Here is a 72,089-nt window from a genome sequence, read left to right on the forward strand (position 1 = left end):
ACTTTAACCTTCAGCAAGAGGCCCACAGCCAGCGTCAAGCCCAAAATCTTTTACTGCGTGAGGTGGCACTGAACAAGGGGTGGCACCTTAATAGGTTCCCTGGATCTATTGAAGGCCTCCACCATCACCTACACTGGGAACATCGAGCCTGATCTCAGCGATGTCCCTCTACAAGTCCCACCCCCCATACTCTCCACAATTGGGGACAGACCACAGTTCCTGCAGCATCCATAACTCCAGCTGGCACTGGAGAACTGCTGACCATTTGATGGGACAGCAGCTTTCAAAAGTAGTGATGCCCACCTTAAACCAATTAACACCTAAGCGTTAAATGCCTGCATGCTAGCCACCAGAGCAAGGAACTCCCAGCACCCCGTAAAATCCAGCCCATTGTCACTATTATTGATGGGGTAGTGGCCACTCCAAGGTTGGGTCTGCGGTACATTGTAGAGGTGCAGTGACTGCTGTGTACCAGACTGCATGCCACAAGACAGTACTGGAAAACAGTGGGTATACCTACACTGCAGCAGTTCAAGAAGGGCAGCTCACCACCACCTTAGTCAAGGGTAAGTAGGGATGAGTAATAAATAGTGATCAAGCCAGCAATGCCTACATCATGTGAAATAATTTTTAAAACATTGAAAAAGGAGAAAATTCCACAGTATTGACGTCGTACTGTACACCTTGGTCAGTACAAAACAATAGGCGATATGTATAGTTCTATTCTGGTGTTTCTTTTTGTGGAAATGTTCTCCCTAAATGAATATAGAACATAGAACAGTATAGCACAGAACAGGCCCTTCAGCCCTTGATGTTGTGCCGAGCCGTGTCCAAAACCAAGATCAAGCTATCCCACTCCCTGTCATTCTGGTGTGCTCCATGTGCCAATCCAATAACTGCTTAAATCTATGCCCTCTTGTTTTTGCTCCTTTCACTAGTTGAAACAGTTTCTCTCGATCTACTCTATCCTGAGCCCTTGTGACCTTGCATACAAATTAGGACTGTGCCACTCAGCCCCTTGACCTGCTTCACCATTCAACAAGATTATAGCTGATCAGATTGTAACCTCAACTCCACATTCCCACCTACCCCTGACAACCTTTCACCTTTTGAATACCTCTATCTAATCTCCTCAGCCTTTTCCCTCTCTCAATGCGTTCGAGGAATTCCTGCTATTTTATAAACCGTGTAAAACTGTTTAAAACCATACTTTTTGAAATGGTATCTGAACAGCAGATATTCAAGCAGAGCAGCTCAACAAATAGGTTTTCCTCTAATCCTTGAGGAGTAAAACTACGAATTCCTTTTGCCTGTAAGTACAAGGATGCAGAATTACATGCAAGTATACTGATTCATAGAACATAGAGTGCCGGAAGCCCTTCGGCCCATCGAGTCTGCATCGACCCACTTAAGCCCTCACTTCCACCCTATCCCCGTAACCCAATAACCCCTCTGAACCTTTTTGGAGACTAAGGGCAATTTAGCATGGCTAATCCACCCAATGTCCACGTCTTTGGACTGTGGGAGGAAACCAGAGCACCCCAGTAAACCCACGCAGACACGGGGAGAATGTGCAGGCTCCGCACAGACAGTACCGAGCGGGGAATTGAACCTGGGACCCTGGCGCTGTGAAGCCACAGTGCCGAGAGATTATTAGTTATGAAACTTTGAACAAATATTTGAATATTGAACACATTGATACAATCGGTGAACGAGAACTTCAATATTATTTAATTGGCTTACTATTCATAATTTTTAAATCTTAGTCAAGAATACCCAAACGAAAAGCTGTAAGCTTTAGTAATATATTCCTGTGCCAGGTTCGATAAATAATGATGAGCAAGACTTTCAAGGTGAATTCTTAGCTGACTTGAAATGATTTCACATCTATCTGCCTCTGCGTTGGATAGTTTAATCTATACTTCCCTGTATAGATGCAGTGATCTCCAGCAAAAATCAACCAGTGATCAACTGTGGCCTGCCAAATCTGTGACGTTTAGTGATAACTAAAGAAAATGTGATAGGAGGCGAGAGAGATGTCACAAACACAAGCACCAGGCATATAATTTGCACTTTCTAAATTTGAAATTATGCGAGTCAAAAAAGAGCTTGAATGGGGTTCAGTGTCAAATGTTCCTTTCTATTCATTTTCACCTGTATTGGGTAGCTACTGCCATGAGTTTTAAAAACCTTTATGTGTAATAGTTAGGCATGTTTGTGAAACATTTTGGTGCTTATTTGCATCTTTCTGAACTATCTGCCTGACCGTGGATACAAAATCAACATTCCCTCTGCATTATTGTGACTTCTGCACTGATATCTATTTTAAGATTGGATTTAAAAAAAAAACAAGACTAGGTTTTCAAGATGAAGTTTGGTCAAGTAACTAAGATTCCAACAGAGAATAATCGAAAAGAGTTCAATCACCCATCACCTGGGTTACCCCATGATTTATGTACTGAAAATGATCAGTCCTCCGAAATGAATTAGCATTCACGCAGACTTATTGGCAGCATACACGCCTCTAGTTTTCTGCTTATCCACGTGCTGTTGCATTTCCATACTAGCCTCAATTAAAATGCTGTATATTCACTGTTAAAGATTCAGTTACAGTGAAAAGTTTACTCTGTGTTTTGAACCTAATGATAAATAAACGTGTTCATATTCTGCAATAAAAAGTGTGCTCCTTTTAAACAATGATTATGTAAGTGGAGGGCATGAGCATTTGGCAATCCTACACAAATCCCGAGTTAAAAGATTTAACAGCAAAAATATTTCAAAAGTTCAGCAATATGCTTTACTCAGTTCCTTTTTTTTGTATTAAAAGACATTTAGCTCTAACACGTTAAAATACAATTTCTCATTCTCTTTAAAAATCATAAAGGCTTTTAAAAAGGCATTGTGCAAATCCAGAATAATATAAAGGCCACAACACAAAATTGATTTTACGATGGGATAGTTGGGACTTCTCACGTCACCCCCAACTTTTTGTATGTTCTTCATAAAAAGTTGAACATTACACTTCACTTGAAGTGCTGTGCACTAGGAAGTGTTTTGGCAAAGTACAGTAATCATGTCTCAACATGGCACTTTTTTTTTGCACTCAAATAAATTAAGTACAATAAAGAACTATTTATCTATTTACGGTCACTGTCCAATAAAAATTTCATAACCAATGTTTAATGCACATCTTCCAACTACTGTGCATCGATTTAGGAATGCAGTACAATCAAGATGCATTAAGTACTCGAGAGGTATATTTAATTGTATGATCATGATAAATAACCACTTTAAATACTAATGTACCACACAATTATTTGTCAAGCTGTACATGTACAAGATTAAAAAAAAAACAATTGACCCTGATCAGTAATTTCCACCGAATGAAAAAAGAAAATGGAGAATACATATTTGATGCTTTTACAAAGCATTAAGAATCAAGCCAAGAGATGTGACTGAAGTTCATAAATCAGGAATTTTATATACATTATTAGTATCCGTGTTAACATTGACCAAGTTGTGTGTTGTTCCCTTTTGCAACACCTGCACGGTTCATTGCTGACTGCTCAAATTTGCTTCTCAGCAAAGCTGAAGTCATCAGCTGCCTGTGTATCATGGGTCCATCTCACAGGTCCACTGCTGCAGAGTACTCTCATTCAGCCAACTAATGACTGCTTGGTCTGATCAAATCCCAATAGTGGTTACTGCAGTGGACTCTACACAGTCTGGGACATGGATCTCATTTGTTTCTTCTTGATTACGTTCCAAAGATCAAGCAGTGATGGCAGCTGGATTCTGTCCATATTTTTGCTGTAAATATTTAGGAAGATACCAAGGATGACGACAAGACCTGACCACAAGTAGCTTAAAGAGAAAAAAAAGTACAATTAGTTTTCCACTAATTGGTGGATTGTGCAGTGCTCTACCACAGTTAAATGTTTAAATCCTGACAAAACCAATTCAATGTCAGAGCAGCATTCCTGTATTCCCACACCTAAAAGGCACTCCCCTCTCCAAAATGAATGGTGAGAGCCAGGGGTAGGATAGGAGCAAACCTAAATAATGTAAAACAAAAGGAATTGACAAAACTGATCCAGGTAAATGCTCACTATGGTTAAGGATTCAAATAACAAGATTGAATTTAGGAAGCTAGGAGAAAGAGATGGAACTTATTCATTCCAGGGCAAGAAACAATGGCTCAATTTTCAGCCCAGGTCGGGGACCCAAACTCCAGCTAACCGCTTCTGCATTGCACACAGTACTCAACCTTCAAATTTAAATGCCCTAATCTGGCCAGCGACAGATTTAGCACCAAACTAGGGCATCAAATATTACCAGGAGGTAAGGGCAACCTGCAGAGTACCAGCAGCGAAGGCAAATGGCAGCCACGATGGGGCCTCCCACTGCCTTGCAGAAAAGAGAACACAGCAGTGAAGGGCCAGCAGCCTCATCGCACACACATTGATGAATTCAAAATAGTCCTCTGGCCCAGCTTGGCTTGTTAACAAGTTCCTCAAGGAGCTTAGCAGGCCGTTAACCAGAAGCAAGCACGATCCAGGCATCCCCCTACCCACCCACTTGAAAATTTCACAGTGTCCTTGAAATGTCAGGGTACTGACCCCATCATCCAGGAGCGCCATATTTAAGGCGTGCCTGCTCCTATTCTTGTCCCCAATGAAAATCCCAGCTGATGTGTCTCCAGAGAAAATGGGGTGGAGAGTTATGTCAAAACTACAGGTAGGTGGGGCCGAGCCATGAAAATTATTAACCACAAAATATTATTAAGCATCATCCTAACCATTTGGCCATTTGCTTGCAGTTACTTGAAGCAGAACCTAATACCATACTGCATTATTACCCCATAGGTCTCACAGAAGTATATACAATTTCAAACAATTGGAAAGAAACTTGCTGAAATGAAGGTTTACTTACTGAAAGGTAAAAGGCTTTGAAAAGAAGAAAAATGAAAGCCCAATTGTCATTGCTTTTCGTCCAGTGGTTACTGCAAACAAATACATACAGATGTTCACTTCTACTGAAATGCTTTTAAGACAGTGGGAAAAACATCAGGGGAGTCATTTTCTTAACATTTCAGTGAAAGTTTCAAATCAGTTAACATAATTAACAATGAGACACCCATGCTTGCCAAGTGAATGTGTAGCACTATAAACTTGGAAAATCTGAAAGAGCCACAATATTTCTAGATTGCAATAGCAGGTTCAACTGTACAACCAGTTTCAACCACACTTCAATATGGCCAGTATTAGTTGGACTGCATGATGAAAGAACCAGGGGCAGGATTCTCCGACCTCCCCGCTGGGTCAGAGAATCCCCGGGGGGCGGCATGAGTCCCGCCCCACTACCGTATTCCCCGGCGGCAGTTTTCACGCCACACCGGTCAGGGGGCCGTTGGCAGCAGCCCCCAGCAATTCTCCGGGCCCGATGGGCTGAGCGGCCGTCAGTTCCTGGCCAGTCCCGCTGGCGTGAAATGGACATAGTCCCACACGGCGGGACCTGGTTGGTAGTCCATCTAGTGGTGTCCTGGGGGGGGGGGGGGGGGGGGGGGGGGGGGGGGGCGGGAGGCATAGGGGGATCCGCACGGTGGCCTGGTCCGTGATCGGGGCTCTGGTCCGTGATCGGGGCCCACCGATCTGCGGGCGGGCCTGTACCGTGGGGGCACGCCTTCCTTCTGCGCCGGCCTCTGTAGGGCTGTGCCATGGCTGGCGTGGAGAAGAACCCCCCCTGCGCAGGAACACGCCGGCCGGTCTGCGCATGCACCAATTCGCGCCGGTTGGTGGGGCGCCAACCCCTTCCGCGCTGGCCCAACCCCCGGAAATGTGGAGGAGTCCACAACTTCCGGTTGGCCCGATGCCGGAGTGGTTCGCGCCGTTCTTGGCGCTGGGACATCCCGCCAATTGCGGGAGAATCCTGCCCCAGAGATATTACAGCACAGAATGGTGCAATCTAGTGCACTACCCATGCTTTATTTTCAGTACTTTAACCATCTTTCCTCTTGTACTCTATCTATAAAATCCCAACAGTACAGGAGATGGCCATTTGGCTTATTGAGTCTGCACCAACCCTCTGAAAGAGCACTCTATGGACTGCGGGAAGGAACTGGAGCACTTGGAGGAAACCCACACAGACACGAGGAGAACATGCAAACTCCACAAGGCCAGAATAGAACCTGGGTCCCTGGCGCTGTGAGGCAGCAATGCAACCACTGTGCCACCTATGTTCCTATTTAAAACACAAAATCTTGTTGACCGTTATTTTCTCATCTGGCTGCACTCATTTACAGGGAGTTACGTCATTGAACTCTCGTGTCTGTTCATTCGTACCCTTCAGTATCTTTTACGCCCAAACCCAAAATGTATATTTATCTGCAAGACTTTTGCCATTGCCATCTGCCTAGCCATTATATTAACAAGTCTAGCTCAAGCCTTTTATGGCCCTCCTTCGCCTTTACATTTGCATTGTCAGTGCGTTTCAAGATTGTACTCATTGGGTAGGGTTTCTGCTTTGGGTGCAATCGGGGTACCAACTGCCGTCAACATTGCTCTAGTTTTCTCATTAGCATACTAACAATTATAAAATGTTCTATGAATCAGCACAATCAGGCTGTGATATAAAATAGAACATTAAAAAAAATCCGTGAATATAAAAGTGTGATTAAAAAGCTCTATTAATATAGCTGAAAACAGATTTAACCACAAAAAATAAGCATTTAAAAAAAAAAGTCTTGACCACCAGCTGCAAGTAACCTGATTTTAAATGATTGAAAATTACTAATTTTAATATTTTAAAACTTAAGGTGTGTAACTTGTGTCTTTGTATACAAAAAGAGCTAAATTTTAAGGGCCTTCTTGAAGGCCAGCAAATATTTGCAATTAGCAGAAACTCACAATGATGCTTAATTAGTCAGGGGGCGAGGGCCAGTTTTGTAGACAGGGTTGACTTCATAAACCAGCATGAATAATTGCAAAAGCTTAGGGTCCAACTTGCGCTCGAAATTCCTTTTGGGCTGGTTTGGCTGACTTTGGATGCTTTGTCCACCCCCCTCCCCAATAGGTTTGCAGGGCCTCAGGTACTGTTTAGGAAAGGGACAGCCTCCAGTATCGAATCAGGTGCTTCCTCCCATCTTGCCTTCAAAGCACAAGCACCCCGACAGCCCCTTGGGCCACCCTTCCCCCTCCCAGTCAGGAGTCCCTGTATTTATCTCCATGGGCTCCACCATTTTCACTTGTGGGGCTACTACAAACATTGGTGTGGATGAGGACTGTATTACTCATGGAGGAGGAGGCACAAGTTGAAAAGCTGAATCATGACATAATATTCAGAGTGAACGTATCTCCCAGTTGTTGCAAGAAGCAATAGGAGTAGCCTCTGACATAGTCAGAAATTAGGGGAATCTAAAAGCAATGAGTTTGTAGTCCTGGCTGTTCAGATGTTGTTTTTCAGGCAGATATGCTTCCAAATATGTTGGATTGAAGAAGCATCATTGGCTCCAAAATATTTAGTGGTAATAGGGCCAAACAGTCTTTCATCTTGAAGCCAGTCCTATATAAGATGCAATGGGGTCAGTTTCAATGGTTCCAATAACCAACATTTTGGTTTGGTTTATTCATATATTGTATTGAACAACTGGTTTCAGCTTATAACAGGCTGTTTTTTCTATCTTCGATTGATCAGGACCAACTAGCATTGAGAAGACCATCAGGCGTGTAAAACAGGTTGTCAGACTGATGAACAAGTATCAGCAGCTGGCAACACAGCAGGGACCACACATCAGGCACAAAATGTTAAGCATGCCGGGGGCTTTCGACAGAGATTTTGATGAGATTAATTCACTTTGTGAAGAACAGAAAAAAAAATTAAGAAACATGCATTACATGGAGTATCACCGTTCAAAAATGAATAAAGATGCAATGCTTTTATATGGTGCAAGTGTGGGGAAGGTCACATGGATGACAAGTCACCATCATTTCATTGGCATATCCTAAAGGAAGGTTGTTTGATTTTTGCCTATGGTGGAACACAAGAACATTTTGGCAGTTTACAACGGGGGCAACTCATGAGGAATGATGGTTACTCGGAAAATTAGGCTTTGTAAAGTGGGATCTAGTATTAGCTGCCGTGCAGATTTGATGCAACTTTGCAAATTTGTGCAAGGCATATACAATTTTAGCAAAGGAGAAAAAAATAAATGTTGACATTTAAGATTACAACAGACTAGCAGGCAAAGCCTCCAAATCATATTTTAATCGGTTGAAACACGATTTATACTATTTCCAATTTTAGCATGTCTTTCTGATGAACAGTGTGAGGTGTACATTACCTGTCACAGCAACAAGTGCACCAAACAGCTTTATCAAAGCTAGTACAAAGGAAATGCCAAAATATCCAGTCAATGAAAACATAAATGCATAACCGTATGTCTGCATAGGATTCTGCAAAACAAACATGGAAACAGAAATCATGACTCCGAAACTAGAGATTAACAGTATATTGCACATTGTGTTATAGGCTGACATCGTACATTTAAAAAGCCAAAAACTTACACAAGTAGCATTCTCCAAAAGTAAACTTCCCAAGTCAGTAACACCAACGATCTGTTCTTGCCCTCAGTATTTACCAGTTTATGGTGATAGGATAGGGTGTATTAGCAGTACATCACAAAAGTTGAAAATAACACATGACCAGGTAAATCAGTATTAGCAGTTGGCAAGTAGCGTTTAAAAGATTACGGTTTATGGCAACATTTTTCACAGGAAATACAAGAGTAGGAAACTGTGCAAAAGTTATTCAATTTAACAAACGTGACAATATAGTGAAAGGAAGGGGACAGCAGGCAGAGAAGAATGTGAATGTTATAACCTCCCCGGGAAACACTTCCGCTCTTCCTGGCCCACAAGCAATGCTGTAATGGCAATTCCATTTTTCTACAGAGCAGACCGCATCTCCTTTAGATGCCTGTATTTTTCAGAGGCCCAAGCAACCCAGTTGGCCAGGTTAAACCTAGAAGGCAGGTTAAATGTGTGGCATGCAGTTCATTACAATATTGAACTATAAAAGGTACCTCCTGGGAGAGGATTGTTGTCCCCCCCTACCCCTCTGTCTATGTTAAAGCTAGAAATGGGCAATGGGCAGATTGGGGATTTTGCACAGGTCTGCTAATTATAAATAGATGAAAATGGTACAACGTCTCTTAACATCAGTATATATTATAAAGAAATAGGCAGGAGTTTACAAAAAGAATAAGAGTTACAGCTTTGTCCTCATTTCAGGTCAGTTTTGCCCAATGTCAATTGGTGCATATGGGCATTACTGAAAGGTAAAATAGGCCCCATTGAAGGATATGGATTCAGGTAATGTACTGTGAAAGAAAAGAAAATTGCACGCTCAGAGGTCATGCAATTGATATAACGTTATTGCTATAAAAGAATCAAGAGAAGAATAGATGAAGTTTGAACTGAGGTGATCATTTTTTTTAAAAGAGAAAAAAAAAGGGAGAATAACACAGAGGAAAGCTTAACTGAATTCAACAACAACAGTATGGACAGCAAGTTGAGAGGAAACTAGCTCAGAATACAGCTTTAGTGAAAAAGCACGGTAAATGTTTAACATATGCAGTATTAGATCTTGTTAAAAGCTTTGGAGATGTCTACTGCATGACAATTATTATTCAACTGCAGCAGGAAGATGAAATACAAAGTCACAGCATGCCAGAATGAACAGGGTCGATCTTTATCTAAACAATTTTTGTATATTCACTTGGGGTTTACTGTGCATTTGAATTAGTGCTGCAGAAAGAGTCCTTCAGACTGTTGCTCACTTCAACATTTGAAGGACTGAACCAAAAATTGGAAACCTAATTTCCTTGATATATACATTATAAAATTATTTTTTAAGGAAGTGTAAGAGTATTTAAAAATCAATTTCTTAAATTCCAACATTATGGCTTTCATCTTGGTGTAAAAATAATACCTTGGGGATCCCTTTCAAACAGTTGCCTTAGTGGCTTTAGAATTATTTAAACAAATGTTGCTTATGTAACAATTTATCATATTTAACGCAGAAGTTTTATAATGTATCATTCTGTGCACACACAAACAATTTACAATACGTAGTGTATTTCTCATTGAACAGCAGTACAGTAAATCTATCAAACATGTATATAATAATCTTTATTAGTGTCACAAGTAGGCTTACATTAACAAGGCAATGAAGTTACTTTGGGAATCTCCTAGTTGCCACATTCCGTCGCCTATTCGGGGACACCGAGGGAGAATTCAGAATGCCCAATTCACCTAACAAGCATTTCTTTCAGGACATGTGGGAGGAATCCCACGCAGACAGAGGGAGAATGTGCAGACTCCACAGACAGTGACCAAGCGGGAATCGAACCCGGGACCCTGGTGCTGTGAAGCAACAGTGCTAACCACTGTGCTACCATGCCACCCATACGTTGCAAAGCATGTGTGAGAAAGTAGAAATGCACTAAACTGCGGAGCAATAGTTGCAGGTTCAACAACAAAATAAAAAGATTTTCTTATGGATAAATGAACAGATGAAGTTGATGCATGGGTTCAAATTTAGTCCACACTAAAATCTTTCTTTGAACTTTTTATAGTCTTGAGCGAATAATCTTTGGTAGCCTGAGTTTATCTTAAATTTGTTCTAAAACCAAATGGTTACTCTCACTCAATGATTCTACAAAGATCCTGTGAAAGAGCTCCCTTCGATGGATCGATATCAGATTTACCCAGAGAGACAAAAAAATCTTATTCAATTTCAATTCTGTATTTCATTAGTTGATTTGATCTATGGTTTCACATCGTGCACTCATTTACTGTCCAAAGGTTAGTTTGACAAAGTCCACAAGTACGAAAGTCAGGATCAGCTATGATGCTTGCCTCCCAACTGAGGATCCTTTTACATGAATAACACCTAGCTTCATCTATGTATTATGGCCATTTGGGCAAAGTACCCGAGAGCTGCCAGTATCAATGGAACCTTATCCTGGCACAAGTCAAATGAGTGTAATCCAGAGCAAAGATGAGAAAGCTAGGAAGGATGATAAAAATGGAAAACAATGCATCATTGGATTAAACCAATTCACTAATATTCGGCAGTCCAATTTTGTCAAGCCAAATAAAGTGGTACCCATAACATAACATGCACCAGTATAGGAAGTTTCGGCACAGCAATATTAACTGATGAAATAAAGCAGTAGAATCAAATCCTAATTTATCAAAAGCCCTCATTAGTTACTCCATTTTAATTATTATACTGTAGATGGGCAAAACAAAATGAATGGTTAGGCCAAAAAGCAGTGTTTTAAATGGATCTTGGTGTCCAACTGGATGACCATAAAGATTGCACCTCAATGTTTTTTTTGTCAGAACTTGGTGAGAACAGATGTAAAAGCACACATTAGTTAAGAGTACAAAGTTGAACACACTTACCCTTGAACAAAAGGCAAAAGCAGGGCTCAGGCCACGGGTACAAAATAAACCCGTTAATATATACAGAAAACCTATTGAGTAGGAATATAAAACCTAGAAGCAAGAGGAGACAAATATATAAGTCACCAACCTTGGATATGCAGCGTTCAAAATGAAAGCATAAATTTTGCAAGCAAGCTTGTACTGATACAATAAACCAGAGTACGGTGCAAGTGCTAAATAATAGGGAGTGAAGATGCCAAATGGCAAGACATCAAGAACCGTTTTAACATTGTTCTAACCTAATTTACTTTGCAAGTTCAAGCACGTTAGATTACTGGATTACCGGAATACTTAATTAGCAAGAAGTGCCCGTAAAATCTAATTGCTGATCCCTCTTACAAGTTTGCCAAATCAAATAAACTTGAACCGCTGGAAATTTGTTAACAACTCATGGTCATGTATTTGATGATGTACAATTTTATAGGACATAATTCACTACCCAGCCCAGTGATTCTCAAACATTTTGGTTAAAGGATGAATAATCATGGACTCTATCTAAATCTTAATACGACACAATAATCATAATATGAAGAATGCTGCATATAAAAGGTGCCTGGATAATGTTTTTAACTAATCAGACACTTGCTTATAGACATCAGAGTTGGGTGTGCTTGCTTCCCACTGCACAGTTTGCCCTTGGCAAAGGCATGTGGCGACCAGAAGCAGAAAAGGTACGTGGGGAACAGGAGCACCGGGGGAGCATACCCCGGTAGAGGGATTGGTGTGCACCGACCTGGCAAAAGCAGGAGCCTGTGGGGTGGGGAGGTCTTTTACACTTGACCCAGTGCCCTGGACAGCTGACCATCCATAAAGCTGCCCTTTTTAATGGACCTCCTAGAGGGTCTCTGCAGCCTGGGATCCGCAGACTACAGTTTGAATCGCCAATCTCATATTTGTGGTTTTTTTTAAAAAATGGAGAGTAACCTGAATCATCCAAGGAACTGTCATACAAATGCGAGGACCAACATAATGCACTGAAGAAGAGGGAAAGAGATATGTATAGTCAGCTGCTCTTGGGGAATCAGAGGTGCTGCCATTAGGGCTCTCCCTGCATTCTTAAATATTTTGTAGAATTACTCTCAGGCTGAAAAAAGATTTATATTATAAAGGGGAATGACATATAAAAGAGACTGGATGCAGATCACTATCGAGAAAAGGGTATGACTACCAGGAAACAAATATAAAGGACTGTTGGCCAGCTTTCTTCAATACCTGTACAGGCAACAGTAACTTCTATTTGGCAACAACACTTGCTGTCATCATTCGAGCCACAGTTTTGTTTCTGTGGTTCATTGCAGCTATTCAGAATGCCATCTAGTCTCAAATTTAGTGGAAGGAACTTCTAAAAATGCTGACTGGATGATTAGTTGACAGTATTGCAAGGTCATCCATCAGATTGGACTGAACCCGTCTGGAATTGTAACAAACTTACACAACGGGATTTTAAAAAAAGCAAAGTGGTCACACTATATCTAATTATTTAAAAATTAACCAAAAACTCATTCCTCCGAGCTCCTCAATTTCACGTAAAGTTGTGCTTTCTCTCATTTTGCAGGATTGTTCAGTCGATCATATTCAAGTTTAGATTTTCTTTTATTTTGCGACACATATCCAATAATCGAATCTCCCAACCTGTCTCAACAGAGCCGAGAATTTTTTTTAAAGCACTTAAGAGGATGATATCCAGCAGAAACACAATGCCAATTAACATTCTCTTATTTTCTTCAGGAAAATAGGACTTCATCACGTACATCAAAATTGTCATTAAACTAAGGGCACCTAAAGTAACATTCAGTGGCACAAAGGACAGTCAGGCAGCAGCAGCCACCCACCCACATCATTGGGTCACTACAAAGAAATACCGGTCCAAGTCTGGGGATAACAGCAGAGGTGACGTCAATGGGCATCCAAAGGGACTCTGATGCAACAATGGAGAAATACTGGGGGTAGGAGAAGAATAAAAATAACAAATCGATACAACTACTAAAAATATTTTACAAAGTTCTAAATAGAAATCATTACGTTTGAGCTACTAAACAATTAACCAAACTTCTTAAAAAAAATGTTTTTCAAAATTACTGGGAGCAAGGGAGTATAACTTAAATTGTATTTTCATGACTTCATTATTACCCTCCACCACAGCAGTAGATCAGAGAGAATCTTCCATATTTCTAATAGTGTTGGTGAGTATGCTTTATTCTGGCTAATCCAGAAATCATGAGCCGATGAAGCGTAACATTATCAATCCAGTGGTTTTCAAACCTATTATCATAAATCTGAATTGAGCACTTTGTTCTTCAAGACTATTTCTGCATGACTGGACTATGTAAATTCACTCGTAGCTAGTCAGCCTTCTTCACTACACATTATTACAAGTCATCATTTGCTAGACAAGGACTGAATTATAATACTGAAAATGGAGAAAGGGTTTGACCCGAGTTAACCAGTCATTTATGATGTAGACTTGCGATATATTTTGGACATTTCCCATAATTTCTAAGGGACGGCCTATTTTTTGGACAAGTGATTTTTCTTGCAGTAACGATGGGTATGAAACAATCTCAATAAGGATGAATAAAAATGATGTAACATAACATGCTGTTAGGCAATTTGGACATTCCGAATTTGCCCTCCGTGAACCCAAACAGATGCTGGAATGTGACAACTCGGGCCTTTTCACGGTAACCTCATTGCAGTGTTAATGTAAGCCTACTTGTGACAATAAAGATTATTAACAGTCATACATCAGAATTTAGATGTGGCTAATCCTATTTTTGATTCGCAAATTATTGGGCATGCGATCCCAACAGTCAGATTTGTAAGGTATAGGCAAGGATTTCAAACAAGCTTAAGCATTTACAAATTATAATCTCAGTCTCCATTTCTCCCCATTTAGTTTTATAAACTTGTTGAATATCTTATTTGTAGATGGCAAGATTGTAAAAAGGATTCTATTAGACTTGCCAACCCTATGCCCTCAGGTTTTACAATAAAACAGATTAGGATATAAATTATCCTGAAATACATTTTACCGCCAATAGGGACATTGAGGCAATCTCCTTTTAGTGAGATCAGTAAACTCAAATGAAATGTGCAAGCATGTTAATATTCTACTAAAATGGATCATGAAAAGTTTATTTTGCCTCATTCTAGCCAGCTTTAAAATTGAGCTTCCTTTGCTGAATTGCTAAGCTCTAAACCTCCTATTTTGGTGTGTGACCAGTTTAAATAAGAGTTTTCTTATTCAATATTTCACTGCTACTGTTTGCTGCTGTTTTTTAAAAAAAAATGTAACATGTATCAAAGCGAGTGCAAGGAGCAACTACTCTCTTGTGCCTATGGAATACATGTCTTTTTAATAAGTAAGAAAAGGTTATTCATGAGCAACAAAGCCACAAATGACTTCTAAATGACTCCTAGGAGGTCTTAAAAATAGTACTGGAAGTGAAACCATATTAGAAATCTGGGCTTCTATTTGTTAACAAACGTAAGGGTCGGGATTCTCTGTCCCGGGATGACCGGATTGCGTTCCCTGATGGGATGGAGAATCGGGCGTCGGAGAAAAATTGGGATCGACACCAGGCACCAACTCGATCGCTAGAGAGTAGTCCAGTCAGGGACAATGAGAAGAATTATAGCTGCAACACACTTACCTTGCAGCACCACAGGCGGAATTCTCTGCAAGGCCCGACGCCGTTGTGAAACCCGGAGAGGTTCACAACGGCGTCGGAAGCCTCTCCCGGCCCCCTAGTCTCCCATCCCCGGGGGGGATAGGAGGGCCGTACCGGGAAATTCGGCCGCCGGGCCTTGTCCCTGGCTTCAAGGCCCGGCGTGCCAAGAATGACGTGGCGGCGGCGCCTAATGACGTTGGACAGCTCAAACCTGCGCATGTGCGGTTGCCGTCTTTCCCCTAAGCCGCCCCGCAAGACGTGGCGGCTTGATCTTGCGGGGCGGCGGAGGGGAAAGAGTGCGTCTCCTTGAGACGCCGGCCCGACGATTGGTGGGCACGGTCGTGGTGCTCGATCCCCGATCTGCCCCCCCACAGGCCCCACACTTACCTGGCGCGCCATGTTCACGACGGCAGCGACCAGGTATGGTTGCCGCCATCGTGAACAAGTCAGGAACGGCAGGCCGCTCAGCCCATCCGGGCCGGAGAATTGCGGGCTGCCGTGAAAAACAGCGGCCCGCGTTTCTCCGAGCGACGTGTCGCAAAACCGGAGGGGGGGTGGGGGAGAATAGCAGGAGGTGCGGGAGTGGACCTCCCGCTATTCTCCCACCCATCGTGGTTGCGGAGAATCGCACCCCACATGTCCATTCCTGGAAGGAGTAGCTGTGACCTGCATTTGGTTCCCACAGATCCATTAGCTGCAAGCAATTTACATCTTTCTAGTACTGGTCTTTGATTGACAGCTTTTACAAACCATTTGCAGCTTTGATTCATTCATCTCCCTTCACAGTTCAGTGGCCTAATTGGTGAAACCTCAATGCTTGTAAACATTGACCACATCAAAGAGAGGTAAGTGCATTCCAATCACTCTTGTGTGATTTCAGCACACTTCTCCCTATTGCAGGGGTGGGTTTGGAGTCGTTTCACTGTGGGGGAGGGGGATGGCTGCGGGACCTCGCTATTGGGATGCCCACTTAAATGGCAGCCTATAAGGCATCGGAGAAGAATTAGGCCTTTCGGCCCATCGGGTCTTTTCTGCCATTCAATCATGGCTGATACGTCTCTCAACCCCATTCTCCTGCCATATCCCCATTAACTTTGATCCCATTTATTAATCAAGAACCTATATAAATCTGTCTTAAAGACAATCAGTTACTTGGGCTCCACAGTCTACTGTAGCAATGAGTTCCACAGATTCACCACCATTTGCAGAATTTCTTTTGCATCTCGGTTTTAAAGTCCCTTCAGTCTGAGTTGGTTCCCTTGGGTTCCAGTTTCTCCTACTAGTGGAAACATCCTCTCCATGTTCATTTTATCTAGACCTCTCAGCATTCTGTAAGTTTCAATTAGATCCCCCCCTCATCCTTCTAAACTCCAGCGACTACAGACCCAGAGTCCTCAACCGCTCCTCATATGACAAATTCTTCATTCCAGGGATCATTCTTGCGAACTTCCTCTGGACCCTTTCCAACCCGAGCACATTCTTCCTTTGATATGGGGCCCACAACTGCTCACAATATTCCAAATGGAGTCTGACTCGAGCCTTATACAGCCTCAAGAGTACATCCTTGCTCTTGTATCCTAGCCCTCTTAACGTGAATGCTCACATTGCATTTGCCTTCCTAACTGCTAATTGAAACTGCATGTTAACCTTAAGAGAATCCTGAACAAGGGAATCCTGAATTAGGACTCCAAGTCCCTGTGTGCTTCCACTTTCCGAAGCCTTTTTCCATTTAGAAAATAGTCTATGCCTCTATTCTTGCTACCAAAGTGCATTACTTCACACTTTACCACATTCCATCTGCCACTTCTTTGGCCACTCTCCTAGCCTGTCCAGGTCCTTCTGCAGCCTCCCTGCTTCCTCAACACGACCTGTCCATCTACATATCTTAGTATCACCTGCAAACCTAGCAATAATGCCCTCAGTTCCTTCTTCCAGATCATTAATGTACATCGTGAATAGCTTTGTTCCCAACACTGATTCCCCGCGGAACACTACTAGTCACCAGCTGCCATCCTGAAAAGGACCCCTTTATCGCCATTCTCTGTCTTCTGCCAGTCAGCCAATCCTCTATCCATGCCAATACCTTGCCCCTAACACCATGGGCTCTTACTTTGTTTAGTAATCTCACTCTCCTGTACGGTACCTTGTCAAAGGACTTCTGGAAATCCAAATAGATCACGTCCACTGGTTCTCCTTTGTCTAACTTCCTCGTTACAGCCTCAAAGAATTCTAACAGGTTGTCAGGCATTACCTCCCCTTGATGAATCTGTGCTGATTCAGTCCTATTTTACCATGTACTTCTAAGTACTCCACAATTTAATCCTTAATAATACTCTAAAATCTTCCCACCAACCGATGTCAGGCTAACCTGCCTCCCTCCCTTCATAAACAGGGGTGTTACATTAGCCATTTTACAATCCTCTGGGACCCTCCCTGTCTCTAGTGATTTCCGAAGGATCACCACCAATACCTCCACAATCTCCTCAGCTACCTCCTTCAGAACCCTGGGGTGTAGAACATCCGATCCGGTTGATTTATCCACCGTCAGACCTTTCAGTTTCCCCACCACCTTCTCCTCAGGGATAGCCACTACACTCTCCTCTGCCCCCTGACTCTCTTGAAGTTCTGGTGTGCCACTGCTGTCTTCCACTGTGAAGACTGATGCAAAGTTCCTATTCAGTTCCTCTGCTATTTCACTGTTCCCCCTATTACTACTTCTCCAGCTTTATTTTCCAGTGGTCCAATGTCTATTCTTGTCTCTCTCTTACCTTTTATATATAGAAAAAAAACCTCTTCCTATCTACCTTTATATTACTAGCTGGCTTACATTGTACTTCATCTTCTTCCCCCCTTATTGTTTTTTTTAAGCTGTCCTCTGCTTGCTTTTAAAGGCGTTCCAGTCCTCTGGCTTCCTACTAATCCTCACTACATTATATGCTTTTTCCTTTGTTTTTATGCTGTCCTTGACTTTCCTCATCAGCCAAGGTTGCCCTGTCCTCCCCTAAGGGTTCCTTCACTTTAAGTTCCCTAATCAAGTCTGCCTCATTACAGATCACCAAATCCACTATTACTTCTTCCCTGGTGCCCGTCAGCCAATTATCGATTTAAGTTCATTTCTTGCGAACAATACAACCTCGCCCTCTCTGCCCATAGAACACAGAACAGTACAGGCCCTTCGGCCCACGATGCTGTGCCGAACATTTATCCTAATCGAAGATCAACCTAACCTACACTCCTTCAATTTACTGCTGTCCATTTGCCTGCCCAAGAGTCGCTTAATTGTCCCTAATAACTCTGACTCCACCATCACCGCTGGCAGTGAGTTCCACGCACTCACTACTCTCTGTGTAAAGAACCTACCTCAGTCATCTCTCCTACACCTTCCTCCAATCACCGTAAAATTATGTCCCCTCATGACAGCCATTTCCACCCTGGGTAAAAGTCTCTGGCTCTATCCATGCCTCTCATCACCTTGTACACCTCTAACAAGTCACCTCTCTGCCTTCTTCACTCCAGTGAAAAAAGCTCCCTCAACCTTTCTTCATAAGACATGCCCTCCAGTCCAGGCAGCATCCTGGTAAATCTCCTCTACACCCTCTCCAAAGCATCCACATCCTCCCTATAAAGAGGTGACCAGAACTGGACACATTATTCCAAGTGTGGTCTAACCGGGGTTTTATAAAGCTGCAGCAAAACCTCGTGGCTCTTAAACTCAATCCCCCTGTTAATGAAAACCAACACACCATATGCCTTCTTAACAACCCTATCAACCTGGGTGGCAACTTTGAGGGATCTCCACAGGTTATCTCATAGAACAGTTTGAAATAAAAGTCAGATAGAGCAGTCATTTTACCGGGTCTTGGATCGATCTGCTTGGGTATCTAGGTAGCTTCATGAACTATATTGGCATCGTAACTGGTACGTTGTCAAGAACCAATCACTGAATCCGTCATCTCAGGCCTTGGATCCAGCAACTGGAGATGCTCACTGTTAACTATATGCATACCACACTGCGCATCCCTTACCATTTGTGAATGGTGAGTTCCTATTTCACCACACCAATGAACTGAGACAAAAGCAGGGAGACGTATGATGGAGCTTGGTTGGAGAAGATGTGGGCTGGAATTCTTAGGCCGTTGCGATTCACTTTTCCTGGCAGTAGCGCGCTCCCGCCCGTGGGGTGGATTCAATGGTAAATCCCATTGACAAGCGGCGGGAAGGGAGAATCCTGACGCCAGTGAATGGTGCTCCTCCGAATAACACGCAGCTGGGGAACCAGAGACTCCATCCTATGTAAGAGACAGAAGCTCTGCAGGTGGACAAGGAGCCATTTTAATCTGAAACTTTGCACATGGTCGAAGAAAGGAAAATAATCTGTGTGTGTAATCATGCCAGCCACTCAATCTGCTTCCACATGCCCTCTCTATAACAATGCTGAGCAATAGCACAAACAGCATAAATCACCCATTTCTTAAAGGTATTCTCACATGACATATGCTAATTCAAATTGGTGTAAAGCCATTATGAGATTGTCACAAACTATTTATGTTAGCCAAATGAGAGAAAAAGAAAACCTATGAAATAGTTAAGTTCCATGTGAGAATTGCATATATAAATTCAGTTTGAGGACGAGAAACTGGAGTCCCACACTAACTTTCTGGGGTTAAACAAAGTTAACCATGTAGACATGAGGACAGATTTTAGCCATAGTGGACTGGGCAGGAAGACTGAAGGATAGGATGGTTGATGAGTGGCGACAGTCGTTTAAGGAGATATTCAATTCCTCCCAACTAAAATATAGTCCAAAGAGGAAGAAAGATTGTAAGAGTCGGAAAAAACATCCATGGCTCAGCAAGGAAATTAAAGCTGACATAAAGACAAAACCTAAGGCAAACCACATTGCGAAGGTCAGTGGCAGGCTGGAACGTTTAAAGATCAACAAAGGCTTACTAAAAATGTAATCAAAAGAGTAAAGGTAAATTATTAAATAAAACTAGCGCAAAATATAAAAAAGGTTGGAATGGCTGTTAAAGGTATATAAAAGGGAAGAGAGTAGCTAAAGTGAATATTGGTCCCTTGGGAGATGAGACCAGGGAGTTAATAGTGGGGAACACAGAAATTGCGGAGAAACTAAATCAATATTTTGCCTCAGTTTTCATGGTGGAGGACACTCGTACCATCCTAATAGTAATAGGTAATGCAAAGGTAGTAGAACGAGAGGAACTTAGAACAATCATCATCGATAGGGAAAAAGTACTAAACAAACTAATCTGCCTGTCCTTTCGATAGAACATGTATCCTTGGATATTTAGATCCCAGCCCTTGCAAAAATCGATAGCAAGGAGTGATATAGGATCAGGAGGCATAGAATCTCTGTGGGTAGAGTTGAGGAATCGCAAAGGTAAAAAGACTCTGATGGGAGTTATGTACAGGCCTCCCAGCAGTAGTCAGGATGTGGGGAAGAAAATAAATCAGGAGATTGAAAAGGGATGTAAAAAGTTACAATAATTATGGGTGACCTCAATATGCAGGTGGACTGGGAAAATCAGGTTGGCAGGGGATCCCAAGAAAAATAATTTGTGGAATGTCAAAGAGATGTTTTTGTTGAGCAGCTTGTGACAGAGCCTACTGGGGAACAGGCAATTCTGGATTTGGTGATGTGTAATGAGGCAGACTTGATTAGGGAACTTTAAGGTGAAGGAACCCTTAGGGAGCAGTGATCACAATATGATAGAATTTACCCTGCAGTTTGATATGGAGAAACTGCAATCAGATGTAATGGTATTGCAATTAAATAAGGGTAACTACAAAGACATGAGGGAGGAGCTGGCCAGAGTTGATTGGAACAGGAGCCTAATAGGGAAGACAGTGGAACAGCAATGGCACGAATTTTTGGGGGTTATCCGGGAGGCACAACAGAAATTCATACCAAGGAGGAGGAAACATGCTAAGGGGAGGACAAGGCTTCCATGGTTGACGAGGGAAGTCAAGGGCAGCATAAAAGCAAAAGAAATAGGATACAAAGTGACGACGATTAGTGGGAAGCCTTTAAAAGCAACTGAGGACAACTAAAAAAGCAATAAGGGGGGAGAAGATGAAATACGAGTGCAAGCTAGTTAGTAATATAAGGGAAAATAGGAAGAGTTTTTTCAATATATAAAAGGTAAGAGAGAGCCAAAAATAGACATTGGACCACTGGAAAATGTGTTTGGAGGAATAATAATAGGAAACAAAGAAATGGCAGAGGAACTGAATAGTTACTTTACATCAGTCTTCACGGTGGAAGACACCAGTGGGATGCCAGAGCTCCAGGAGAATCAGGGGGCAGAGGTGAGTGCAGCGATCATCATGAAGGAGAAGGTTCTGGAGAAACTGAAAGGTCTGAAGGTGGATAAATGCTGTGGGAGGCAAGGGGCAAGATTGCAGACGCTCTGACAAAAAAATGTCAATACTTCTCTGGCCACAGGAGAGGTGCCACAGCACTGGAGGACAGCTGATCTGGTGTCATTATTTAAGAAGGGATATAGGGATAAACCAGGAAATTACAAGCCAGTGAGTCTAACGTCTGTGGTAGGGAAACTACTGGAAATAATTCTGAGGGACATAATTAATTTCCACTTGGAGAGGCATGGATTAATCAAGGATAGTCAGCATGGTTTTGTCAAAATGAAATCATAGCTTACAAATTTGATTGAATTTTTTGAGGTGGTGACTAGGTGTGAGGGCAGTCTGGTTGATTTAGTCTACATGGATTTTAGTAAGGATTTTGACAAGGTCCCACATGGGAGGCTGATGAAGAATGTAAGAGTCCATGGGATTCAGGGCAAGTTCATAAACTGGATCCAAAACTGGCTTTGTGGTAGAAGGTGATGGCTGAAGGTTGCTTTTATGACTGGAAGCTTGTGTCCAGAGGGGTTCTGCAGGGATTGGTGCTGAGCCCCTTGCTGTTTGTAGTGTACATTTACATCCAGATGATTAATGCAAGAGGCATGATAAGTAGGTTCGCAGATGACACAAAAATTAGTGGTGGGGTAAATAGTGAGGAGCAAGGCCTTGGATTACAGGATAATAAAAGATGGGCTGGTTAGTCGGGCAGAAGATTGGCAAATTAAATTTAACCATGGAAAGTGTGAGGTAATAGATTTTGGGAGGACTAACAAGGCAAGGGAATATATAATGAATGGTCGGACCCTAGGAAGTACAGAAGATCAAAGGGACCTTGGTGTGCATGTCCATAAATCTCTGAAGATAGCAGGACAGGTAGATAAGGTGGTTAATGCGGCTTATGGGACTTGCCTGTATTAACTGAGGCATTGAATGTAAGAGCAAGGCGGTTATGTTGAAGAAATATAAAACGCTGGTTAGGCCCCAGATGGAGAACAGTGTGCAGTTCTGGTCACCACACTACAGGAAGGAAGTGATTGCACTGGGGAGGGTGCAGAGGAGATTCACCAGGATGTTGTCTGGGCTGGAGCCTTTCAGTTATCACGAGAGGCTGGATAGACTGGGCTGGATTTCCATGGGACAGAGATGGCTCAGAGGAAACCTGATTGAGGATTATAAAATTATGAGGGACATAGATATATAAGGTAAGGGGTAGGAGGTTTAGAGATCTGAGGAAAAGCTTTTTCACCCAGGGGGTGGTGAGAATCTGGAACTCACTGCTCGAAAAGGTGGTAAGGCAGGAACCTTCACAACTTATAAGTATTTAGATAAGCACTTGAATGCCACAGCGTACAAGGCTATGGGCCAAGTGCTGGAAAATGGAACTATAGTAAATAGGTGCTTGATGCCGGCACGGATGTGATGGGCTGAAGGGCCGATTTCTGTGTTGTAAAAACTCTATGATTTCCAAAGGGCACGGGACCTACCATAAAGTGCACCTAACCTTCACCACCAGTATCTTGAGACCAAAAGGGGTACCTTGGCTAGTCAAACCAATCCGCCTGGTTCAGACCCGTTCTTAACTGCATACATTGGGTTTCACATTCTTGGCCTATCAAAATCTCACTTCAGTGGAGGTAGTCGATGATTTAAATGGTCAGCTGCCTCTGTAAACCGAGTATTTGTGAAAGTCCCCCACAGAAATTGGAAATGCTGTCTTCGAGAATAGGACTTCTGATTTTTGGGCCTTTATTTGCCATTAATTTGAATTTGGTCTACATTGTCATGCTTTCAATAGATACTGAAATAACTGGCCAAGCAGGTAGGGAATCCAGTCACTTACCATTTCTGAATTTGAACCATTATGCAGTTTCATAGCTTTTTCCTGTACATTTCCAATAGCTGCATCGGCGCAAAGTGCCATCGAGATAAGTGCTATTCCTAGAGAACAGGAAGTTTTCAAACTAACCGTTAAGCACAAGAAGATCACAATGATCCCATTTGGTCAATCATGACGTGCTGCTATAATTTCAGTTAATAAAACAACACTTCAGATATTTATTCTTGTAATTCTTCCTTCGTAGCAAAGAAAAACCCTTTGTAATTAAGCTGCACACACTTTCATTGACAATGGTGCAAACAAGCATTAACATCTCATCTCTGCCAAAAAAAAAATCCTTCAGTTAAGACTTGTAATTATCAAGACGGCCAACATTTCATTTACTGCCACATAATGAAAAAAAACTGTGCAATATTCATTCAACTTTGAACTTATTTAGTGAAGTATTTTATATTTAATATTTGGTCAGCTCAACTGTGTCAATAATCAAAGCAATGTTGGCATCAGTGGTGGCGAGGTAGATGTGGGCAGAGGGAGGAGGGAGAGCAAATAGGTTTTCAAAAACAATTGTTTTCAAAATAATATACATGACATAATATTGAAGCAAACACTCCCATTTACAGATAGCAAATTCTTAGAACAGCACATGTTCACGTAGTGCCTGTAAAGTAGAAATGCAGCTTAAATCTCTACTCAGGAGCAACAATCTGGCAAAATTGAAAGCTAAGCCCAAGGAGGAGATATTTAGAGAAGTGACTATAAACCAATTCTCCAGGTTTAAAAAGGGCCTTAAAAGAAGAGTGGAGATGTCTGGGAAGAGGGTCTGGTGGGATTAGAGCTTCAGGGTGTGCTTGCTGAAGTCCTAGCCAGCAGCAGTAGAGCAACAAGATGCACGAGGTAAATGGAAGTGAATATGGGGTCACAGCTTTCAAGGACAGAAGGTTCAAACATGAATTTGTTTGAAGAACTGTTTGGTGATGACAATTTAAAAAAAAGGGAGAGCTAGCTACTCGAGGAGAGACAACAGTTTACAATAGTAAAATATTTGTAGAGTTGCCCTGAAACTAGCCTGTAAGTGTATCACTTAATGAACAGATATGTTCACAAATTTTGCAGTTTACGAACAAAGTCAAGAGTACAATTACGATATAATCCATTCTGATGGAAGGTCATTAACCTGGAATGAGAATTCTATTTCGTCTCTCTGTAGATTCTGCATAACCTGCATTTTCAGTTATTTAAAAAAAAATAAATTTAGAGTACCCAATTCATTTTTTCCAATTAAGGGGCAATTTAGCATGGCCAATCCACCTAACCTGCACATCTTTGGGTTGTGGGGGCGAAACCCACGCAAACACGGGGAGAATGTGCAAACTCCACACGGACAGTGACCCAGGGCTAGGTTTGAACCTGGGACCTTGGCGCCGTGAGGCAGCAGGGCTAACCACTGCGCCACCGTGCTGCTCCGCATTTTCAGTTATTATAAACTATTTAAGAATGCCAGTCATAAGGGACGAAATTCTCCGACCCCCAGCAGGGTCGGAGAATCGCCTGGGGGCTCCTAAAATCCCGCCCCCCGCCGTGGCAGAGATTCTCCGCCACCCGGGAAGTGGCGGCGGCGGAATCTCGCCACTCCGAACGGAGAGGCCCCTACGGCGATTCTCCGGCCCGGATGGGCCGAAGTCCCGCCGCTGGGATGCCTTCTCCCGCTGCCGAGGTTTAAACCACCTCTGGAACGGCGGGCTCAGCGGCGTGAGCAGGCCCCCGGGGTCCTGGGGGGGCGATCGAACCCCGGGGGGTGCCCCCACGGCGGCCTGGCCCACGATAGGGGCCCCCGGCTCAGACTCCGGGCCAGTGCTGTGGCTGCACTAGTTTCTTCCGCGGCCGCCACGGCCTCCGCCATGGCGGAAGCGGAAGAGAACCCCACATCGCGCATGTGCCGACAGCGACGTCAGCGGCCAGCTGCCGCTGACGTCACTGCCGGCGCATGTGCGGACCGGCGAAAGCCTTTCGGCCAGCCCCGCTGCCGGGGGAGCCGGTTTTTTGCGCCGGTCTTCTGGTGGCAACTGCTCCGGCGCGGGGCTGGCCCCCAAAGGTGGGGAGAATTCCCCACCTTTGGGGAGGCGCGACCCCTGAGTGGTTGGCGCCACTCCCCTACTCCGGGACCCTCCGTCACGCCGGGTAGGGGAGAATGCCGTCCAAGAATAGCAGGAAGAGTTCTGTGGAAATAGGGTCAAGGGAACAGAAAGTGGGTCCACTGAAACATTCAGTGAAAGGCTCAGGGTGTGAGCTAAGGAAAGGAGGGAGAGCAGCAAAAGCTATTAGGCGGTTTCAACTTTACTGACAATAAAATGGCATGAGTTTCCTCACACTTGTTGAAAGTGAGAGGACAGGGTGACAAATTTAAAGAAACTGCTGATGCTCAAGCAAAGAGACCAGGAGTTACTTCTGATCTCTGGGAAGATCTTGGAGCAGTGGGTAGATTTAAGAGAGGGTGAGGCACAACAATGGGTGTGATTCAACTAGATCCGGTAATGGATGGCCAAGCCAGTTGTGTGCCTAATGAGCTCAACTTCATGGAGTGAAGGCATTGAGTGAGGGTTGCTGTACACCATGAGGATTGACCGATTAAGATTTTACTTGGAATAGCTTCATAGATGGAGGCAATAGAGTAGCTTAGCATGTCAACAGTTGCAGAAGTATAATAAAATTTAAGTTCCCCCCCCCCCCCCCCCCCCCCCCCCAAGTGTTGACAGATAATGCGGTTGGAAAGGGGCAGGATCATGTGGGTAGGAGAGATTCAAGATAGTGATAGCAATTCTGGGAAGAGAACAGCCATGTGAGATTTCCAGGCTGAGGGACTGACCATGAATATGAATATGCAAAGAGTGTTTATATGCTGGGAGAGGTTGGAGGAGAACAAGATGACAATGGAATTAGAAGAAAGCAAAGCAAGTTAAGGGGAAGATTAAAGTTAGAGGACGAGGAGTTCTCAATGCAGAGACAAAATGAAAGGTGGTGTATATCTTGGGGAGAAACGTAGACCTGCACCGAGTTGGGATAAAGAGGCCAAAGTGAAAAAGGTCATACCACTCCATGGTGGTTTGGGTAGGATAGGTCGTGTGAAGCTTAGGCTGGAAACTTCAGTAAGAGGTAGGGTATGGAACTCATGAGCCAAATACATGTACAGGTCAAAGCCACGATGTTAATGGAAGTGTCCACAATAAAACAAATAGCAAAGACATTTTGCAAAAGTGAATAGACGTCTGAAGGGAAAAGGGAAGAGCAGTGACTGCTGAATTGTTGGCAGTGTCCAACTAGATAGCAGCGAGTATTTTGAGCAAGATGTGCTAAAGTTTGACAAGATTAACCCCCAGCAGACACAACAGGGTGGGAAAATCCACGAGTTGTTGGGATAGGTGAGGGTTGCTGTTTATTAGAAGGCAGTAACAGATCAAAAGATCCTTCAGACAATGTCTAGGGAGGCACAGAAACCACTCGTTCGTAAGATCTTTGACCACAAAGTGACTGCAGTTCACCATATTAGTTTACTCTAGCTTCTACTGCTTCAACTGACTTTGGCTAGTTTTATTTCATAACATCACGCACCACTGTACTCAGAAGGCAGAATTTTGCTTCTCAAGGCAAAACTGTCCGGTGCAAATCGGATTTACTTAAGATTATGCAGCTGCCAAAGCATTTTACTCCTCTGAAGAAACCGCTGGTCAGTGAAAATGCAGGTGCTCCTGTTTTATTTTGTGTGTCAGTGATACCAAAATAGTAGCAAATATATGTTAGAGAAGTAAATTTGGTCTCTGAAGTGTCTGTCAGCCACTCTTATCAACCCTCAGGCAGTTGACCTCATGTGTATTCACCGCCTGAAACTTAATACTGAGTATATCAGAGCAGTTTATACAAATAATGTTCAAATTCCAAGGAACTATCAGGGAGGTTTACAGCCAATATTGAATAGACTTGCTTTGCCTTCAAAAAAATGCACTTATGCACTTTTGAAACATTCAAATGTTTTGGAAGCAAGTTAACTGTTTTGGAAGCAAGTTAACGGCTATTCAAAGCCATAATTGTGCGCTGACTTTGTTCAGAAGATGAAATGTCTGTGAGCATATCTGCTCTTTTAGGTGATACATTGCAGGCTAGTTTCAGTGCAACAGTACAAATGTTGACTCAGTAGTTTAAAAATTGATGCTGCAAAAGGTCACTAATTAATGAACATAATAAGAATTGGATTGTAAAAAGGAATTCAAGATATTCTGCAAATATTGCTAAGTTCCAAAGATGCAAGTTTAAACATAAAATGCAATAAATCGGACCCCTTAAGTGCACAAACCTCCAGCTGTTAACCATCAAGTTATTACCCAAGTTATTACAGCTACCCAAAAGCGAAACTAGATATTCCGAAATAGCATGAAAATGGCCAACAGGACTGAAATTACATGCCTCACCTGTCAGATTAAAATTTGGCGCCACTGTGCTATCAGCCAATGTGAACCAAATCAGACCAAAGCTCATACAAAGTGCAGCAGACACATCTAGAATATTGTAGCGTTTTCCTGTTATAGGAAGCAAACAGATTACAAATAATTACAGATATACAATGCAATTCCAAAGCAAAAAACACCTGCCAGTTGCAGGGGGGGGGGGGGGGGGGGGGGAGAGAAAGAAAGAGAAAGAGAGAGAGAAAGGAAGGAGAGTAGAGATACTTGGGCTTCCTTTTAAAAATAAACTACTGCATTCTGTTTAATACTGATCAAAATGACAGTGCAATACCAAAGCATTTCATCCACAGATCATTGCATCTACTTTTTCTTTCAGAACTTTAAAAGCCTTTAGGCAAGATTGACATCAGGGTAAAATTACAGAATATGGAACGCTGCATTTGATCTCTGGAAGAATTGATGTAAGCTTTGTAGAGCAGACATAATTGTCTGGTGTTCTGGCCAACATTTAATTCTATTGTTGTTTGCAGGACCTTATTTTGTGAAATTTGCTTTATTAAATACAGTTTCACTCATCATTTTTATGTCATCACCAAAATGCTTCGGCATGCATTTGTTAGCTTCAAACTCAATTACTCCAATGTTCTTCTGACCAGCCTCCTTAATGTCCCATTTTTCATAAACTTCCTTAATTTAAAACTATGAAGCCTGTGTTCTGTCCTCCAAGTTCCACTTATCCATCACCCCGGTTATCATTTATCTATACAAACTCCTGGCTCCCTCAACACTTGAAACTTAAAAAGGTGTTTATAATCCTCCATTGCTACAATCCCCAACTCTACAATCTCCTCCAATCCTACAACCATCCACGATTCATGAATTCCTCCCTGAACCCCTTTTTCTTCTTCTTTACCTCTTTCGCCTTCATTAAGGATCGCCGTAAAAGTGGTTACTTAACCCAAGTTTTAGCCCATTCTGAAACCCCTCCATCTTTGTTTGGCTCAGTGTCTCATGTGATTTATAGATTCAAGATGTTATTTAAATTACTAAAGCTCACAGGGATCAGGCATCAGTCTAGGGCATGTGATCAGACATAGGATAGTAGCACAAGACAGCATTCCTACAAAGAAAAGGTGTTTTTTGGCATTGGTCAGCAAGGGAGCATGTAGAGTCAAGCAGCTTAGATTAAATTAGGCAAGCATCTTGAAGAGAAAGAATTATCAGTTGTTGCTGCTAGGAGAGAACAAAGGCAGGGAGATAGACTAATGGGACGGGATTCTCCGACCCCCCCCCCCCCCCCCCGGCCGGGTCAGAGAATCGGCGGCGGGCGCGTGAATCCTGCTCCCGCCGGCTGCCGAATTCTCCAGCGCTGGAGATTCGGCGGGGGCGGGAATCGTGCCGGTCGGCGGCCTCGCGCAGCCCCCCCCCCCCCCCCCCCCCCCCCGTGGTGATTCTCCTACCTGCAATGGGCCGAAGTCCCGCTAGTTCTATGCAGGTCCCGCTGGCGTAAATTGGACTAGGTCCCTTACCGGCAGGACCTGGCTGTGTGGGTGGGCTCCGGGGCCCTGGCGGGGGAGGGGCGTGGGGTGGTCTGGCCTACGATCGGGGCCCACCGATCCGTGGGCGGGCCTGTGCTGTGGGGGCACTCTTTTCCTACGTGCCGGCCGTGTAGGCCTCTGCGATGGCCGGCGCAAAGGTGCACAACCCCCCGCGCGCATGCGCGGGGATGACGTTAGCAGCCGCTGATGCTCCCGTGCATGTGCGGACCTGCACCGGCCAGTGGAGTCCCTTCGGCCCCGGCTGGCGTGGCGCCAAAGGCCTTCCACGCCGGCCGGCGGGGCGCAAACCACTCCGGCGTCGGCCTAGCCCCTGAATATGCGGAGGACTCCGCACCTTTGGGGCGGCCCGATGCCGGAGTGGTTCCCGCCACTCCGTCCCACCGGGTCCCACCGGTACCCCCCGCCCCGCCGGGTACGGGAGAAGCCCGCCTATGGTCTTTTTTGGCTTCAGATATAGAAAATCTCATTAACTTTTATACAAATCCCTGACATTAATTGCAAATAATTGCAGTAGAGCTGGATCATTTGTACTTAGGAATCACGGTACTATTTTCTCATATAGCAAACTAGCTTGAAAATAGCATTACTTGGCTAAATCTGCAATCGGCACCATGGCCAAAACTTTCCGTCCGTTTACAGCGGTGGGATACCCCTGTCACAGGTTTCAGTCTGGCGAGGGATGCATTCAACAGAAATCCCGTTCACAATGGCTGGAACAGAAGATCTTGCTGCTGGCCAATGGCAGGCTGCCTCCTGCCGTGGGAAACACCCGGCGAGTTGCGCAACAAATCCCACCCCATCTCTTTTGCTGTTAGATTGCAGAGTAAACACCTCCCCCCCCCTCCAAAAAAAAATTCCACTATTTTGTTTGCCAACTTGGAGAGATTGGAAACATGGGTATATATTTGTGTTCTATGAACATATTAATTGCCTAAAATGAAAATCGTCAGACAGAATATCTTCAGTATTTAATTTTTAAATTGGGATAAGCACCTTTTAAGGTTAGCATGGAATTGATGTCAGAGGTAGGTTCTTTACTCAGAGAGTAGTACGGGCGTGGAATGCCCTGCCTGCAACAGTAGTGGACTCGCCAACACTAAGGGCATTCAAATGGTTATTGGATAGACATATGGATGATAAGGGAATAGTGTAGATGGGCTTTAGAGTGGTTTCACAGGTCGGCGCAACATCGAAGGCGGAAGGGCCTGTACTACGCTGTAATGTTCTATGTTCGGTTTTAAAATTTTGCTTTGAACAGAATTAAGTCCACTCAAAGTGCAATTTGAAGTACTTAGGTTTGTGAAAACCATTCGTGAAAACACATATAACCGTGTGATGAATCTCGTATCATTGCTACATGGACACCATTCGCATTGAAACCATTTTGTATTATTATCCCCATTAAACATTTAACGCAGAAACCTAACATACTTACAGGCAATACACTGTAACCTCTTAACTGCCACTATCCCCATCACTGAAAAATGGACAATCGTGTTTCCAAAAATCGAGCTTTTTATATTATGTATAGCAACATTACATTCATCTACAGTGCTAATTATAATACACTTCTATTCACCAAGAAGGGAGTTGGAACACAAATATCATGTAAAGGTTTGTTTTCCAAATTCTGTCAATATTGTAGAATTTTCAACTCTAGTGCATACCTTGGATGAAGACTCCTCCTATCATAACAGGAATCAGCTTGCAGCATTTAAAGATTACTTGAGTTGGATAATTCAGATAGCCCAGAGAGTTATTTGACAAGCCCATAGTGCCCACTGTAAGAAATGCTATGAGCATATATGTTTTCCAGGGAATTCTGCAAAACAAGACATAAAAGATGGGTTGTAAGCCAAATTCAGTGACTTCTGATGCTTAATAGTCATTGTTTTAAAAAAAATAATTTTTATTGAAATTTTTACAAAACATAAACAGCTCAACTCTATTAACAAAACAACCGCGGTAACACCCCAAGAACAATTCCCACCCAACTTCAAAAGCAACTACAAACAAGAGAAAGAAAAAACAAAAGAACACCCAACGTCAAAAGGGAAAGAGATAACACCCGCCACATCCCACAGACCCATGTACACAGTTCTCCCTCCCTCCCCCCCCCCCCTCCCCTCCCCTCCCTCCCCCTCCCCCCCCCCCCCCCCCCCCCCCCCTCCCTCCCCCGGGTTGCTGCTGCTGCTGGCCTATTTCCCTACCGTTCTGCCAGGAAGTCCAGGAAAGGCTGCCACCGCCTAAAGAACCCTTGTACTGATCCCCTCAGGGCAAATTTCACCTTCTCCAATCTAACGAACCCCGCCATATCATTGATCCAGGCCTCCACGCTTGGGGGCCTCGCATCCTTCCACTGGAGCAAGATCCTCCGCAGGCAACTAGGGACGCAAAGGCCAGAACACCGGACTCTTTCCCCTCCTGCACTCTCGGCTCCACTGCAATCCCAAAAATTGCGAGTCCCCAGCCTGGCTTGACCCTGGATCCCACCACCCTTGACACCGTCCTTGCTACCACCTTCAAAAACTCCCCCAGCGCTAGGCACGCCCAAAACATATGGGCGTGGTTCGCTGGGCTCCCCGAGCATCTAGCACACCTGTCCTCGCCCCCGAAAAACCTACTCATCCTCGTCCCAGTCATGTGGGCCCTATGCAGCACCTTGAACTGTATGAGGCTAAGCCTCGCACAGGAAGAGGAGGAATTCACTCTCTCCAGGGCATCCACCCATGTCCCCATCTCAATCTCCTCACCCAGCTCCTCTTCCCATTTACACTTCAGTTCCTCCACCGAGGCCTCGTCTACCTCCTGCATCACCCGGTATATGTCCGAAATCCTCCCTCCTCCAACCCACACCCCCGAGAGCAACCGATCCCGCACCCCTCGTGGGGGCAGCAAGGGGAACCCCTCCACCTGCTGCCTGGCAAACGCCCTCACCTACATGTACATAAACATGTTCCCCGGGGGGAGCCCAAACTTCCCCTCTAACTCCCCCAAGCTCGCGAACCTCCCCTCCACAAACAGGTCCCTCAGCCTCCTAACCCCTGCCCTGTGCCAGCCCAGGAATCCGCCATCAATGCTCCCTGGGACAAACCGATGGTTCCCCCGTATCGGGGCCTCCATCGAGCCCCCCCACTTCTCCCCTATGCCGTCTTCATTGCCCCCAAATTTTGAGGGTAGCCGCCACCACCGGGCTCGTGGTATACCTCGTTGGAGGGAGCGGCAACGGCGCCGTTACCAGCGCCTCCAGGCTCGTGCCCACACATGACGCCACCTCCATCCTCTTCCATGCTGCCCCTTCCTCGTCCATTACCCACTTACGCACCATCGCTGCGTTGGCAGCCCAATAGTACCCACAGAGGTTGGGCAACGCCAGCCCCCCCCCTATCCTTGCCTCATTCCAGGAACACTCTTCTCACCCTCGGAGTCCCATGCGCTCACACAAATCCCGTGATACTCCTGTTGACCCTCCCAAAAAAGGCCTTCGGGATAAGGATGGGGAGGCACTGGAACAGGAACAAAAACCTCGGGAGCATCGTCGTCTTAACGGACTGCACCCTCCCCGCCAGTGACAGCGGTAACATATCCCACCTCTTAAACTCCTCCTCCATCTGCTCCACCAACCTTGTGAGGTTGAGCTTGTGCAGGGCCCCCCAGCTCCCAGCCACCTGGACCCCTAGGTACCTAAAACTTTTCCCTGCCTGCTTCAATGGGAGCCTACCAATCCCCTCCTCTTGATCCCCCGGATGCACCACAAACAACTCACTCTTGCCCAGGTTCAACTTATACCCCGAGAAACCCCCGAATTCACTAAGAATCCTCATCACCTCCGGCATCCCCCCCCACTGGGTCCGCCACATACAGCAACAGGTCGTCCGCATACAGTGACACTCGATGCTCCTCCCCACCCCGCACCAGGCCCCTCCAGTTCCCTGACTCCCTCAATGCCATGGCCAGGGGCTCAATCGCCAACACGAAGAGCAAGGGGGACAGGGGGCTAATAGTCATTGTTGTTAGACAATGGCTACATCATGGTTTACAATTTGAAGTATGCAGTTTAAGAAATGCACAACATCTCCCTTCCTTGGGAGATTTCAACTTCATTTATATTCAAGTCCAAAAATGCTGAGGTAAAATATTCAAACTTACTTCCTAAAATGTTGCAATTTGCTACAAAATGTTCATTTTAAATTCATCCTCATCAGACCATTTTCAATAGGTTCATCTGTTCCCTATGGTTTCCTACAAGTGATCACACTCAAAAATAAAAAATACCTCATTGGTTGGAAAGCACTATGAAACGTCCTGTGGCGCTTAAGCATTGTAAACACTGGAAGTGCAAGTCATTCTTGCTTTCCTTTTTATTGGCCAGCTGCAGAAGATCAGTGGCCTACATGAAGCAAATGGTTCAATTTGATTTGAAATGTTAATTCCAATCATCACTGTACGTAAATTAGTTTAAAATATGGCTCCCTTCTTCAGGAGCCCCTCAGGATCGAAAATGACTTGCTTGCTCTCTAGTTCGATGGGCTTCGAAATGGTTGATTAAGTTGAATGTGCAATCTGCAGATTCTGCCACCTGTTTGGAGGATTAGATAGATGAGTTTTTTGGAGATCTGTGCCCTCTCTCTGATGCTCAAGACTTTGCCTCTGCGTGCTCCCAATGAAGGCGCTCGATGGGTTTGGTGCCTTCCTGAATAAACCTTCTCCATTTTGGCTGCTCACAAGCATAGGTCGCCCATGCAGCGATGTTCAATCTCTTCAGTGATGCTTTGAGGACAATCCTAAAGCGTTTCTGTTATCCTCCTAGGAGTCACTTTCTATGACCAAGTTCCGAGCGCAGCAGTTGCTTTGGGATTCTGGCGTTAGGCACACGAACGATAAAACCAGCATCACTGGACAGGACATGTGTGATTAGCGCCTCAATACAATTAAACCCGAAACCTTATACAAATTGATAGCAATATTCTGAAGAGTTGTGCTTTGAAGTTAACATAGTTACATCAAACTAATTTTATAAACATACATGATATAAAATTGAAAAGGTGCAATGTTGGTGCAATTAGGGGCTGGTTTAGCTCACTGGGCTAAATCGCTGGCTTTTAAAGCAGACTGAGCAGGCCAGCAGCACGGTTCGATTCCCGTACCAGCTTCCCCGGACAGGCGCCGGAATGTGGTGACTAGGGGCTTTTCACAGTAACTTCATTGAAGCCTACTCGTGACAATAAGCGATTTTCATTTCATTTCATATTTGGAAATTTTAGTCAACTGGAAATAAAATGCACTTGAATACATCAAGTCTTTACCAATTCCACAGAATTTAAAAAAAAGATAACCATTTAAATCAGGGCAAGTTCTAGATAATAACCACAAACAAGTCAAAATTAAAAGAGAATCTACCAATTATCTTTAAAGCACAGGATTCTCTGATGCATCAGTAAATAGTTGAGCCACAAGGACCAGGTAGATCAGTGCAATTCTATCACAGTTGGCCAAACCAGTGCAAAACAAAATCAAGAAATTTCAAGTGTACATTGCTTATTAAGTTTCAACAATCTAGAGTTACTTTAAAAAATAAATTGTGCTGTAATTTGGTTCTGCCCATTGCCGGATCAAATTAATCAACATTGCACATTTATGCCAATTGCACCCATTTACAGATCGTCAAGGAGGCCGTAATATTTCGTTTTTTTAAAAAAATGTGCAAGGACACCAATTGGACAAAGTTATAATACCAATAATCTTTATTATTGTCACATGTAGGCTTTCATTATCACCACAATTAAAATCCCCTAGTTGCCACATTCTAGGGCCTGTTCAGGTACATCGAGGGACAATTCAGAATGCCCAAACTACCTAACAGCACGTCTTTTGGGACTTGTGGGAGGAAACCAGGGGCACCCGGAGGAAACCCACAGGCACGGGGAGAACATGCAGACTCCGCAGACAGTAACCCAAGCTTACAGTGACCCAGTTTACAAAGTTCAATTTTTTCTACATTTACTAAGGAAACTGAAGACTTTAGACTAGCAAATGTTCTGCATGGCATTAAAGACAAAAAGATTGCTGTAGTTGGCCAGGTTGGCAACTGGACTAGACACTTTTTTGTCATTGAACCCATTTTCTGCAATATTAATAAAACTGCATAAGGTTACCATATAAAGGCATGTATCTTATTGTTTTATTTAAAATTATGTTCTATAAGGCTGTCTGTTTCTGCTGATTCGTTGAAGGTTTTACAATTCAGCAATATGCAAATTATAGAAATGGGAGACTGCAATTTGCACCCAGATTGCTAACTGCACCCAAAGCAGATGCATTTGGCCACAGGCGTGAACCCCAGACCAAAAAGATCCTAGGTTTGATCCCCACACAGTACAATGCAAGCTAAGAACACAGAACCGAGTCCTAAACTCTATCGATCTCAGCCTTGAATGAACTCAATGACCTAACACCCCCAGTCCCCTGGAGGAAGAGAGAATTCCATTTTCGCAACTCTCTAAAGAAGAAATGTCTCCTCTTCTGACTCTAAAATGGCTGAAATTGGAGGAAACAATGGGCGGAATTTTCCGCCAGGCCCGGCGCCGTCGTGAAACCCGGAGAGGTTCACGACAGCGTTGGAGGCCGCTCCTGGCCCCTATTCTCCCCCCGCCGGGGGGATAGGAGTGCCGTGCTGTGAAACTCGGCCGCCGGGCCATGTCGCTGGCGCACCGAGAATGACGCGGCCGACGCGCAAATGAAGTCAGCTGCGCATGCGCGGTTGTCGTCTTCCCTCCGCCGCCCCGCAAGACGTGGCGGCTTGATCTTGCGGGGCAGCGGAGGGGAACGAGTGCGTCCCATTGAGACACCGGCCCGACGATCGGTGGGCACCAATCGCGGGCCTGTCCCCTCCTGAGCACGGTCGTGGTGCTTAGTCCCCTGTACGCCCCCCACAAGCCCCAAACGGGCATCTCACGCCATATTCACGACGGCAGCGACCAGGTGTGGTCGCCGCCGTCGTGAACCGGTCACGAACAGCAGGCCGCTCGGCCCATCCGGTTCGGAGAATCGCTGGCCACCGTTTCCGTGAGAGTAGAAGCCCATTTGACTGAATCGCTCCTCAGAAGACAACTCTCATCCCAGTAATCAATTCAGTGAATCTTTGATACATCCTCTCTTTTAAGAGTACCCAATACTTTTTTTTTTCAATCAAGGGGCAATTTAGCGTGGCCAATTCACCTAACCTGCACATCTTTTTTGGGTTGTGGAGTGAGGCCCACGCAGACACGGGGAGAATGTACAAACTCTACCCGGACAGTGACCAGGGACGGGAACGAACCAGGGTCCTCGGTGCCATGAGGCTGCAGCGCCAACCACTGTGCCACCGTGCCGCCCTAAAAATGTAACTCGTCACAAATTTGTGTGTCATCCTTATGCAGGGGCCATGCTAATCTTTTCTGTATCGTTCCAATTTTAGTATTTAGGGGCTTTTCACAGTAACTTCATTGAAGCCTACTTGTGACAATAAGCGATTATTATTATTATGTGCTGCCGAAGTGAGCACGATACATCCTCCCTTCAGTACGGAGACTAAAACTGTACAGCATTCACTAAAACCTTGTATAGCTGCAGCAAGGCTGCCTTACTCTTGTACTCCCAACTCCATTACAAACAGATTGCTGTAAATGCATCTTTACTGTGCTTCAGGTATAAGGGCACAAGAATCCCTCAGAACTCCAACAGTTAATAGCTTCTCACCGTGTTAAAAAAATATTGTTTTTCTATTCTTCCAACTCAGGTGGACAACCTCATATTTCCCCACATTACAATTCACCTGCCCATTCCTAACCTGTCCACAATCCTTCAGCGTTTGTGTCCTCACAGCCTACTTTTCCATCTAGGTTTGCACTGTCAGCACACATGGATATATTATATTCAGCCCGTTCTTTTAAGTTCATTATTGTTAACAGAGTGGCCTTAGCATTGATCCTTGCGGCACCTCATCAGTATTTGAATTGAATTTGATTTATTTTCATGTGTACCGAGGTATAGTGAAAAATATTGTTTTATGAATAGTCCAGACAGATCATTCTATACATGAGAAAACATGCATCAATATGCAATGCAAATACATAGGCTCGACATCGGGTAGCGTACGGAGTGTAGTACTACTCAGTAGAGAAGATGTGTGAAGAGATCAGTTCAGTCCATACGAGGGTCATTCAGGAGTCTGGTAACAGCGACGAAGAAGCAGTTTTTGAAACTGTTAAATGCGTGTTCCCAGACTTTTGTATCACCTGCCTGTGGAAGAAGTTGGAAGAGAGAATAACCCGGGTGGGAGAGGTCTTTGATTATACTGCCCAAGAAGTCTGCCAACATGAAAATGGTCCCCTGTTTTCTTTTTAAAAAAAATTTAATTTATAGAGTACCCAATTCATTTTTTCCTATTAAGGGGCAATTTAGTATGGCTAATTCACCTACCCTGCACTTCTTTGGGTTGTGGGAGTGAAACCCACAAAAAAACGAGGAGAATGTGCAAACTCCACACGGACGGTGACCCAGCGCTGAGATCGAACCTGGGACCTCGGTGCCGTGAGGCAGCTGTGCTAACCAGTGCGCTGCCCAGGATCCTGTTTTCTATCCATAAACCAAATTGCTATCTATGCTATTATTCTCAACCCTGTAAGCCCATATTGAGTGCAATGACCTTGCATGGGGCACCTTATTGAATGCTTCAGATAGGCTGTTGATTTTGTACTGCAATTGACATCATTGCTTTGGGTTAGTTTTGTCCATTATCCAGTGATGCACTGCTAGTAGTCCATGTCAGAAAGGACAGGATTGGATTGGGTTGCTGTGTTCTTTACAGTCAAATAGCTTGTTGACACCGATATTGCAATCACTATTCATGCACATATGTGGTCACTTGATCCCAGTGTGTAAAGACAACAACTGCTTGTAAAATGGCTCCCAGCAATGCCTTCAGAACAGGAAGAATATTTGCTTACGATTTTCTGAAAAAATATCGCACTTACCTTTTTTAATCTAGCATAAGTCCTTGCCTACCAATATTGATATTACTTTGAGAGATAAATAATATGATAAATTTGTTATGGTATTTAATTTCTCAGTTCGGAAAGATAAAGATTGGCAAACTAACCTACTGAATGCGAGCACCGCAAACAATTGATTTTTATTTTCATGCCAAAAAAATGTAGCAACAGGAAATATCAATGTCAAATGCAATGAGCATTGCCTGTTTTGTTTAATCCATTAAAAGCAATTTTAACAATGCCTTGGATGCACAATATACTTGGAACACCTTCAGAGAAAGTTTGGTTTAACTATAAACCATCAACAAATAACAAACATGTAGCAAATAACTATCCAAATAAAATGGGGTTTCTCCAGCACTAGCAATCCTAGCATTCACAGCAGATCAAAACAACTATTTATTACCATTTGAAAACAAATGAGCCAAACAAATGCTCAAACTGGTGCTGTGGATAGTTTTAATTGTTTCTTTTTGTCCAATATTTAAACTCATTAGCATATGGGTAAATACAAAATCTTCCAAAAATCAGAGCCATTCGGCAGCCAAGATCATTGAATGCAATTTCAGTTGGCTGCACAGCACAAATAGCTTCTTATATTTGTGCTGTGCAGCACAAATATAAGAGGCAACACGGTAGCACAGTGGTTAGCACAATTGCTTCACAGCTCCAGGGTCCTGGGTTCGATTCCCGGCTTGGGTCACTGACTGTGCGGAGTCTGCACGTTCCCCCCGTGTCTGCGTGGGTTTCCTCCCACAGTCCAAAGATGTGCAGGTTAGGTGGATTGGCCTTGATAAATTGCCCTTAGTGTCCAAAATTGCCCTTAGAGTTAGGTGGGGTTATTGGGTTGTGGGGATGAGGTGGGGGTGTGGGCTTGGATAGGATGCTCTTTCAAAAAAGCTGGTGCAGACTCAATGGGCTGAATGGCCTCCTTCTGCACTGTAACATAGAACATAGAACGATACAGCGCAGTACAGGCCCTTCGGCCCACGATGTTGCACCGACATGGGAAGTCAAAACTAAAGGCCACCTAACCTACACTATGCCATTATCATCCATATGCTTATCCAATAAACTTTTAAATGCCCTCAATGTTGGCGAGTTCACTACTGTTGCAGGTAGGGCATTCCACGGCCTCACCACTCTTTGCGTAAAAAACCTACCTCTGACGTCTGTCCTATATCTATTACCCCTCAATTTAAGGCTATGTCCCCTTGTGCTAGCCACCTCCATCCGTGGGAGAAGGCTCTCACTGTCCACCCTATCTAACCCTCTGATCATTTTGTATGCCTCTATTAAGTCACCTCTTAACCTTCTTCTCTCTAACGAGAACAACCTCAAGTCCATCAGCCTTTCCCCATAAGATTTTCCCTCCATACCAGGCAACATCCTGGTAAATCTCCTCTGCACCCGTTCCAAAGCTTCCACGTCCTTCCTATAACGAGGCGACCAGAACTGTATGCAATACTCCAAATGCGGCCGTACCAGAGTTTTGTACAGCTGCAACATGACCTCATGGCTCCGGAACTCAATCCCTCTACCAATAAAGGCCAACACACCATAGGCCTTCTTCACAACCCTATCAACCTGGGTGGCACATTTCAGGGATCTATGTACATGGACACCGAGATCCCTCTGCTCATCCATACTGCCAAGAATTTTACCATTAGCCAAATATTCCGCATTCCTGTTTTTCTTTCCAAAGTGAATCACCTGACACTTCTCTACATTAAACTCCATTTGCCACCTCTCAGCCCAGCTCTGCAGCTTATCTATGTCCCTCTGTAACCTGCAACATCCTTCCACACTGTCTACAACTCCACCGACTTTAGTGTCGTCTGCAAATTTACTCACCCAACCTTCTGTACCCTCTTCTAGGTCATTTATAAAAATGACAAACAGCAACGGCCCCAGAACAGATCCTTGTGGTACACCACTCGTAACTGAACTCCATTCTGAACATTTGCCATCAACCACCACCCTCTGTCTTCTTTCAACTAGCCAATTTCTGATCCACATCTCTAAATCACCCTCAATCCCCAGCCTCCGTATTTTCTGCAATAGCCGACCGAGGGGAACCTTATCAAACGCTTTACTGAAATCCATATACACCACATCAACTGCTCTACCCTCGTCTACCTGTTCAGTCACCTTCTCAAAGAACTCGATAAGGTTTGTGAGGCATGACCTACCCTTCACAAAACCATGCTGACTATCCCTAATCATATTATTCCTATCTAGATGATTATAAATCGTATCTCTTATAATCCTCTCCAAGACTTTACCCACAACAGACGTGAGGCTCACCGGCCTATAGTTACCGGGGTTATCTCTACTCCCCTTCTTGAACAAAGGGACCACATTTGCTACCCTCCAGTCCTCTGGCACTATTCCTGTAGCCAATGATGACATAAAAATCAAAGCCAAAGGCTCAGCAATCTCTTCCCTGGCTTCCCAGAGAATCCTAGGATAAATCCCATCAGGCCCCGGGGACTTATCTATTTTCACCTTGTCCAGAATTGCCAACACTTCTTCCCTACGCACCTCAATGCCATCTATTCTAATAGCCTGGGTCTCAGCATTCTCCTCCACAACATTATCTTTTTCCTGAGTGAATACAGACGAAAAGTATTCATTTAGTATCTCGCTTATCTCCTCAGCCTCCACACACAACTTCCCACCACTGTCCTTGACTGGCCCTACTCTTACCCTAGTCATTCTTTTATTCCTGACATACCTATAGAAAGCTTTTGGGTTTTCCTTGATCCTACCTGCCAAAGACTTCTCATGTCCCCTCCTTGCTCGTCTTAGCTCTCTCTTTAGATCCTTCCTCGCTTCCTTGTAACTATCAAGCGCCCCAACTGAAACTTCACGCCTCATCTTCACATAGGCCTCCTTCTTCCTCTTAACAAGAGATTCCACTCCTTTGGTAAACCACGGTTCCCTCGCTCTACCCTTTCCTCCCTGTCTGACTGGTACGTACTGATCAAGAACATGCAATAGCTGTTCCTTGAACAAGCTCCACATATCCAGTGTGCTCAACCCTTGCAGCCTACTTCTCCAACCTACACATCCTAAGTCATGTCTAATGGCATCATAATTGCCCTTCCCCCAGCTATAACTCTTGCCCTGCGGGGTATACTTATCCCTTTCCATCACTAACGTAAAGGTCACCGAATTGTGGTCACTGTTTCCAAAGTGCTCACCTACCTCCAGATCTAACACCTGGCCTGGTTCATTACCCAAAACCAAATCCAATGTGGCCTCGCCTCTTGTTGGCCTGTCAACATATTGTGTCAGGAAACCTTCCTGCACACATTGTACAAAGAACGACCCATCTAATGTACTCGAACTATATCTTTTCCAGTCAATATTTGGAAAGTTAAAGTCTCCCATAACAACTACCCTGTTACTTTCGCTCTTTTCCAGAATCATCTTCGCCATCCTTTCCTCTACATCCCTAGAACTATTAGGTGGCCTACAGAAAACTCCCAACAGGGTGACCTCTCCTGTCCTGTTTCTAACCTCAGCCCATACTACCTCGGAAGAAGAGTCTCCATCTAGCATCCTTTCCGCCACCGTAATACTGTCCTTGACTAGCAGCGCCACACCTCCCCCTCTTTTGCCCCCTTCTCTGAGCTTACTAAAACACCTAAACCCCGGAACCTGCAACAAGCATTCCTGTCCCTGCTCTATCCATGTCTCTGAAATGGCCACAACATCGAAGTCCCAGGTACCAATCCATGCTGCCAGTTCCCCTACCTTATTTCGTATACTCCTGGCATTGAAGTAGACACACTTCAAACCACCTACCTGAACACTGGCACCCTCCTGCGAAGTCAAATCTGTGCTCCTGACCTCTATACTCTCAATCTCCCGTACCCCAAAACTACAATCCAGGTTCCCACGCCCCTGCTGAATTAGTTTAAACCCCCCCAAAGAGCACTAACAAATCTCCCCCCCAGGATATTGGTGCCCCTCAGGTTCAGATGTAGACCATCCTGTCTATAGAGGTCCCACCTTCCCCAGAAAGAGCCCCAGTTATGTAAATTCTATGATTCTATATAGGCAGTCACCAAAAACCACATTTATTTGCTGTAGCTTTCTATTATCATTGGCATGCAGCACATTAAAGATAACACAAATATAAACCACGCCAGCTCTTCCCTCTGTACTGCTACAAATATTATCTTTCTGGAGAGATCGCAAGTATTGGTAATAATATTCGCTTATTGTCACAAGTAGGCTTCAATGAAGTTACTGTGAAAAGCCCCTGGTCGCCACATTCCGACGCCTGTTCGGGGAGGCTAGTACGGGAATTGAACCCGCGCTGCTGGCATCGTTCTGCATTACAAGCCAGCTGTTTAGCCACTGTGCTAAACCAGCCCCTAGCATGTAGGGACTTATAAAATTAACTCATCTAATAATAATCTTTATTGTCACAAGTAGGCTTACATTAACGCTGCAATGAAGTTACAGTGAAAAGCCCCTGGTGGTCACATTTCGACACCTGTTCAGGTACACAGAGGGAGAATTCAGAACGTCCAATTTACCTCACAGCACATCTTTCGGGACTTGTGGGAGAAAACCGGAGCACCCGGAGGAAACCCACGCAGACACTGGGAGAATGTGCAGACTCTGCACAGTCAGTGACCCAAGCAGGGAATTGAACCTGGGACCCAGGTGCTGTGAATCAACAGTGCTAGCCAGTGTGCTAACATGCCACCCTCCTCCCTATTCCTCACCGTCGCAGCAACAATGGCCTCCATGCCCAATTGCAATGGTTGCTACTGCAAACCAGGTCAACTTCGTAAAGGAAAAGCCATAAAAATTCAACATATTTTCACTACAGCGTGACACTAGCTGTCTTGAAACATTTTCTAACCCATGAAAAATCTGGAACGGTCATAAATCTGATCTATAAGGGCAGCACGGTGGCACAGTGGTTAGCATTGCTGCCTACGGCGCTGAGGACCCGGTTTCGAATCCCGGCCCTGGGTCACTGTCCGTGTGGAGTTTGCACATTCTCCCCGTGTCTGCGTGGGTTTCGCCCCCACAACCCAAAGATGTGCAGGTTAGATGAATTGGCCACGCTAAATTGCCCCTTAATTGGAAAAAATAATTGGGTACTCTAAATTAAAAAAAAATATTAAAAAAAATAAATAAATCTGATCTATTCAGGACATTGTCAAATCGAATTGTGCAGTGTCCCTTGCCATTCCCCGCTCCATCACAGAAATGTGACAATACAGGCCATTTGGCCCATAGTGTTTGCACTAATCCTCTGAATGAGCAGTTCACTTAGTGCTGGTCCCCACCATCTTGCACAGTCTTATTTTTCAGGTAGTGGTCTAATTCCCTTTCGAATGCCTCAATTGAATCTGCCTCCACCACACACTCGGGCAAAGCATTCCATGCGCTAACCACCTGCTGCGTGAATTTTTTTTCCTCATGTAATTTTTGCTTCTTTTGCCAATTAGAACATAGAACAGTATAGCACAGTACAGGCCCTTTGGCCCTCAATGTTGTGCCGAGCCTTGTCCCAAACCAAGATCAAGCTATCCCACTCCCTGTCATTCTGGTGTGCTCCATGTGCCAATCCAATAACCGCTTAAATCTATGCCCTCTTGTTTGCTCCTTTCACGAATTGAAACAGTTTATCTCGATCTACTCTGTCCTGAGCCCCTGTGACCTTACATACAAATTGGGACTGTGCCACTCAGCCCCTTGAGCCAGCTTCACCATTCAACAAGATTATGGCTGATCAGATTGTAACCTCAACTCCACATTCCCACCTACCCCTGACAACCTTTCACCTTTTGAATACCTCTATCTAATCTCCTCAGCCTTTTCCCTCTCTCAATGTGTTCGAGGAATTCCTGCTATTTTATAAACCCTATAAAACTGTTTAAAATCATACTTTTTGAAATGGTATCTGAACAGCAGATATTCAAGTAGAGCAGCTCAACAAATAGGTTTTCCTCTAATCCTTGAGGAGTAAAACTACAAATTCCTTTTGCCTGAAAGTACAAGGATGCAGAACTACATGCAAGTATACTGATTCATAGAACATACAGTGCCGGAGGCCCTTCGGCCCATCGGGTCTGCATCGTCCCACTTAAGCCCTCACTTCCACCCTATCCCCATAACCCAATAACCCCTCCTAACCTTTTTGGAGACCAAGGGCAATTTAGCATGGCTAATCCACCTAACTTCCACGTCTTTGGACTGTGGGAGGAAACCAGAGCACCCGAGTAAACCCACGCAGGCACGGGGAGAATGTGCAGACTCCGCACAGACAGTACCGAGCGGGGAATTGAACCTGGGACCCTGGTACTGTGAAGCAACAGTGCTATCCACTTGTGCTAACGTGCTGTCAAACATTAGAACTATTTGATACCGTGACTTGTCATTTACTTTCTGATGGAACCGAAGTAAATTAAAACTCGAACAATTTATTTCAAATGTAATTATTTTAGATGTATTTTAAACAGTTCAATACATAAATGGCCTAACATCACTGTGTGCCAACACTTTTTGATGCTCATTGTTTCGATCACTCAACTCTTCCCAAAAGCTTTGTGAGACCTACACGTGTTTAGATCTTGCAAAACAACTTTCCAATTTGACTGTTGAACATTTTATGTTTATTGGAATACGGGAACATAGGAGCAGGAGTAGGCCGTTCAGCCAATCGAGCCTGATCCGCCATTCAATACAATCATGGCTGATCATCCACCTCAATGCCTTTTCCCCCGATATTATTGCCTTTTATAAATCTGTCAATCCCTATTTTAATGACCGGGTTTCCATAGCCCCCTGGGGTAGACAGTTCCAAAAATTCGCAACCCTCTGAGTAAAAACAAATCTTCTCATCTTGGTCCTAAATGGCTTCCCTCTTATTTTGAAATTGTGTTCCCCGGTTCTAGACTCTCCAACCAGGGGAAACATCTTATCTGCATTTAATTTGTAGGTTTCAATGAGATCATCTCTCATTCTTCAAAACTTACTTAGAACCATAGACTGGTTAAAGCACAGAAATATCTGTTTGTCCCACTGCATTGCCCTTTCTCAGCCCAGCCCTGCAATTTATTTCTCTTCAGTTAATTATCAAAATTCTCTTCTGAAAAGGCACGGTGAACCTTCCTCCATCACACTCTCAGGCAGCACATTCCACATTCTCACCACTGTGCAAAACAAATTTTCCCCCCACAATGCCTTTAGTTCTTTGCTCATTCACCTTAACATCCGTATTGTCTTGCTCAAGACCTTCTTCCAACGGGAACTATTTCTCTCTATTCACTCTCCCCAGACATCGCCTGGTCTTAATCACTTCCACAATTGCTTCTCTAAAGAGAACACCCCAGCTTCATCAATCTATTGGATTGGATTTTGTTTGTTTATTGGATTGTTTGTTTATTGTCACGTACACCAAGGTACAGTGAAAAGCATTTTTCTGCGAGCAGCTCAACAGATCATTAAGTGCATGAAAATAAAGAAAATACATAATGGAGAAACACAAGGTACACAATGTAACTACATAAACACCAGCATCGGGCGAAGCATACAGGGGTGTAGTGTTAATGAGGTCAGTCCATAAGAGGGTCGTTTAGGAGTCTGGTAACAGTGGGGAAGAAGCTGTTTTGAGTCTGTTCGTGCGTGTTCTCAGACTTTTGTATCTCCTGCCCGATGGAAGAAGTTGGAAGAGTGAGTAAGCCGGGTGGGAAGAGTCTTTGATTACGCTGCTTGCTTTCCCCAGGCAGCGGGAGGTGCAGATGGAGTCAATGGATGGGAGGCAGGTTTGTGTGATGGACTGGGCTGTGTTCACACTCTCTGAAGTTTCTTGCGGTCTTGGGCTGAGCAGTAGCCATACCAGGCTGTGACGCAGCCAGATAGGATGCTTTATATGGTGCATCTGTAAAAGTTGGTAAGAGTTAATGTGGACATGCCGAACTTTCTTAAGTTTCCTGAGGAAGTATAGGCGCTGTTGTGCTTTCTTGGTGGTAGCGTTGACGTGGGTGGGCCAGGACAGATTTTGGAGATGTGCACCCCAAGGAATTTGAAACTGCTAACCACCTCCACCTCGACCCCCTTGATGCTGACAGGGGTGTGTACAGTACTTTGCTTCCTGAAGTCAATGACCAGCTCTTTAGTTTTGCTGGCATTGAGGGATAGATTGTTGTCGCTGCACCGCTCCACTAGGTTCTCTATCTCCCTCCTGTATTCTAACTAGTCATTATTCGAGATCCAGCCCACTATGGCCGTATCGTCAGCAAACTTGTAGATGGAGTTGGAACCAATACGCATGTGTGTGTACAGGGAGTATAGTAGGAGGCTAAGTACGCAGCCTTGTGGGGCCACGGTAGTGAGGACTATTGTGGAGGTGTTTTTGTTTATTCTTACTGATTGTGGTCTGTGGGCAAAAAATCGAGAATCCAGTTGCAGAATGAGGAGCCAAGTCCTAGATTTTGGAGCTTTGATATGAGCTTGGCTGGGATTGTGGTGTTGAAGACGGAGCTGTAGTCAACAAATAGGAGTCTGATGTAGGAGTCCATGTTGTCGAGATGCACTAGGGATGAGTGTAGTGTCAGGGAGATTCACATAACTGAAGCCTGGACATAGTCTCATGAATCTTTCCTGCATCCTCTCTAAAGTTTACACATTCTTCTAAAGTGTGGTTCCCAAAATTTGGCGCAATACTCCAGTTGAGGCGAAACCAGTGTTATATCAAGATTCACTGTAGCTTCCTTGTTTTTGTACTCTATTCCTCTATTCACAAAGTCTAGAATCTCATTTGCTTTCTCAACCACTTCTGCAACCGTCAATGATTATTAGTGCAGATATAGATCTGGGTCTTTCTATTTCCTCATTAGAAGCATCCTCCTAAAAAAAAAAGAATCCTTTATTTTGCTTGCCTTGGTCTTCTTGCTAAAGTGTTGCACTTCACAACTATTTAATGCTATGCATTGGAATGTAGTGCTTGACTGGCAAGGAAAGCAGATTCGAGTAACTTTTCAAAAGGATCGACTGGACAGCACTAACGGGATACAGTCAGTCCATACACATAGGCTAAATGGCCACCTCTGTGCTCTATGATTTTACGATAGGCTATCAACTAATTTCAGTTCTTCTCTACAGTTTTAAAAGACAATGATTATTGTTCTGTAAAACCAACATTGGATATGCAATTTTGGTCAGCCTGAATGTATACACAACCCACGGTTTGCAGGGTTCCGTTGACATTCGAGGTTGCCATGTAGTTCAAAAGCATCATTGCTAATACTGCTCATTTCATCTGTTTACTCAACCTACAGATTTAAAAGGTTGACTGAAAACAATTTTAAGTGGTGTGCAAACAATTGCACAGAAAAAGTGAAATAACAAGTTGCCTTTCAACCTGCTGAGTATTTCCAAGCATTTTTGTTTGCATTTCAAGTTCCCTTTCAAGATCTCAGCAATACCGGTTCATGCCTTATTTGGGCTTTGTTTCAAGACTGCTTGCTAAAATTCCAACCGGGGTTATCATTAAAAAAATAATACACAATTACCTCCTCCTCTTGTCTTGTGTGAGTTGCAGCTCGATCAGCCCGAAGGTGGAATAAAAAGCAAACTGCACCAGAGTGAGGTACCAGCTGAATGGTTTAAAACCTTCCACAGAGAAAATTAGCTCCTGTAAAATAAATGCGAACTTAGAAATGCAAAAACTCTACAAATGAATGCAGTGTGCCCTGTGATGCACGTGTATAATGTGGAACTAAATTAAATAAATTGAGCTTCTGCAAAAAACGATGTTAACTTTGAAATGTCACAACTCTGCAGATGATCGCAGTGCGTTGATATTTTCATGTTTATAAAATGGGGAATAAAATAAAATAAATTGAGCTGCTGCAAAAGGCCAGTGTTAACTTAGAAATGCAACAACTCTGCAGATTGCAGTGTGCTGCTTTCTTGCATGGGGAATTAAATCGAGTTGCTGCAAAAAGCCAGTGTTGTTAGAAATGCAACAACTCTGCAGATGATTGCAGTATGCTGATTTCTTGCGTGGGGAATTAAAATGAAATGAAAGTTGCTTATTGTCATGAGTAGGCTTCAATGAAGTTACTGTGAAAAGCCCCTAGTCACCACATTCCGGCTCCTGTTCGGGGAGGCTGGTACGGGAATTGAACCGTGCGGCTGGCCTGCTTTAAAAGCCAGCGATTTAGCCCAGTGTGCTAAAATTGAGCCACAGGCTTTTTGCCTGTGTTAAGTTAGAAATGCAACAAATCTGCAATGATTGCAGTGTGCTGATTTCTTGCGTGGGGAATTAAATAAATTGAGCCGCTGCAAAAAGCCAGTGATAAGTTAGAAATGCAATAACTCTGCAGATGATTGCACACAATGTGCTCTGACATTTTCTGGTTTGGCATTTGCACAACGGCAGGTCAAATTAAAAAAAATAAACTGCATCGGTTTGTAACGTTTAAAAACTGCTGATTTATTAAGTGACCTGCAGGTATCCATAGATGAGATAGAAGATGAAGACCCCGGCCACACAGATGAGGAACTGTATGGTCCTGGAGAAGTCGCTCAGGTTGAAGCCGATCACCCGCAGCTCGTCCGCCGACTTGATGTGCGGCGACATGGAGTCGGGTTTATCGGGCACGCTGATGGAGATGTACTTCCTGGGCCCGGAGCCGCTCATGGCCTCGTCCAGCCACCGCCGCCAGCAGGGCCCCCCCGCCCTCAGCAGGCTCCTCGCTGGCGTGAATAAAAAATATATATCAATAGTAAAAAAACACTCCGGGATAGCGAATGTGACCCGCCACCCGGGGGGGCACAATCACCGCTTCATCATGGTCGTCCTCCCCTTCCTCCTGCGCTGTAATCCTGGTTAATTGTGGGAGCCGGCGTCCATGGATCGGCCCTGCGGGCTAGGCCCCGGTTTCCCCACCCCCACAACAACAAGCTGCCAACTGTCACTGCTCGTGCACACAGGCGCGCGAACCGGCCTTCTGGTCACCTGGCCCCGCCCGCTCAGAATCGCTGTCTCCTCGGTAACGCCGGCGCTCCTGCGCCAAATCAAGGAGGGGTGGGGGAGGAGGAGCCAGCCGTCGCGCTGTCACAGCCGACCCTCTCTGGGCGTGCGCAGGTTTGCCCTGTGTGGATGGGAGGAGGAGGAGCCAGGCAGGACCAGTCGGTTCGTACGTGTCATTCTGGGATTGGGGGAGACGAGGAGGAGGGGGCAGGGGGCCAGCCGCGCGTGCGCAGTGGCTCCAGCCCGCTGTTCTGACCACGTCCCCTCCACGTGACCGAACGCGCGCAGGCGCAGTGAGGCACCGTCGTCACCTGGGAGACCAGGCCATTTATGGGCCCGTTTCGGACCTGCACGCCGATTTTTGGGGGTGAAGGAAACGGGACGGTTAGGGGCGGCCTCCAGTCAGCCCTTCCCCGGGCCACTGGACTCGGTGTCTCCCTGGCACGCCTCTCCAGCCCGGGGACTGAGGAGGGCCGGTGGGCAGGCCCGCCGATGGGGCTTTCCGAGGGCAGGATTCAGCCGCAGTGCCCCGAATGCTGCAAGCTGAGCTGTGAACCGGTGTAAATGCACCGCCCCCTCCCCCGGTGTCTGTCAGAAAGCAGCCTTCCCTGAACCTACCATAACCCGTGCATTTCAGATGCACGGCTGGCAGTCTGATCAAGAGTCTGAATTTGCATAGCGCCGAACTGTGGGTGGGTTATTGTTCTCCGTGGCTGTATTGTTGTTGCCGCCTTACCTGGGAGTCTCCGTGCTGGTCATCCCCTGGACGGAATTACATGAGCTGCTACCTGAACTGTTGCTGCTTTTCGGGATCTTAATTATTTTGTTAACTTCCTGAACTGGAGCGCCTCCCTTGCAGTGGGTGTGTCTGGCCTGTTAATTTTACTCGGCGTCATTTGAGGTATACATACTCAAATACTCAGAACACCAAGCCCAGGAGTCCGTTTACAGTTCTATAACGCAAACTCTGTACTTTGCACTTGTGTAGCTGTTTGCGGACTTGAAATAATTACAGTTAGGGCAGAGTTTGATTGCAAAACTATAAATGATGGTGTTCTATTTCCCCTATGCAGGGAGGGAGCCAGATAATCATTTGCATACGGTCCCGGATTATAAACTGATTGACATAAGAACGAGGAGCAGGACCCTTTTGAGAGAAGTAATTTCTCCTCGTCTCTTGTTTTAAATCTGCTAACCCTTATCTGAAAACTATGACCTCTTAGATTGTCCCACCCCACAAGAGGAAGCATCTGCTCTATGTCTACTTTGTCAATACCTTTTATCATCATTTATACCTCAAATTATAATAATCTTTATTATTGTAACAAGTAGGTTTACATTAACACTGCAGTGAAGTTACTGTGAAAATCTCTCCTCATTCTTTTAAACTCGAGAGTGTACGCTCAATCTGCTCAATCCCTCTTTATAAAACAAATGCCATGGATGGACGGGACTCTCCGTCAGCTGATGGCAGAATTGGGAAATGTGATTGGGCGGAGAATCGGTTTTGATGCTGAAATCGTGGTGGGCGCTGGTTTTATGCCAAATCTCAATTCTCTGGTGCCTCGACAGCAGCGTTGATGCGTTACACTCCAGGTGTACAGTAAATACTCTTGGAATACATTAGCAGGCCTCACCTGGTATTCTCTGGGACATCTGCGCTTCTCTGCCTCCACCGGGGCAAATTCTCAACGGCGCGGTTCACTTGTGCTTTTAAAAATCCTAAAACAGGCGATATGGCTGCTGAGGAAGAGAAAGGGGGTACGGAGAGTGCCCAACATCACCACAGCTTGCTGACCTGCTTGCTGGGGGCTTCTGCAAAGACCTGGTGGAATAGCGGGCAGTGGCCAGGAGTCGCTGTGAATGTGGGGGTGAATGGGCATGGAGCACCATTGTTGTGGCCTGTAAGGCAGCCATGCAGTTGCGCACGCTGCTGACTGCCCACTGTGAACTTAGGGCCACAGGTCTTATGGGTGTCCCACCCCAGGCCATCCCCCTAGGTGCCCTCTGGCTACAGCCAACCTATCAGCGGGCTCCAGCACAACTAGTGGCATCTTATTGGCTGGGATGGTGTCTGTCTGTGTGTGTGTGTGTGGGAAGTGAAGTGGGTATATATGTGGCTACAGCTTGTCAACCTCCTGAGTGTCAATTGTGAATCCAGCGAATCCCACACCGTTTGTCATTGGAAACAATTATGTTTCACGTGGCACCGGTACTAGCTCCTCAAAGGCCATTGAATCGATCTAGGTGTGGCACCAGATTTGTTGTGGAAGTCTGCGAATCCTGCCCCGGTGTCAGTAGTTAGTTTCAGCAACGGACAATCCCGCCTCCTATCTCTGGAATCAATCTAGTGAACCTCCTCTGAACTGCCTCTAATGCAATTACATCCCCCCTCAATTAAGGAGACTAAAACTGTACAAAGTACTCCAGGTGTAGTCTCACCAATGCCTTCTACAGTTGCAGCAACGCTTCCCTACTTTATGCTCTATTCCTTTAGCTATAAATGCCAAAATTCCATTTGCCTTCTTTATTACCTGTTGTACCTGCATACTAGTGTTCTGACATTCATGCGCAAAGGCACCCAGATCCCTCTGCACCAAAGCACTCTGAAGTTTCTCTCCAATTAGATAAGTTGCCTTTCTGTTTTCCGACCAAAATGGATAATCTCAACATCCATGTTAAACTCCATCTGCCAAGTTTTGGCCATCTCACCTATCCTATCTAAGTCCATTTGTAAATTTCTGATTTCCTCATTGCAACTTTTTACCCCACCTACTCTCGTATCTTCTGCAAATTTGGCTAAAGTACCTTCGATCCCTCCATCTAAGTCAATAATCTATATTGTAAATAGTTGGGGCCTGAGGACAAAACCATGTGCCACCCCACTAGTTCCATTTTGCCAGCCAGAAAAAGACCCATTAATCCTGACTCTCTGCCTTCTGTTGGTTAGCCAGTCTTCTACCAAGCTAATAAATTACCTTGTGTATTAACTTTTTGTATGGCACCTTATCAAATGCCTTCTGGAATCCAGATATACTACATCTACTGGATGCCCATTATCCAATTGGCTTGTGACATTTTCGAAGAACTCTAGCAAAATTAGTCAACGCGATTTAATTGTCAGAAAACCATGCTGACTCTGCTGGATTGCATTTTGACTTTCCAAATATCCTGTCATTACATCCTTAATAATGGATTTGAACAATTTCCCAACAACAGATGTTAAACTAATGGTCTATAGTTTCCTACTTTCTGCCTCCCTTATTCTTTAGAATAAGAAAACTACATTAGCATTTTTCCAATTCACTGGAACCATTCCTGCATCCAGAAAATGTTGGAATATTCTAATCAATGGATCTACAATCTCCGCTACCACTTCCTTTAAGACTCCAGGATGTAGGCCATCAGGCCCTGGGGTCTTGTCTGCCTTCACTTGTTTGTTTCATACTTTTTCCCTCATGTTGATTGTTCTAAGTTGCTCCCTTTCTATTACCTCTGCATTACCTGTTACTATTGGGATAACACTAGTGTCCAACACCACGAAAACTGAGGCAAAATATTGATTTAACGTCACTCATTTCTGTGTTTCCCACTATTAACTTTGCGGTCTCATCCGTCAAGGGACCAACATTTATTATAACTATCCCTTCTGTTTTATATATTTATTTGCTATCGTTTTTTATATTTTGCAGTAGTTTTCTTTCGTAACTGACCGTCGTTCTTTTCAAGTGGCTGCTTTGTCTTCAATGGTGTGGTTCTTCTTGAATGTGATTGGAGCTGCACTCATCCAGACAAGTGGAGAGTATTCCGTTACACTCTTGACTTGTGCCTTGTAGGTGGTGGTCAGGCTTTTGGGGGTCAGGAGGTGAGTTACTCTCCACAGAATTCCCAGCCTCTGTCCTGCTTTTTGAACCATAAAAATTCCGACAGTGCAGAAGGAGGCTATTTGGCTCATCAAGTCGGCACCGACTCTCCTAAAGGACACCCTACTTGGGCTCACTTGCCTCCCTTATTCGTGTAACCCCACCTAACCTGCACTACTTGGGGAAACTAAGTGATAATTTAGCATGGCCAACCTACCTAATCTTCACACCTTTGGACACTAAGCGGAAATTTAGAATGGCCAATCCACCTAACCACATCTTTGGACTGTGGGAGGAAACCGGAGCATCCGGAGGAAATCCACACAGACACCGGGCGAATGTGCAAACTCCACACAGACAGTTACCCAAGGTCTTGTAGCCAATGTTTATATGGCTGGTCTAGTTTAATTTCTAATCAATGGTAACCCCCAGGATATTGATATGGCCTTTTAGAGACAATGACCCTGGACAAAATTGTTTTTTGGAAAAGTATCGTGTTGACTAACTTGCATAATAAGAGCATAAGAACTAGGAACAGGTGTGGGCCATCTGGCCCTTCGAGCCTGCTCCGCTTGAGCTCATGGCTGATCTTTTGTGGACTCAGCTCCACTTTCCTGCCCGAACACCATAAGCCTTTATTCTTCAAAAACGATCTTTATTTTGAAAAAGTTTAATGAAGGAGTCGCAACTGCTTCACTGGGCAGGGAATTCCATCGATTCACAACACTTTGGGTGAAAAAATTCCTCCTAAACTCAGTCCTAAATCTACTTCCCCTTGTTTTGAGACTATACCCCCTAGTTTTGCTTTCACTCGCCAGTTGAAACAACCTCCCGCATCTATCCTATCTATTCCCTTCATAATTTTATATGTTTCCATAAGATCCCCCCGCATCCTTCTAATTTCCAACGAGTACAGTCACAGTCTACTCAACCTCTCCTCATAATCCAACCCCTTCAACTTTGGGATTAACCTAGTGAATCTCCTCTGCACACCCTCCAGCGCCAGTACATCCTTTCACAGGTAAGGAGACCAAAACTGAACACTTGATTGAGAATCTACTGATTCTAAAATAAACAAAATTGTAAAGAATTCTTTGGGGGGCACCCGGGAATTCGCCCAGATATGACTCCCAAGTTTCTGTTGGCCGTGAGGATTGGCTGCATGATAGGGATCCTGTGGATGACAAATGCCGTTGAAATTCCATTGCAAATTAAGTGGCGCCAACAAAAGTCCTGATTTCTGTTGTCTTCATTCCAGGAACTTTAGGTGCCTGGCCTTTTATAACAGTACAAACAGGAATGTTTTAGGAATTTAAGAGGTAAACAGTTGCCCATTTGATAGACCTGTCTTGAACATTATGGCTACCTTCAAAGGGTTTTTCAGCTATCGAGCAGAGACTTATTGTCATCGTATATCTTATCAAGCACAGCACGATCTGCAGGGGTCTGTGGCACCTGTGAGTAACTTGAGAAATAGTGAGGTGCTTCAAAAAATCAGATTGAAGCACGCTAAGTCTGAACCAGGAAGCATAAAGGAAATTAAAATCAGATTTACATGCACAGGAAACAAAATAAAGGTTGAGAAAGGGGATGGAATTAAGAGTGAGAAGTAAAAGCAGAATATGTAAAAAATAAAAGGTAGGGTTTAATTTCTTCAGAAGTTAGTGAGTGTTGAAGATTTTAAAGAAATCTTCAGCACAAATTAGCCTCTGAAGGAATGAGACTACACACTTGTAAAACTAACTTTTTAGGGAAACATGTTGTTTCGGTGTATTATGGTTTTTCACTCAGTTTAAAAAAAAAAAGTCTGATGTTTTTAATGGGGAAATAGTGTGCAAGTACTCCAATATCACACTATTGTATGTATTTCAATATCAAATCTTGCGGCAAGGACTGGATCAATGCAACCTGTGGAAGAGCAGGGTTATCTCTGTCAGCAATTTCTGTGGGTGCCGGAGGTTGCTGTCTGATTTTCTAGTTATAACAGTGAACATTGACAGCCTCATCATTATATCTATTGGAAAATCTGAGGCATTTATAATAACTTGATTCAGATAAGTTTATGCACAGGGTATCAATCACATTGTCACATTCAGACTAAAGTGTATTATATTTATCGGTAGATAAACCGAGTCTCAGAATGGATAATGGCATAGTGTGTGTACAGGAACTTAGATATAAAAAAATGCCTGACCTCGTGTATTTGAATAAAATGGTCCTGTTTGCAGTGGAATTCCACCTGTACAGGGCAACGAAGAAGGGAATAATCACGGCAATTGTGAAGGTGACTTGTGCAAGTAACAAAATACTTTAAGAGACTAGGAATCCAATGACACTTCTGAAAGATTACACATACGATTTACCAGTCACTGTATCAGGGAACAAAGTCATAGGAATTTACTGCTAGAAGGATTGACCCATCATGATGGCGCTGGTTGGGAAAGATCTGCGAGCCTAATCTTATTTTGACCTGTAGCCCTTTAGGTTATGCGCATATCCAAGTGTTTATTAAATGTGATGAGGATTCTTTAGGCTGTGAGTTCCAAACTCCCACCACCCTCTGGGCAAAAGCATTTCTCTTTCACTCCTTTTATCCTTCTTTCAATTACTTTGAATTTATTCTCGGGGATTGACTGCTCTGCTGAGGGAAGTACGTCCTTCCTATCCACTGTACCTAGGACTTCAATTAAATCTCCCCTCTACCTCTCTGTTCTGAAGAAAACAGCTTCACCCCATCCAGTCTTTCCTTTGGCTAAACCTTTCCAGTAACAGCCTCAGAAATCTCTTCTGTACTCTCCAACAATCACATCCCTTCCACAATGCAGTGGCCAGAACAGTTCCCTAACTGTGGCCTAGATACATTTTTATCCAATTCTAGCATAGCCTCCTTGCTCTTACATTCTAGATTTCGGCTAATACAGGAAAGTATCACGTATGCCTTTGTAACTACTTGTCCTGGTACATTTAGGGATCTGTGGTCATGCGTTCTTCTGTTTCTTCACTACCCTTTTCACTATCCTACAATATAATGTTTATTCCCTTGTTTTGTTAGCCTTCCCCAATGCATTCTTTTGTAATTCTCCAGGTTGAATTCCATTGCAACTTTTCTGCCTACCTGACTAACCGTGGTACCTTCTTGCAGTCTGCAATTTACATCCTCATCATGAACCACATCGTCATCTGCAAACTTCTTAGTTGTGTTCAGTATATTCAAGTCTAAATCATTGAAAAAACAAGGGACCAATATGGAGCCCTGTGGAATCTTAGTAGAAATGAGCCTCCCAGTCACAGGCTGGTTGTCTAGGCCACAACAAGAGAACTGTACCATCGTGGTCATTGCAAATGCAGAAGAGATGTGATCGTAGGAGAGAGAGTGCTGTTGAGCATTACCTTTTTCTTCTTGCCACTCAACCAATTTTGGATCTAACTCTCCACTTTGTCTTGGATTACTTTCCTGATCGGTTTGACATGTAGGACCAGTGAGAAACCTTGCTATAATCCATGTGGATAGCATTGGATGTACAACTCATCATGTTATATCCTCAAACAATGTCATCAAGTTAATCAGGCATGACCTTTGCTGAACAAATCCATGCAGACTCCCTTTGATAATCCATGACTTTCTAAATGACGATTAGAAAATTTAATTTTTTTCTAAATAATTTGCTCACCGCCAAGTTTTGGCTGATTGACCCATCACTTTCTCACCTTTTAAGCAATAGTTCACCATTCGCAGTTCTGCTTATCCCTTGCCCCATAACTTTTGCCAGCCGATTGGGAAATAATGGTCAGAGCCTCTGCTATTTCACCCTCTGCTTCTTTTTACAGCCTAGGATATATTTCAACCTAGCCTGGCAATTTATCCGCTTTCAAAGATTCTAAAGCCCTTAATAATTCCTCTCTTAACATGTAGAGCCATTCTAATGTGGCAAACTCCTCCTCCACTACAGTGTCTGCATCCTCTCCCTCTTTCATGAAGACAGGTGAAAAGTATCCATTAGGAGTCACGCAGCGTTTTCTGCCTCCATATTACAGGTTCCCTTTTTGGTTCGTAACCGGAGTTACTCTATCCTTAATCCTCTTCTTGCTCTTCATGTATTTCTAAACAATCATTTGGATTTCCTTGCCAGTATCTTTTCCTGCCCTTACATTGATTTCCTAATTTCTTTTTTAATTTCACCGTTACATTTTCTATTCTCCTGCAGCCTATCTGTAGTATTGAGCTCTTGGTGTTAGACATAATCTACCCATTTTGCCTGATCCTACTCTGCATGCTGCTTGACATGCAGCTAGGGCCTGCACGCTTGGGAGTCCCACATTTTTCTTTGTTGGACCATACTTGTTCTGAACCTTCACAATCTCCTTAAATGCCTCCCTCTGCTCTAAGACTGTGTGTGGACTTTTACCAAAAGGTCCATTGGCACTGCACCATCTGTTAACCCAGCAAGCTCGCAGTAATGATGTGCTGCAGGCAGACTTAATTGGTTTGAAGTGGAACCGCCACCCCATCTGGGAGAAAGTACCAATTTATCTGTAGTTCGAGCCATACCAGTAGTGAATAGAGGCCACTGCCAAGACTACAAGAAGAGCATTGGATCTCCAATCTCAGGCAAGTCGAGGAGGTTTGGTGAGGCCTGCCTAGCTGATGCAGCGAGGGAGATGGTGGGTGGGAGGGAACTCCTTCAGAGGATGGTCTATGAATGTAGCTGAAGCCTGGGCAGGCAAGGAGTACCTCTAAGTCTGTTTGGAGCGCGGGGCTCTTGAAATGTCACCAGGAGGCATTACACCAGGTATGTAAGGGAGGTGGAGTAGCACTAATAATCAAGGACGACATCAGGGTGGCATTGAGGGATGATATAGGTTCTATGGAGAATGAGGTTGAATCCATTTGGGTAGAAATTAGAAATTCTAAGAACAAAAAGACACTGATAGGCGTAGTCTATAGGCCACCAAATAATAGCATCACACTGGGACGGGCAGTAAATGAAGAGATAACTAATGCCTGTGAAAAGGGTACAGCAGTTATCATGCATATAGATTGGTCAAATCAGCTCGGTCAGGGTAGCCTTGAAGAGGAGTTCGTTGAATGTATCCGAGATAGTTTTCTGGAACAATATGTAATGGAACCGACGAGAGAGCAAGCTATCCTAGATCTGGTCCTGTGTAATGAGGCAGGAATAATTAATGACCTCATCGTTAGGGATCCTCTTGGGAGGAGTGATCACAGCATGGTTGAATTTAGTATACAGATGGAGAGTGTGATGATAGAATCCAATACCAGAGTCCTATGCTTGAACAAAGGGGACTACGATAGAATGAGGAAGGACCTCGCTAAAGTAGACTGGAAACAAATATTTTATGGTAGGACAGTTGAGGAGCAGTGGAGTACTTTCAAAGAAATCTTTCATAATGCTCAACAAAAGTATATTCCAGTGAGAAGGAAGAATTGTAAGAAAAGAGGTAATCTACCATGGGTGTCTGAGGAGATACATGAGGCTGTCAAATTGAAAGAGAAGGCTTACAAAGTGGCCAAGATCAGCGGGAAACTAGAAGATTGGGAAAACTTGGTCAGCAGAAAGCCACGAAAAGAACCATAAAGAAAAGTAAGATAGAACACGAAAAAAAACTGGCACAGAATATAAGGACAGATAGCAAAAGTTTTTTATAATTATATAAAACTAAAAAGTAGCTAAAGTAAACATTGGTCCGTTAGAGGATGAGAGTGGTCATTTAGTTATGGGATATGATGAAATGGCGGAGGCATTGAACAAATATTTTGTATCGGCCTTCACAATGGAGGACACTAATAACATGCCAGCAATTGACTGAGAGAAGAAGGTAGGTGAGGACCTGGAAACCATTACTATCACGAAAGAGCAAGTGTTGGGCAAGCTAATGGAGTTCAGGATAGATAAGTCTCCTGGCCCTGATGGAATGCATCTCAGGGTACTGAAAGAGATGGCTGAAGTAATAGCAGATGCACTGGCGGTAATTTTCCAAAATTCGCTGAACACTGGGGCAGTCACAGAGGATTGGAAAACAGCAAATGTGACACCACTGTTTAAAAAGGGAAGTAGACAAAAGATGGGGAATTATAGACCGGTTAGCTTAACCTCTGTCGTGGGGAAGATGCTTGAGTCTGTTATCAAGAAAGAGATAGGAGGCACCTCGATAGAAATTGTCCCATTGAACGGACGCAGCATGGATTCATGAAGGGCAGGTCATGCTTGACGAATCTCTTGGAATTCTATGAAGACATTTCGAGCAAGGTAGACAAAGGGGACCCAGTGGAAACCTAGATTTCCAAAAGGCCTTTGACAAGGTACCACACAAGAGGCTGCAGCATAAGATAAGGATGCATGGTGTTAAGGGTAGAGTACTAGTATGGATAGAGGATTGGTTGTCTAACAGGAAACAAAGAGTGGGAATAGATGAGTGCTATTCTGGCTGGCAATCAGTGACAAGTGGTGTGCCTCAGGGATCGGTGTTGGGACCACAATTATTTACAATTTATATAGACGATTTGGAGTTGGGAACTACGTGTAAGGTATCCAAGTTTGCAGATGACACGAAGGTGTGTGGCAGAGCCAAGTGTACTGAGGACTGTAAAACCTTACAGAGGAACATTGACACATTGAGTGAGTGGGCAAAGGTCTGGCAGATGGAGTATAATGTCAATAAGTATGAAGTCGTGCATTTTGGTAGGAGTAACAATAGAACGGATTATTACTTCAATGGTAAAAAGCTGCAGCATGATGCTATGCAGAGGGACCTGGGTGTACTTGTGCATGAGTCACAGAAGGTTGGTCTGCAGGTGCAACAAGTAATTAGGAAGGCAAATGGAATTTTGTCCTTCATTGCGAAGGGGATTGAGTTTAAAAGTAGAGAGGTAATGTTGCAGTTGTACAAGGTGCTGGTGAGGCCACACCTGGAGTACTGTGTGCAGTTTTGGTCTCCACACTTGAGAAAGGATGTGCTAGCACTAGAGGGGGTGCAGAGGAGGTTCACTAGGCTGATTCCGGAGTTGAGGGGGTTATCGTGTGAGGAGAGGCTGAGTAGATTGGGATTATATTCACTGGAATTCAGAAGGTTGAGGGGGGATCTAATAGAAACATATAAAATTTTGAAGGGAATGGATAAGATAGAAGTAGAAAGGATGTTTCCACTGGTAGGTGAAAGTAGGACAAGAGGGCATAGCCTCAAGATTAGGGGGAGCAGATTTAGGACTGAATCAAGGAGGAACTTCTTCACTCAGAGTGTGGTTAAAGTATGGAATTCCCTACCTAAAGGAGTAGTAGTATTTAAAGATAGGGTAGATATTTTTTTGAAAAATAAAGGAATTACAGGATATGGCGAGAATGCGGGTAAGTGGTTCTGAGACCACAAAAAGATCAGCCATGATCTTATAGAATGGCGGAGCAGGCTCGAAGGGCCGGACGGTCTACTTCTGCTCCTAGTTTTTATGTTCTTAGGAGGCAACTATGTTGTTGCCCATCGCCTCTGTGGACCTGGAGGCCGACAGAAATTCCAACAGTAGACGTTAATTAACTAGAATCGGCTACCTACCGCTTGTGGGTAGGTAGATCTGCTGTCCCCATCCCCTGTCTTTTTGCTTCTGGGAAATGATCCCATGAGCAAGATAGAGCCTGGAAACCAAGTTGGCCAGAGGACCATACTTCTGCGCTGCCTATGTCTTTGCCCAATGCTTTCAGGGGCTGAAAATCCTCCCCCTTGCCTGAGGAAAGCCCAACGGTGGCCTTTGATTACCTGATAGCTCTCAGTAAACATCAAATGCCGTCTAACTATCAAGATGAGTCTTTCTAACAACTTCCTGATGCCATGGCAACTGCCTGCGAAGGCTAGGCATCAAAAAACAGAACCGTACTCATGTAAAATATATGTGTAATTTTAAGTTTTACACATCGCTGAGACCCCAAAGTAGTTTTTTTTTGCCAACTTTAATACTGTTGCGATTATCATTACTTTGAGACATTTTCAAGTGGTAAACTTAACAAGTCTCTGTGACACGCACTGCTATTAGTGTTTAGAAGAGGCCTGCACATGCATAAATTATTAGCGCGTGCCTTCAGGGACTGCCCAGTAAAAATGAAGCAACGAGTAGTGTCTGTGTTCTCAAGACGGATTCAGAATTGTGACTGTCAGTAAACATATAGCCGCAATAAAATGTAAGCATCTTTTAATACCAAAATGATCAGATTGAAATAATTGCAGTAATTCAGATAAGGGCATCGCAATTTCAGTTATTTATTTGATTTCCAAGCAAGGGGCAGAAATGAGTCTATTGTAATCTTAAGGCTACAATTCTGACGTGCAATATAAATCATTCCGCCAGCCATCCTGTTATGTTAGGTAGGGAATACCTTATGGCATTTTTTCCTGGCTGAGGTGTGATTACTTCCTTTCTAAACATGCTACGAGTCTGAGGAGGCTCTTCATATTTATCTGCCTTAATATCAGGTGAATTCACTCTGATGATTGCATCCTGAAGTAGCTTTGACAGGACCACAGATAGCTCCATCCTTCTTTAGTCTGATATGTGACTGTTAGACTATGGCCTTACATTTCTCACAATGCCTGCAGCATTTCTGCACTTTATGACACTTTAATGGTTTGGCTGGAGCTTTCCATTTGTATAGACAATATTGTTAATAACTCATTTTATATGAAATCTTTTGTATCCTCCGTCCTTTATACTTTCATGTCGCACTTTTGATTGATTGTGTGATAGATAAGGTGAGAGTGCTTCAACAAACAAAGAATTAATTTATTATTTTCTCTCACCGCACTCTGGATGCAGGTCCCCGAGAGAAAGCGATTTGGTATTCATATTCATTTTGTAATATAGTCTGCATACTGAAGTTCGGTATCGCCGTGTGTGGAGCTTCAACAAAATATTCATCTTTCAGTTATGATGGATTCCTGTAATTTATCCACCTCCATTCTTGGGTTTTGGAACCCCTGAGAAAATCAAGACAATCATTTATAGGTCACTTTTGAATTATAGTTGCATAGTAACACAGGTTATTTTCCTGGATGCCCGATACGGCCAAACACTTTCTGTTTTACACTTTCTCGCTGACATTCATACTGGTAATTTTTAATTCTGCACCCAAAGGATAATCACTGCAGTCAGTATCTATGTAAAACAAGAAGGGACTACCAATTCAATTCGGAGAATACCAATTCAAAATGCTTGTTATTGTATACCTTGAAATAATAGTCCCAGGGAGGCACATTCCTGGGTTCCTCTCTAGGGGGTGCTACTTACTTTCCCATGGAGATTTTGGGCTACGCCATGGTATATATTTTGTTTGCCAACTCTGCTAGTATTTTTGTTCTTCTTAATGCTGAACAGAGGCAGTTGATGTAAGCTTGTTTGTCATTTCTGCAGGCGCTGTCTAGTCTTGCCCACTTCAAGTGAGACACTCATTCATTTTGGTTAAAGAAATGTAACCTGTTTATGTGTCGCCCTCTTTGAAAATAAACATAGCTAACCTAAGTGGGTTTTCAATCTGTCTCAATATTTTTCTTCACATAAAACCTTATCCCTGGAAAGGCCCGTGCTTGACAGCTTTGTATTAAACCTTCTCTGAAAACTAGTTTTACATACCCCGAAGACTGTTTGCCCGAGCCCATTTTTCAAAGATTTAGTTGAAAACACTAATTTGCTGAGAGGAGGGCTCAGTCGATTTCTATTCTTGCATCTCGACACCATTCTGTACACTCTTGCTGAAGGTGAATGATGGATGGCTGGAAGTAACTAACAAGCCTGTCAATTAAGTGAGGATTTTTAGCTAACATCATAAAGCATGAGAGAACAAGCTGAGTTTATGGATTCCAGCTGAACTCCGAGATTTCATTAAAGCTTTTATTGCTTTCTGGTAATCGTGTGTTATCTGTTCTAAAGTGTACAAAACCTTTTTTTTTTTTGAAAATTCAAACAAATTTTGTGTTGTAGGTCTGATTTCTGGATCAGGTACATTCCTGGCGTGGAGTACAGCTTGCAGATCTTTAATTTCTGTCTGTTTGAATTTAATAAATAGAAAGTCTGAGGCTACGGGTCCATGATTTCCTGGCTCATGGTTCCTTTTCAATTTTTAAATGTATACCTATTTCATGGCATTTCAGCGTCTTAAGAAGTTACTGATCCTTCAGTCTTTCACCTCAGGTGTAACGCTGATTCTGAGCAGGGTACAGGGTGGCATTTTTGAAGCGGAAACGAAATGCAAAAATTTTAAAGTTTTGTTTTCAGAACCCGAATGCATAATTTAGGCTGACAGTCCTGTCCAAGATTGAGCTCATGCCTCACCGCCCGAAATATGAAAAGACCTTCGATATATGTAGTTTATTTTATTGCTGAAAAAAAGAGACAAGCCATCAAAGCTTTTTGTTTTGCACTCATCAGGATAGCTCGCAAGAAGTTTCAACAGTAATGGGCGGCGCGGCAGCACAGTGGTTCGCACAGTTGCTTCACAGCTCCAGGGTCCCAGGTTCTATTCCCGGCTTGGGTCACTGTCTGCACGTTCTCCCCGTGTCTGCGTGGGTTTCCTCCGGGTGCTCCGGTTTCCTCCCACGGTCCAAAGATGTGCAGGTAAGGTGGATTGACCATGCTAAATTGCCCTTCGTGTCCAAAAAGGTTGGGTGGGGTTACTGGGTTACGGGATAGGGTGGAAGTGTGGTCTTTGGTGGGGTGATATTTCCAAGGGCCGGTGCAGACCCGATGGGCCAAATGGCCACCTTCTGCACAGTAAATTCTTTGAAACTATGAATCTATGAAGTAATGGGGAACAACAATTTATACTGCATGAGAAGAGAGCGTTAATTGGTTGGCAAGTGGATTTCATTCATTCAGACCAATCAAAGTTGACCTGCCTGGTTTGAATTTAAACAACACTGGGCAGTTAACTGTTCCATACTGCATTATCCATGGCAATGGCTCCACCAATCAAAATCCACTTGCCAATCAATCAGCACTCTCTTCTCATGCACTATAAATTGTTGCTCCCCGTTACAGTTGGTAATTTCTGACAAGCTATCTTGATAAGTGCAAGACAAAAACATTTCTGTAGCATGTCCTTTTTTTCCCAGCAAAAACTCTGTAAAGTTTTGTACTACCAAATGACTTGTATAGTTTATTTTACAACCTCAGGCCAACACAATATGCCTTATAATCGATGAAGTACTTTTGAAGTGTAGTTGCTGTTCCAATGTTGTATTTGCGTAGACCAATTTGCAAACAGAAATTTCTCACAAACCGCAATGATATAAATTAAGATAATCTCTATTCGTGATTTTGGTTGAGGAATACGTGTTGGCCGGTCACTGGGAGAAATCCTTTCTCTTCTTTGTATAGTGTCATGGTATCTTTTATGTCCATCTGGAAGTGCAGATGGATCTCAGTTAATGCCTCATACAAAATCTCACATATCGTATAATACTGAAATGACAGCTTACACCCTGTATTTAAGTCTCTTGTGTGAGGCTTGACTGTCAGATTCAGAGATGAGAACAGGCCAAAGCTTGCTCCACAGGTATCATCTTCGAAATTCAACATTAAAATCCTTTTAGTTCAAATGATCCAAATCTTTCCATTTTGTTTATATAGAAAGATCTGTGCACGTGTATATTATTTCTATACTATTATGCCTCCCTTTCCTCACGTATGTGGGTTGCCTGCATCTTGAAAGAATCAATGGTGCCCAGATCCTTTCTCACAGCCTTCACCTGTACTAATGTTACCAACCCTGGTTAGAAGTACTCCTGAGCTTTCACCACATGACTGGCGATATGCACAGCAATGTATATAGTTAGCTATTAATGTATGTAGTTATCTACATGACCTCTGACCAGCAGGTGGCGATAGAAATCCACCGTGTGACTCCAGAGATCCGGCAGTTGGCAGTAAGTTGTACTAGAGAACAGTCGCATTAGAAGTAGCTCCAGGAGAAATCAATTATTTGTTACTTTTGTATTATAGTTTTAGTTATTTTTCCATTTGCTCATTTTGTCAATAAACTATCTTACTAGTCAAAGAACTGGATGTCCTGTGTGCATCTTTACCACGGCCACAACACAGAACATAACGAAGACCTGCTGCCTCCAGCTATCCTTCCCAATAAAAGAGAGCTAACATCTCCCCCCCCCCCCCCCCCCCCCCCCCGGACATGCACAACTCCAGTAATTGTAGAATTATTACATGACAGTGTGGAAATTGAGAAAAATTACTGTCCTGAAGATTTTTTTCCTGCGTTGCTTGTGGCTGTGTTGAGAAGATTAATCTGTAGTTCCCCGGGATATAAGAACATAAGAACTAGGAGCAGGAGTAGGCCATCTGGCCCCTCGAGCCTGCTCCGCCATTCAATTAGATCATGGCTGATCTTTTGTGGACTCAGCTCCACTTTCCGGCCCGAACACCATAACTCTTAATCCCTTTATTCTTCAAAAAACTATCTATCTTTACCTTAAAAACATGTAATGAAGGAGCCTCAACTGCTTCACTGGGCAAAGAATTCCATAGATTCACAACCCTTTGGGTGAAGAAGTTCCTCCTAAACTCAGTCCTAAATCTACTTCCCCTTATTTTGAGGCTATGTCCCCTATGTCCCCTGGGATGCCAGGGTTTGCAATCTGTATCCTCAGTAGCAGACTACAGGAGGGTATCAGAAACCGATGTATCACAATGGGCAGCATGGTAGCATTATGGATAGCACAATTGCTTCACAGCTCCAGGGTCCCAGGTTCGATTCCGGCTTGGGCCACTGTCTATGCGGAGTCTGCACATCCTCCCCGTGTCTGCGTGGGTTTCCTCCGGGTGCTCCGGTTTCCTCCCACAGTCCAAAGATGTGCAGGTTAGGTGGATTGGCCATGCTAAATTGCCCTTAGTGTCCAAAATTGCCCTTAGTGCTGGGTGGGGTTACTGGGTTATGGGGCTAGGGTGGAGGTGTGGACCTTGGATAGGGTGCTCTTTCCAAGAGCCAGTGCAGACTCGATGGGCCGAATGGCCTCCTTCTGCACTGTAAATGCTATGATAAAAACTCTTTCCCCCTTCTAAACTCCATATGGCAACCATTTCCAATGTTTTTTTAATTCCTGTGTTCATGTACTCTCTCCCCTCCCGAGTACATTCACTTGTTGGTGCGTGTCACCTATTGGGACCTCTGTGGGACGATCTCTGTGGATGTCATAAAAATTGCTGCAATTGATGTAAATGGAGCCCTCTGGAGCTTACATTTGCGGGGCAGCAGGGACGGATGTCGGCCGTGTCGCACTCACAGTCAGCGGTCTCAGCGGTAGACACATCCGAGTTAAAAGATTGTGGGCTCAAGATCCAGCCCAGAGAAGCGAGTCCGTTCCAGTGCCGCACTGTCAAGAGGTGCCACCTTTCAGATGAGACATTAAACCAAGACTGCCCTCTCAAGTGCATGAAAAATGTCCCATGGCACTTCTTGAAATGAAAATGGAATGAAAATCGCTTATTGTCACAAGTAGGCTTCAAATGAAGTTACTGTGAAAAGCCCCTAGCCGCCACATTCCGGCGCCTGTTCGGGGAAGCTGGTACGGGAATTGAACCGTGCTGCTGGCCTGCCTTACTTCAAAGGAGAGTTACCCCTGGTGCCTTAAACAATATTTCTTTCCCCCCCCCCCCCCCCCCCCCCCCCATAACATGTGAGAAACAGTTTGTCTGGCAATCATCACATAGCTGTTTATGGAATCTTGCTGTGCACCAGTTGGGCGCCACAATTCCTATATTGCAACAGTGACTATATTTTAAAAGTACTTCATTGGCTGCAATGAGCTTTGCGATTTCCTGGAGACGTGAATGACGTCATATATATGTAAGTCTCTATGAAAGTTATATATTAGGATTCAGATTGGATGCCTGTCTCAATGAGCTGCTTCACCTTGGAAATGATCGAAAAACTTAATTAAGACATAAACATCCAGCCTAAGTCACAAGGGGGTTTTATTCGCTATTATGCAAACAAATATGTTCAATGCAAGTTGGTTCCCAAACAGATACAACACTCAGATTTTTTATGAGCATGTCTAATGTTACTGAACCTGAGAGAGCACCTACAGTGTACTTGATTTCTTAGCTCCCTGCAGATCACTCATCCTACCACCAGTTGCTGTCCTGTATTCTCACTCGTATGTCGTGTGTGCCGTAACAAAGAGCCTCAGTCGGCTCATGTCTGCGCCCCGTCCAAGCCTCACTCGAAAGTCCACCTCGAGTGAGGTGAGCCGATAATGATGAGGGGTGGAAAGCATGTTTGACCTTAGCCCTCTCTAACCCAGGAGTACGGAGGTGAATGGCTGCACCTCTAAAAATGTCTGCCTTGTGATGAACTAACTCAGCACAAAACAAAAATTGAACCTGGCGCTTTCCTCTTCTGTTGAGCTTAATTACTCAGCAGATACATTTATTGAGTCACTGGAGGAGCACTCAAGCTGCTAACTCAAAGCGTTCACATGAAGAATGTTGAAAAATAATCCTGTATCTTCTGGACATTTTTATAGATGTGTACGTTATCCTCTCAGCAAGAGAGAGAGTTTCCTTGTTAATTTTGATTTGTCACAATGTGTTTTACTTTGCACAATTTCCAAAGTATATACCCTATGCATCAGATGGAACCTGTTGGCAGCTGCTGGATAACGTGAATACATTTTATTGGCTCAACCCTATGCAAAACCAAAACAGAGTGGACCATTTTTTGTGTGCACAGGTCACTCAATACATTCCTTTTCTGCCATGTCTTTTGGTGGCTGATATTCTTAAGGGATTGGCAACTTCGTGTGTCTTTTAAAAAAAAAAAAAAATTGATGTCGACCGTTGGCAGAGAGCCCAATGGATAAGTTAGAAAAGCAGACCAGTGAGAGAGAAGAATTAAAGGCCCAATTTTTGTTCTGGTTCTCCTGGGGAATTCCAGCTGTAAAGCAGGCGAAAGGACAGTGAAAGAGCCAGGAAATATGATGGGTCCCAGATTCACCAGAAGCTTTCTTTTGAGGCCATGATTATTAGCCCCAATCTTATTGAATGGTGGAGCAGGCTCGCTGGGCAGAACGGCCTACTTCTGATTCTTATGTTTTCGCGAGCATTGCTTGTAGTGTAACCTCAGTCTGCCCATAGAAAAGTTGCCCACATCAGAGGCAGAGACTCCCAGACTGAGACTTTCATCATCCCTGGCCGGGGATCTGGCAAATGTCTGGTACATCAATGAGAGGAGATATTCCAGGCTCCCAGACAGTGCAGGTGAGGCCCATCTGCAGACCTTCTTGTGACCTTAGCCGTTAACCCTCAATGACTTTACCTCAACTTCCGGCCTGAATTTCCCCTCCACAATAAATTAATTAAAGTCTCCATGATCCTTGGTTGTTAATCTGAGTGGCTGCCCTCCTTTCTCCTGCTTTTTTGGGTGGATGATGTGTCCATAGTGGCATGGGTCCGAGCCAGTCACATTGTGAGACGGGAACCTTCCCCCAACATGGTAGCACAAGTGGATAGCACTGTGGCTTTACAGCGCCAGAATCCCAAGTTCGATTCCCCGCTGGGTCACTATCTGTGCGGAGGCTGCACGTTCGCCCCGTGTCTGCGTGGGTTTCCTCCGGGTGCTCCGGTTTCCTCCCACAGTCCAAATGCTTGCAGGTTAGGTGGATTGGACATTCTAAAATTGCCCTTAGTGTCCAAAAAAGGTTAGATGGGGTTATTGGGTTACGGGGATAGGGTGGAAGTAAGGGCTTAAGTGGGACGGTGTAGACTCAATGGGTTGAATGGCCTCCTTCTGCACTGTATGTTCTATGTTCAACCCAAGGCAGTCCTTTGGGTCAGCAGTGAATGTTGTGATTTGGCATATTCTGACACTCACACTGAATGACAGCCCTGTGGATTTTCAAACCCAAAGTATTTTCATAAGAAACAGAACTGAGAAATGTAAAGACCAGTATAGCACAAATGATGACAGATTGATTAAAATATTTATGGAAAACCTCTCCAAAAAGACTATAATAAATAACAGATAACGTGTGCTTAAATATTGGGGCAGGGGGTTTGTGAAAGCCAGAAGTTCCCATCCCGCCACCTGAAGAGTCAATGGGAAAACATCCCCGCTGATCCTGGCTGTCTCACTGCCTGTTAATGGAGGGTTACTTAGCTTCTGACCCTCACTGGGAGGAGGTTCACCCTCCAAGAACTGCTGGCCAATCTGATTGGATGGTAAATCTGTAGTCCCAGCAGCGCCAGTCTGATCAGTGGCCGGGACTGGAACTACAACCAGTCCCCAGATTCTAAGTCCCAGGGCCCTGGACCAGGTAGCTGTGGGTGGTCTCACAGCAGAAAGGGGAGATGAGGGTCTTGGAAGGTGGGAAGAGAGGAGTGGGTGTCTTGATTGAGAGACTTGTGGGGTAGGGAGAACAACAGGCTCCAGACCGTTTGAAAGAAGGCCATTGTGGGAGACCCCTTCCACCTGATGCCTGAGCAGGGTGACTTGCTGGGCTTCCTCCCTGCCCTTGAACTTGCCCTGCCAAGCTCAGAATTGAGGCCATGCGGGAAGCATTAATTGCCCACTTAAGGACTTCAATTGGGGCAAGTGTGGGCCGATTGGCCTCGACCTTGGCCATCCCTCTGTAAAGTTGCAAACAGGTTGTGAATGAGAGCAAGTGAACAGTAGGCTTTATTAGTCATGAACTTGCCTAGCCAGAGTCAGTAGTACAGAAGAATGCCGCCCACAAGAGGCTGGCTTATATATGGCCCCGGTGTGGGCAGAGCCAGAGGCGGAGCCATACCGGGGTTACAGTACATTCCTGGAAGCAGTTCATATCACCACTTCCAGGTCACAGGTTACAGGTTATGGTATCATGCATACATTATGGTGAATGCATTCACCAGAATTGTATAACTAACTATTCTATTGCAAATGATCTGTGCAGTAAACCAATGTATGCCAAAATATTAAGACTAAAACTGTCAGTACTGTGGAGCTACAAAAGCTGACAGCACAAGTGGAGGCCATTCAATTCTTCATTTCTGCCCTTCTCTGAGGGGAATCCAAACCTATCCCCATTGCCTTGCTATCTCCCAACTTCTTCTCATTAGCTTCAATCTTCTCTGTCTCAAGTGCTTCCTCCAAAAATGACAAATCAGTTCAGACCAGTTCAATAACTGGTTTCAGCTGGATTCTACTAAAGGCAACCAATTAACTGCCAATTTTACCGGGGTTATAAGAAACCCAGTTGGGAATCCCAGTTGCTGATTTGACACCAGCACTCTTTAGCCTACTTCAGCGAGAACCAGTTCACCCATTGACAATTTTTCTAAAACCAGTGAAAACCTCTCTCTCTCTCTCTCATTTCTCCCTCTCTGCCCCCTCCCGTTCTCTCACTTCCTTCACCCACCCCCACCTTTGTCGCTCTCTTCCTGAATCTCCCCAGACTCCACCCTCATTGCTTCTGCACCCCCTCATCTTGTCTATTCTCGTGATTCGAGTGTTCTCTTAATGAAAATCCACTTGAGAGATGGGCTCAGTGTCTCATTCAAAAGTATATTTTTTTACAGAAACAAAATGACAAAAATTCCATAAGTGACGGTGAGGTTCAAATGATTTGAAATGCACTTGTGCGTTCGTATTTTATTTATATTGGTATATTTAAATGTTAGCTCAATATTTACGTGCAGTAAAACGTTGGCATGACTCCATCATAAAGACAATAAAAAGATTATTTCATTACCTAAATCATGGAGCTTGCTTTCCTATTTAATTCCAAAGAATTCACAAGGTTTGCTCTTTCCCTTGCATCTGCCAGATGCTTTGTGAATATTTCAGGGGGTTCTACAACATGGCCAACTGATTAACACATTTCTCCCCTCTGACTATAAGCATGAAAATGCTGCTCCCCACAGCCCAGAGCAACTAAGTCTCAGTTTCAAAATATTCAAATAAACAGAGGTCTAATTCAGAGCCATGTGATTTGGAAAATATGCAACGTCTTTCTGGCCCCGCCTGTGGTGGGCATCGCTGCAGGCGGGTCTGGAATTTTGATGGACCAGCCAAAGACCTGTTGACTTTGGGCGGGAATTTCCAGTTCTGTGGCGGGTGGGACCAGAAAAATCCCAGCCACAGTGTGTCGCTGAACTCCAATTTAATGTAGATGGCCACTGCATCTCCAGGCACCACTGCTTGTGTGTTAGGTGAAACATCTGTGCAGGCCCTCAGATGTGCAGTGCATGCTATTTCCGGATCCAGGAATGGGGCCATACCTTGATAGTCATGCGGCCGTGACCTTGAAAAATCAAGATGCTTGGTAGCGTACCGATTTGTGGTTACTGGATAAAACAGGAGAATTACTTCAGTACATAGTTTCAGTTCTGTACTGTTGTACTCAAAGAGAACCTTTTCACTGTACCTTGGTGCACGTGAGAATAAATCTAAATCTGGGATAGATGTAGGAGGTACAGTTAAAAATAAGAGGTCTTCTATTTAAAAAGAAAATGAGAAAAAAAAAATTCTCTGTGGGTCATTAGTCCATGGAATTTTCTTCATTAATGAACAATGGAAGCAAGGTCATTGAATATTTTTAAGGCTGAGTTCAATAGATTCTTGATTGACAAGGAAGTCAAAGAGGAACAGACAGGAGAGTTGAGATGAGGCCACAATCAAATCAGCCATGATTTTATCAAATGGGGGAGCAGATTGAAGGGGCCTAATCCATATGTTTGCAGGATACAATGCCCAAGTAATTCATGTT

At 44.1% G+C, this 72,089-nt stretch overlaps 1 protein-coding gene and 1 pseudogene across 1 annotated transcript; both read right to left on the reverse strand.

Moving 5' to 3' along the window:
* Positions 1-2,780: 2,780 nt before the first annotated feature.
* slc35b3 (solute carrier family 35 member B3) lies at positions 2,781-50,326 on the reverse strand. Its single transcript, XM_038810222.1, has 10 exons — positions 50,204-50,326; positions 48,940-49,190; positions 48,002-48,123; positions 31,089-31,243; positions 27,869-27,976; positions 23,409-23,506; positions 11,469-11,561; positions 8,339-8,450; positions 4,933-5,002; positions 2,781-3,864 (listed from the first exon to the last, which is right to left on the reverse strand). Exons 2-10 carry the CDS (start codon positions 49,132-49,134, stop codon positions 3,717-3,719), a joined length of 1,101 nt encoding a protein of 366 aa, XP_038666150.1. The 5' UTR covers positions 49,135-49,190; positions 50,204-50,326; the 3' UTR covers positions 2,781-3,716.
* On the reverse strand, positions 36,795-36,889 carry LOC119972989 (annotated as a pseudogene).
* Positions 50,327-72,089: the final 21,763 nt, after the last annotated feature.

Source organism: Scyliorhinus canicula, chromosome 10, assembly GCF_902713615.1.
Source record: "Scyliorhinus canicula chromosome 10, sScyCan1.1, whole genome shotgun sequence".
Classification (NCBI taxonomy): Eukaryota; Metazoa; Chordata; class Chondrichthyes; order Carcharhiniformes; family Scyliorhinidae; genus Scyliorhinus; species Scyliorhinus canicula.

Excerpts from the sequence above, each read along its gene's own strand:
- slc35b3 (XM_038810222.1), bottom strand. The coding sequence starts at position 49,134 with ATGAGCGGCTCCGGGCCCAGGAAGTACATCTCCATCAGCGTGCCCGAT. Across the intron at positions 27,977-31,088 it reads AGGAGGAGTCTTCATCCAAG|GAAAACGCTACAATATTCTA; the intron begins GTATGCACTAGA and ends TTCCTATAACAG. Across the intron at positions 23,507-27,868 it reads GCCAAATTTTAATCTGACAG|GAATAGCACTTATCTCGATG; the intron begins GTGAGGCATGTA and ends CCTGTTCTCTAG.